Here is a 71,800-nt window from a genome sequence, read left to right as displayed (position 1 = left end):
GAAAAAAGAAAAAGAATAAAAGATGGTCAAAAAGCTTCAAACTTGTACTAAACCTGCATAGCCAAAGCATCCATGTCTGCTCTGATTGCAACAAAGGGTGGACCACCGGTCCCAACAAGGCCAACAACGCCGGTTTCAGCCAAAGGGTATCTGTAAGGGATGCCCAGCCGGTCAAGTTCAGCTCTGATAAGCTTACTGGTTTCAAATTCCTCATAACAAAGCTCTGGGTTTTCATGGATTTTCCTTCTGATACTCACCATACGATCGAAAAGCTCGTTTCTTTTAGCATGTTCAAGAAACAAGACTGGGATTTGAGCCAGCTCCACTTCTGGGCTCGAAGATTGCTTTGAGGAAATGGGCAGTGGCGTAATCATACAGAGTATGAAAATCAAAGAAACCCATTTGGGGAAATCCATTGATGTTAAGAATGAATGATTGAATTTCAAGATTGGAAGGTTGAAAATGTATGTCAGAATCAGAATCAGAATCAGAATCAGAATCAGAATGGGACAGGGGACTCCGAGACGAAAGGCAGCGGGTGAGTGAGTCGTGACCATAGGACAGGCCAATATTGCACGTGTTCTACTTCCAGAAAACGACTGTCGTTTCGTAGAGTGCAGTGTTGTTATTAGGGCTCTCACTCGGTCGGTTCGAATCGGTTATAGGTATTACCAACTTCAAAACCAAAGCTTTCTGTTTCAAAACTGAGTTACCAATTACCAACCAAAATTTTCGGTTTTTAATAATATCTACCAAATTCGGTATTTCGGTTTTCGTTATTACCAACTTTAGAACAACTAATTCTTTATAATATAAGTTAGAATGAACATTTGAATTTTATAGTCATAAACTTTGTATTCATCTACTAATTATAGCTTTCTTTTGTATATATGACATCAAGTTTTAGCAATTTGCAATAAAACTAGGTTATTTAACCATCTTTGATTAGGTTACTTAAAATACATGTACTATTAATGTAGTATATGTAGTAATGTTCATACCATTATAAAAGTTTTTATGTTTATTTCTTAATATACATGTATATGTATTGAAAACTGTAATATATAAATCTAATATTTAGATAATCGGTAAATTCAGTATTTACCAAAACCAAACCAACTTTTTCGGTAATTTTCGATTTCGGTTTTATCGGTCTTAGTTACCAAAAAGTCAGTTTACCAAACCTAAAACATCGGTTGGTATTCGATCGGTTTGGTAATTACCAAACCAAGTGGCAGCCCTAGTTGTTATGGATAGGTTATCATCAAAGAATTAGTCAATTACATCAAAAGTTTCAGCGATACTCTCAGAAAATTCAGAGGAAAAGTGGAATCCATCCCAATGTTTTTTTAAAATTTCCTTTTTCCTCTAAATTTAGATTATTAAAAAAAAAAAATCATATAGTTGTGAATCGAACTTTTTCGAGAACTCGCTACAATAATTGAATATAAGAAAACATAAAGTTAAGATCTATGGTCGTAGCTAGTACGAAGCCAATATGACGAGCCGGTGTTGGCTAGAGTTGAAATTGTCGACCCCTACATGCAAGATCAGATACAAAGAAACAGAAGAAAAGAAAAGAGAGAACTATATTCTACATTATATGTATAACTTATGGCAGAATCAAAGTCATTGCATCAACAGAACCCAAGTTATATATAACTAACTTATGGCAGAATTAGAGTTTACGTTCTGATTAAAGCTCCCTCCACAATCTACAATTTAACAAATTGCTGTTAATATTTTGAATACCATAAAAGCATCCTCACTACCCTAGCTAGGTGCATCCTCGCTCTAAATGGCTGGTTTCCAATAAAAGCAGCCGTACCGTTTGGGCATTGGGGGACCGCGGAATTTTTTTGAAGGGCAAACTTTTCTATGGAGTGTACCGTACCGTTCTCTTTACAAAAGCAACGACTCATCATCACAGGACGGCTGAGACCGGAGGTGCATGCGACAATTAATTTACAACCCCGCAGAGCTGACAAACCATTGCGTATCCCTTCGGAGGAACATAACCCGGTGGACAGACTTTTGGAAGAACATCACCTGCTTCCGCTTCAGCTTCAAGAATATTAGAGATAGGTGTGTTGTGAGGGAGTGCTCTCACACTGGGGTTACCCTTCTGACCAAACGTGCATTTATCTTCAAACTCAGCCACTAGTTCGGATTCAGAGCCTGCAGGCATGATGAGAGGGCGCTTTCTAGGGCTATCACCCTTGTCACCACAGAGATCACCCACTAGTTTAGATTCAACGTTGCGAGGGGTGCTGCATGTGGTCATCCTTCTTGTCAACAACACCTGGTAATTTCCATCATTTAGAACCCACAAAAAAAAAAAAAAATCAGAGTGGTGATGACGACTAAAACAGAAGATGAGTAGCATGACCACAGGGAGGGATCGAATATTTAACAAATTGTCGTTAATATTTTGAATTCCATAAAAGCATCCTCTCTACCCTAGCTGTATCCTCGCTCTAAAAGGTTGGTTTTCGATTACTAATTCCTTCATCTCTAATCATTTCCACCTTTCTACTGCCAATAAAAGCAGCCATACCGTTGAGGCATTCGGCTAAGTCCTTTTCTTGAAGGGCAATCCAGAGAAAAGTGTATGCCTTCCACATGACAAAAGCAACAAGTCATAAAAACAGGACCGTTGAAACCGGAGAGACAATTTACAACCCCGCAGACCCGAAAAACCATTTTGTATCCCTCTGGAAGAACGTCACCCGGTTCGGATTTAGGAGTATCGATCAGAGACTAGTGTGTTGTGTGGGCTGTGGTTACTTTTATGACCGGAGGTGCTATTATCTTAGAATTCACACACTAGTTTACATTCAGAGCTAAGTGTGTTGTGATGAAGCTTTCTAGGGCTGTGTTCATCCTTCTTATTTTCTAAATTGCCAAGAACACCTGGTTTCACATAACTTAAAAAAATCAGGGTGGCCGTTAATGATGACATGAACAAAATATGAACAGAGCAAAGACATTGAACAAGAACAAAAAAATCTTGGGTTACACACACATATAGAGCTAGTTGCATATCAATGCAAAGATATTTATGAACTGATGGACTTGGCTATGCATCATGAAGCCAAAATAACTTAGCTCGCTGGATATCAAGTATGTATTACCTTCAAAAACCAATTGAAGTGATCCAAGATTAATTTGGTAACCTATGAGACAGATACTATATATGCAAAACCTCAACTAAGAAGTTGGCCATCGATCTAGAGGCTCAAACTTAAATCCATGTATATAGATAGAAATATCAGACCTTGAGCTTTGTGTGATCTCGGCGACTAAGTACCACCACAGGGTAATGAAGAATGAACATTTAGGTATACTGCTGAGCCTCGGCAATTAAATAAAGGCATTTTATCTTTTATTTTTCATCTCATTCAAACACTGCTAATAGAAAAGGCATGCATGCAGTACTGGAAGCTAGAATTATTCCGTTGAGAAATTACACCCGATCAATAATAAAGAAAAACATTCAGCAATTTCATATCAAATAAGATTACGAACTAATTAACTACCGGAAATCCTACCACATAAATCAATAATAAAAAATCTCACTCTCTGAAATTTCATACAAGATCGCTAGGTGTAAGAATCACAACAAGCTTCTTTAGGGATTTTTAACCTAACAGCACAGGGAGGAGTTCCACATAAAATATTAAACAGGTACACTGAAAAAAAAATCAGAAGCAAATATATACCAGCGGCAAATGGAGTCTCGTTGTGGATCTGATCTTCTTGTGAGAGATCCGATGATGATCCTGGTACCCTACTCATGGCGGAAAGTTGGGGATTAGGGTTCGGTGAGGGGTGAGCGTAAATTGATAGATAGTCTGATTCTTAATAACCTCGACGACGCCGTTTCCACGTCCACATTGACAAGAAGCACTCTCGGTCGTTGATCGTTTTCTATGTTGAGGATTAGGGTTTTAGGTCTCAAATATTCTTTTCAGCCATTGGAATAGGGTTTGAAGCCTATATATAAACTACGGAGGCTCGACTTGGCTTTAACATCTTTTATCAAACCCAATTGAGTTGAGCTAGGGAACTAGTTCATACCAGTACTACTGATTCATGTCGAACTGTGTGATGAAGAAGAAAATAGATCGAAACAGGTTCAGTGACCTACCGCAGGAAGTTACTTATGAAATTCTTGGCTACCTTGATATTCAAGACCTTGCTCGAGCCAGCACCTTGTCGAAAGAATTTAACAAGTTACGCACATTGCTTCCAAGAATGTGTGTGTTAATTCACGAAAAATCGGAGACACTCCGAACAAAAGAGAGAAGTTTTTTGAATTTCTGAGAAGTTACTCTGAGAAAGTGTTCCAAGAAAAAAGTTTGGGTTGTGTTGAGCTTCGGTGGAGTTTTACAAAAAGCTATGCGGCTAGAGAAAGACGCCATTTGGAGACTGGCTGAAAGCTGCTACTGCAAGTGATAATATCAAAGAGATATATATTTACCTCTCCCACAATATTGGCTGGCTCCGCAGACCCTTTAAGTTGCCGCTCGTGTCTTCCAACAAGGCCGAACCTTCGAAAAGCTTACAGTAAGGGGGTCGCGACCTCATGTCATCAATTTTTCCCCCACTAGTACTAATTTCTATGTCCTCCGATTCTTGAACCTTAGTAGTGTTCAAGTTGTGGAAGAAGACTTGTTTCAGAAGTGGCTCTCTGAATTGTGCAGAAACCTACAAGAATTGGTTCTCGAAGATGTCGTTGGGGTGAAAAATCTTTGCATTGTGTGTCCATCTCTTCAAAAGTTGAAAGTAGAGGGTAATAGATTCGACAATATTGCTTTTGTATCCGAGAGCCTGAAGACACTGAAGTTATATATAAGTTGGAATACTAAGAATGGAACTAAATCATTAAGGATTTTGGCTCCAAATCTAAATTATATGGTAATGGAAGGAGACCTTGCTGACAATTATTACCTGAACAACTTCAAGTTTTTGCAAGTTGCTTCACTTTATTTTCAAACTTTTCCCTGGTGTATGTTCGATGAAAAGAAACCCAAAGAGGTAACTGGTCGAAGTATTCATAAGATTCTTGAATGTGTAGGTGAGGCCAAAACTCTACGTGTACCTGAAAGGTTGCTTGAGGTAATTCAGAACTGATTATTACTACTCATTCGATTTCATGTCCCTTAACTAATTAACTCATAATTTATTGGAATTTTACGAATGTTAATGCAGATTCTTGACGATAATAAGAAGCTGCAACTCGTTGGTGTACAGGACTTGTTTGTAGATGCCAGAATTGCAAATTCCCAAACAATGGCCTCATACCTTGGAAGATTTCCCAATTTACAATTTCTTTCAATTAGATCGTTTTTGGAGAAAAGTCTTATTGATATAGAAGTAAGTTTCATCAGGTTCACAGCTGTATTCTTTAGTATGCTAATTATATATCATGATTCCATTGTTCTGACCAATTTCTTTTCATCTTATATGTTGACAGTTCAGAAGGTTGGAGGAGAACTCTAGATACTCAGAAAAGTACTTGAAATCCCAAGAGCTGGATTTTTTTCATCAAATAAAGACTTTGCACATAGGTCTTCATAAACGAAATATGATGAAATTGGGATCATTCGTCAAATATTTACTCAAGTGTGCAGCAGTATTAGATGAAATAACCATCTACTATTCGCCTCAAGAGTTTCCTCAGCAATCAGAGATTGCTAGGGAGTTCATAGAGGATCAGCAGCACTGCTCAACAAGGCTTATTCTGGAACCTACTTCATACATGTTCATTAGAGACAGTTATCATTATCGGATGAAAAAAATATAGTTTCCTCACATATATTCTGCATCGATATATGTGCATTCGAGATATTTATCATTATCGGATGAAAAAAATAGTTGGTTTCCTCACACTATTATATCAAGAAGAACTCCCTATATTGATACGCCAAATGCGGTCTTTAATTAATTTGTTCTACTTTTAGGATATTTTTTCTTAATTGATTTGGTGACCAACATAATAAGTAAGATAATCTGATTATGGTGATTCAATTCCGTAAATATGAGCACTAGAGAATTTGTGCTGATTGCAAGTGACAATTACCGTATCAAAGTAAACGGCTTCTGGTGAGTTGTGAAAAACGGAGCTCGCTGAATCAAAAATTCAAAATAGTCACTAAACTCTGCAGGTGTTGGACCAACACTGATTGTGTTACAAGCTATCAGAAGAGCCTTGAACTCCTCCAGCACGTAACCTTCTTCTCCCCAACACTGTTCAGTATTATTAGAGAAGCCACCTCTGAGCTGTTAACCTCTACCATCAGTGAGTTCTGTAGCTGGGGCCTGGGGCCTGGGGGGAAATAACCATTTTCTTGTTGAGCAGAGGCTCCCCTGAGCTCCCCATTGTTATCCTCTGCTCAACCCCTTCTTTGCTCTATTGGAATTTCTCTGGACATATTAACTTTCTTGTTTAGGGAGTGATAATTTTAGTAGTCTGTTCCTACAGTATTGGTGCTTGTGTTTTCTAATTGTTATTGAGGATAGCCCCATCCGTTTTAAGTTTGTACATACCTGCCTGCAACAAATTAGCATTATATCATTTGCTTATGCTAAGCATCAGAGAAAGTACATGCTAGATATCTGCTCCTACATCATCTGAACTTACTTGTTGAATGCCACTTTCATGCCTGAACCAGATTTTGTGTGCAATATCTTGTTCCTTTCCTTCCTCTTCCATCGGCAATTACGTCAAACCCTTTAAAGTTTAAATCCAAACATCTCACAATTATATTAGAAAACACAAGCACCAATACTGTAGGAACAGACTACTAAAATTATCACTCCCTAAACAAGAAAGTTAATATGTCCAGAGAATATTCCAATAGAGCAAAGAAGGGGTTACCTTGGACCTAGCCTTTTGTGTGTCATCAAGATAAGCACCTCTATCCCTGAGTTTACAGGATCTCGATCAAATTCCTGTCCTTCACTCCTCTACAAACCCACTCCTACTTGAACATCCATCATGAGCTGATCATCTTCATCACTGTCATAACCAACTTCTCCTTCTCTCTCTTTAGACCGATTCACATGCATTATCTAGTCTATTGGTTGATCCTGGTGTTTGACGCGGAAATCAGTTTGACGCGGAAACCAATTGGCTTGCAAACTGTCTCTTTTGAGCGTGTGATTGCGCAGGCGTGCCAGCACCGTGGGGTGCAGTCATCGGGGTAGTCCCTTGACTTGACTTCTTCTTCAAGCACTGTGGACGAGGAGAGCACCAACCTCGCCACAGGGTTCTTCTCTAGCATTTCGGGAAATGACTTTTGCCTTACGGATAAGGACTTTGGGTGTGATCTCTTCGGTCACCAAATCGATACTCAACGTTGTAGGTTGAGCAGAGCAATCACTGGGAAATCTTGAGAAAGCACGGGGTTTGCTAAAGCATATCTTTAGCTTCGCTGGGTTGCGAGGGTGTTACCCTTGCTTCACTGGTAGTATCTGTGGCAGTAGCACTGGCAGTCGGCTCGCGAGGAGACTAGGACTGGCGGGCGGTCACCGGGTTTCAACGAGGTTGAAGGTTTGCTCCGGGGAGGCTTTGTAATCGCTGGGATTAGTTGATTCGAGAGAAGTCCTTTGCTGTGTCGTCTTTAGCCTCTATGTATAGGCTACTCGTAGATTCTTCTTCCTAATAGGAATGAAATACTATATTTTAGGCCACAGTTATTGGCCTTGAATCAAATCAAAACTCTTAATAGTTTTGATAACTATCTTAAGCAATAATAGATTGACTCTGTCGTAGCAATCTTTTAGGCAAAGTTAATTACCTTTTGGAGTCCTGAACGTAATCTTCCTCTTCAGCGAACTGTAGGATATGCATTAATTATATATATATCGTCGCGAGCACTCGTCGCGGGGAATCCTTAATTGACCCATCTGCCATGCAATATGTTAGCCACGTATTGGCTTTTATATGCAACAAAGGAGTTCACCTTCCTTAATTGTTCTATCTGCCATGCATGAACAATTACATATATATATATATATATATATATATATATCCCTTGTTACTTGCAACATATATTGCACGTCCACTATGGCTTTGGAATATTGGTGGTGCATGGGCTGATGGCCCACCATCTAGCAATCATATATACTCTTTGATTATTGCAATTAAGGTGGTTGACTCCTTCTCAAACTGTTCACGTCCATTGCATACTCCTTAATTGCACATATATTGGTACTTAATGCAAGATCTTTTGTCAAATATGCTCCGTCCTCGTAGCCAAGTAAACCACCATCAATTATCAAATATCTTGATAATTACTAGTAAATCAATAAGATCACGATTTGTCTTAAGATTACTTGATCTTCAAGTAGGCTTTGATTAGCCTCAAAACAATATATTTTGAACTTGTCACAAATATATGGCTTGGGCCACGGATGTTGGCCCGGATTTCTTCGAGTTCCCCTTGTTGGGAAAAAATGTTATTTTGGGTTCAAACACCTGGGTCTTCAACTTTATACCCCAACCAGCTTTTTGCGCAGACCACGCTCTGAAATGAAACTCCAAAGACCCAAATTGGAGGGGAGCAGTTTGCATGGCTGGAAAGTAATGATAAGGGCTGCGACTTTGAAGAAAAGGTGAGCACTGAGCAGGTGTGTGGTATCACCCTGTGTTGCCTATACCCGGCGGGTACGTTTCAGAAAAAAGTATTGAAGATTCCTGGCAAAGAGTGGGGTTGTCAAGCCAGCGTTGTAACCAACAGAATGAACTAGATGGTAATACCCGTTGAGTAATACCCACCCAATAATAGGTAGTGGGTAATACCCATCAAATAATTCACGGGTATGAGTATTTACTAAACCCATTTCTAAACGGGTAAACCTATAACTACTCATTTACTCTTTTTCAATATGGGCATGTTTTTTTTTTATATATAAATTTAAGGCCTTTAGCCTATTAAAGGCTGGGTTTTTTTTTATAAAAAAAAAAAAAAAAAACTCACTATTTAAGCACCCCCATTCCCCATCTGGAGATATTTTCAAATAGTCGATTGAGTATTTCAAATAGTCGCTTTTGAATTGTCTTTTCACAATTATACAATGATCCAACAGTTGGATCCTCACGATCTCCTTTTGAATCATCTTTTCACAATTATACAATGATCCAATGGTCAGATCCTCATCCGAGACCACACAAAGTCATCGGAACACTTCTACGATCAATATATCAAATCTACAAGTCGATCGGACAGCTTGATCATCACGGATCAAAACCCATTTACACCAATATATCGAAACTACATTTCTTAACAATTGAGACTGGGTGGGAAAGAGAAATACCCCGTATAGGTTTTTTGTTTTTTTGTTTTTTTTTTTAGAATAAGAAAATTATAAAAATGCCTCATATGTTGGTTGAAAAATAATAGTTCTCAATTAAAAAAACCCGCATGGGTTATGGGAAACCCCACCCCCGCCCCAGCTTGAGAAATGTGGGGAAAACCCGCCGGTACCCCGCCCCCGTTTGCCCATTCCTAGGTGGAACTGGATTTGGGTATTTGGGTAAAATTTAGACCCGTACCCAACCCATTTTTATACGGGTATTTTATAATTACCCAATACCCATACTCATACCCTTAAACTAATACCCAAAAGGAAAAATTATCCACAGGTACCCGTACCCGTACCCGTGGGTTTTAATACCATCCCTAGAATGAACTGCTTCCAAAACCAAGCCTCAGGGATTTTTTAGGCTTCCACTATATCGTCTTTCACCCTGTGAATCTACACATGATGATACCAATATGATTTGTAAAGCAAGCAACTTCTCAGCAGATGCATAGCTTGCCTCCTCATTCCAGGAAAACATGATTTTGTGATCGAACCAAGTCAAAAAGCAGCTTTAGCTACCATTTTCAATAAGGTAAGTCTTCAGAGAACTAATGGTGTAACTCATCTGCTCCTGAGAAGCTGAGGCTTGCACAGTGCCCCCAATTACCTCTACCTCATGATTGCACAATACGCAAATGGCTGCAGTTCTTGTGGTCTTGAAATCCATGTGCCCCAGCAGGTGTGAGGCCCTAGATCTAGATGACTCTGGTGTCTCGATAGACTGAACCACAATTGATAAATAGACCTATAAATGGAATCTGTACAACTGCAATATAACAGTGATCAGTTTAAATTCTGGGAGGCATGGACCTGGGCCATTGTCCCATCAGCCAGCCAAACAGACCATCCAAAGGAAACCAAGAAGGCTTTTTCCTGCCCTGACGATTCAAAATGTACCCAAGCATAAAAAGTTACATTCTGCCAGATTACATACTGCATATGTTCTACGAATTTCCTATAAATTTGAAATCACAAAAATGGCAATGAGCTCATTAGTTTACTAAACTAGCAAATTGAACTTCACTCTTTTGGTGTTTCGGTTTCAATTATACAACATGTTTTCGGCATCAGAACAACTAGTAATTACAATGAATGGTAGACAGACGATACCGTTAATTATGAATCAGATGGTTGAGAAAGTTACTGGCCTTGAGAGCCCTAACATGGCAGTCGGCGCTATGTGTGAGTGTGGCAAATGTAGTGTGGAGGAAGAATTTTAGTCCGTTGAGTTGACGAGAGGATACAAACTAAAAATGGAGGGAATGGTTTCAGGGTAAAAGTATTCATGCGTTTACAAACACAAAAAGAAATCAGAATGGTTTCAAGGTAAAAGTTTTCATACGTTTACTAACACATAAAGGAATTGGAATGGTTTCAGGATAAAAGTATTTATGTTTTTACTAACACATAAAGGAATCGAAATGGGTGTCGGTCTTACCTCCTTGTTAGGAATCAATTCTTGAATACTCATGAATTTGATTACGAAGTGGAGAGATGAGTTTAAGAACCAAAGCCTCCGGAATCAAGACCAATTCATTTCTTCTCCCAATCCAGTTGTCTCTGATTAATGATTTTTTTTTCCATTCCAAGTGGTGTTAGCTCAGTGGTTAGAGCACCCACTACCTAGGATCCAAGTCCTGGGTTCGAGTCACTATGGGGATAAGAGTGAAATCCTTTGATCCTCTTTTAAAATATTAAAAAAAAGAAGAAGAAGTAAACATACCATAAATGCTCACATGAATAGTCCAGTGGTGCCACGTGTACGGGCCTTACTCTTCAAAACAGAAGAGGTGTTTTTAGTAGAAAGTAGATTATGTACTCCCTAGGGTTGGGCAAAGAACCCAAAAAATCGAACCGAGCAGATTTAGTATGGTATTTTTTTATCAAAAATCTTTATTTATGCCCTAGCAGATCTAAATCAATGAGTCTCGATCAATTCAGTTTTCGAGCCTCATCATCAAAATCTTCGCTTAACTTACCAAATCAGCTGTTTGATCATATTTAGTCTTTTTTTTTTTCATCAAGAATTTATGTTTCGACCTGCATCAATAAATCTCGGGTCGGTTCTCCGGCCTCGTCATCAAAATCTTTGTTTGACTGAAAGGCCCAAACAATACATGTTCAATTAAAAAAAAAAAACTCACATATGTATCATATTTTAGGGTTGCTCAAAATTTATAAAAAATTTCAAAGTTCATTTCGGAATTAACACAGAATTGCTCACATAAGGGACAGTTTTTTATGGCTGAAAATAATTAAATAGTTTTAAGTTGTTATAATTTAAGGCTTTAACTTTGTGTATGTGTGAGATCCATTTAACCCTAACAGTCTCTTAAAATTGTATCTTAGTGGAGCTAAGATTTTTTTTTAGGGGAATGAAAATTCATATATTCTCACGATATTACATATACCAGAGCCTAAGCTCCTGAGTGCCGAAACACATTAAACATTGCTCTTGCCACTTCAGCCTGACTGGAAAATTTGTCCCTAACAAATAACGTTCATTCTAAAATTGCCATGCACACTTATTAAAATGAATATTAACTCGGCTAACTAAATCTTGACCTAGTTGAAGTTACATGATCTTTCCAATTGAACTAGTACATCTGCCTAAGACCGTAATCGGTGTACATCTAATTAATAATTAATATACATAACAATGATAAAAAAATCAAATACTATGAATTTCACAACGTTCAACATACTCCTTCATCCAACTTCAAAATAATGTATCATAAAAAGTTGAAATTTACAACAAGGCGAGAGAATATGACTGCCACAAATAACTCTCTTATTTATTAACCCTAGTATTTCTCCACACATGTTCTGCATTGTAAATTTTTTTTTTCAGAAAATAAAAAAGAAAACGATTATTGCAGACAAAAGATAATGAGAGAGAAAAGTGAGGGTTATAGATTCTTTTTTGTTTATTTTTTTAATAAAAATATATTTTGTGATTGTCACAATTATCTTTGTGATTTAATTAATTTTCAAGAGTTATTTTTGTCAAAACTTTTAATTTTGGCTAACAAATCAATTTCTCTTAATACTATTAGAATCTATACGTCTCGAATAAAATCCGAGGCAACAATTGATACTCCTTCGTCCTTCCATATCGACTCTAGTAAAATTTCGTCGACACGGCAAATTTGGACGACCTTACGACGTCGTCTCGGCCTTAGACGCACTCAGCCGTCCACTACATCCTGATTGGGCCCCACACACGGCATCAAGCCGCCACGTGGAAATTCATCACCCCAATCAAACAATTTAGAGAGAGAGAGAAGAAAAGAAACACAGAAAAAGGCAGAAGTAGCTTCCCTTCTCCTTCTTCCAACCCAACACGGCTAAGAAATCCCCAATTTCCCCTCAAAATTAATCCGAAGCGGCGAAAGCCCAATTCAATTCAGAGGTCTCTCTATCTCTTCTTCTCTCTCAAAGTCCTAATCCTTCCCCAATCCGATCCCTCTTCCTCAACGTTGAGGCGTAAATTCCCAGGTACGGTTATGCGTACGCCCAATCACGCATCACCTGTTGTTGTTGATTTCAATCTTTGTTGCGGGATCTTGATTCGGCGGAATTGATTTCCGGATTAGGGTTTTTGCGCCCCGTTGACGTTTTTTGTGTGTGTGTGTGCAGGAGATTGAGAGGGGTCGATAATCGAAGGGGAGCAACCATGTTTACCAGGCTTTTTGGGAAACCGAAAACGGAATCCAGTGCCCTAACCACCTTAGACAAGTTAAATGAGGTCTGATCATCATCACTCGTCTCTTCTTTGTAATTCGAACAATTTTGTGGTTTCTTTTATTGATTGGATTGCATTGTTGATGCAATCGGATTATATGAATGAAGTGAACTATTGATGTGAAGTAATTTCGTACCGATTTTTTTTGGAACAAATGGGATTAGTTAGGTGTGAAGATAGCAGTTATTATGTTGAGAGAATTGGTATCATGATGAACTTTGTTTTTAATTGGATTTGTTTACGGCGGTTATTTGTTTCTGTTTAGAAGTTGCTGATTGGTGGAAACGAATTGTGATTGTGTGGTTTGTACTCGTGCAGACGCTTGAAATGCTTGAGAAAAAGGAGAAAGTACTACAGAAGAAGGCTGCCGCTGAAGTTGAAAGGGCCAAGGAGTTCACCAGAGCAAAGAATAAACGATGTATGGATGCTACGTAATCTTCTTTTTCATTTTTTTTTTTAATATGGGTGGTTATCATGTAATTATTGAATCACTTTTCTAAGTAATTTTTTAATCTTTCCAGACGGAGGGACTTACATACACTATACACATCCTATTCGGTATAATAGTTTTACTTTCTACACCTAGCTTTGAGGACATTAATATCTCTGCTGTAACATAGCCATTCTGTGGCGATGTTATGCTTATTCATGCTACAACATCTTGTTCGCTTTTACTGATTTTTAGTGTTGTCTAAATCCTAAAAATTGTTTCTTCTGTTATAAAGCATATTTTCTTACGGTAATCTGGGTAACGAACTTTTTCCAGAGTTCTTTTTTAGTTTTAACACTATTTTTCACCTCTAAAATAGTTTTTGAGCACTGGAGACTATCTTGTGATGTTAATGTTGTATTCAGTGCCGAAATTTATGAAATTTAACATTCTAATTCTAGATTTTAGGTTGGTCAAATATGAATACTGATACTAGAACCTTTCTAGATTGTGTCTGCAAGGTTTAAGATCCGGAAGAAGGGCCATAGACTTTGATTTGGAGTCAAACTAAAGATGTCTACTCTGTAACTTCTCAATTTCTAGCTGCCTTTGACTGATACATTTAACCTTTTTCTTTTTGCAGCTGCTATACAATGTTTGAAGAGGAAGAAGCTGTACGAACAGCAAATAGAGCAGCTTGGAAACTTCCAACTCCGAATCCATGATCAGGTGATGTTGGAAATTGGAACTACAATTTCTTATGCTCAGTTATCTTTCGAAGAATTTATATTATCTGGACTTTTTGTTTTCGATTGATGGAATTTTGCTGTATTAACATAGTACGTGTATTGATTTTGCAGATGATAATGCTAGAAGGTGCAAAAGCCACTACTGAAACTGTAGATGCCTTGAGAACTGGAGCAGCTGCCATGAAGGCAATGCAGAAAGCAACGTATGTAGCATTTTATATATATTTTTTTTATTTTGCCATATTTTGCACATACAAGATTTGGCTCTGATAATATGCTTAACTTTACACTTTCTAATCTACTCCAAATTCTTATATTCAACAACAAAACCTAATGTGTGATCTGCATCACATAGATCTGAACATAAAAATAGTTTTATTGCAAACCTAACTCTTACATATGTAAATGGAAGAACAAAAAGCCTCTAATCACTCTAATCTCTCTGTTTGGATAACATTGTTGTTCCTGGCTTTGCTAATCAAGATTTACTCCTTCACCTGGTTAGGATTGAAAACAAAACATGATTTGAGAATTATAGGTTTTACTGACATACAAAAATGGGTTACTTATATACAGGAACATAGATGACGTGGACAAGACCATGGATGAGATTAATGAGCAGACCGAGAACATGAAACAGATCCAGGAAGCTTTGTCAACTCCAATTGGTTCAGCTGCTGATTTTGATGAGGTTTGTATTATCTTAATGCCTTTCTTTATCTATGAAGGATCTGGCCTTTTTAGGACATATTGTTTTGTTTTCGTTGTATGTATTCAATATGTAGACCTACAGAAGCTGAGACCATTTTTGCTGTTGCAGGATGAATTGGAAGCAGAACTTGAAGAGCTGGAAGGTGCTGAGTTGGAAGAACAACTTCTTCAGCCTGCAACTACTGCTCCTGCAGCTCCAGTGCATGTCCCAGAAGGAAGGCAACCAACACGTCCTGTTCCCCAGAAGCGCACTGCCGAAGAAGATGAACTGGCTGCTTTGCAGGCTGAGATGGCACTATAAGCAGGTTCCTTTCTCAGTTTTATTATGAACTTTCCACGTCATCGATGTATTATTAAGATTTTCACATTTATGCAGTTCATCTTCTTTTGTATTGAGTTAAAGAGTTGATTTTGTTTGTTTCTGCAGGTGTGTCTTCTGCAGAATGGAACCGAACGAATCTATGTAAAGAATTGGTCTGATTTTATGATGGGGTTATCTGCTCCTCTCGTGCATCCATATTGCTTTGTGGCTTCATTATTAAACAGATTGTATATAAAGGTGGGCATAAATTCAAACCGTGTCCCCTTTGCAACTTGTATTCTGAGTTTCCGAATTTTCTCCCTTTTTCTTCTTACCTTTTTCAACTTTTCTCTTGGAACATATGTTCAATGTTCTGTCAAGCATTAATGAATAGCTATTTTGTGATATTACCAAGTCGATAGTTCTAAATGATCTTTGAATTCTAGTTCTACATCAAGAAGACTGCTATCTTGCAGTTCCCATTGGACTTGACTATTAAGTCTTGGTCTTTTGAGTTGGTGACCAGGTGACCCAAGTCAATAATGAGGAAAAAGATGCTTACAATAAATCATCACCTTGAGGTGGTGAAGTAACAGGCTTTCAATTCTTTGTAGTTTTGATCTCCTAAACTCTTTCTAGATGGAAGTTTTGATCTTAAGAGCATCTCTTTCTTTACGTCTTCATTCAAGGATCATCTGGTTATGACCAAATTATTATCGCCTTTTCGGAAACCAGTATGACGATCGTGAAGATAATTACATGGTCAATTTGAAATACATAAACCACATTCGGCTAGTTAATCAATAAGGCGTCGGTTCTAGCATTGAAACGTAATCCTAGATGCTCAGGTGCAAGAAGAAAACAGCACATAGTTCCGTAGTTCGTAGTTGAAGTGCAGTGACAAACACATTTTTTGGTTAGTTGGGAAGAGGATGACCACACGTTATTAGTATGGTTATTTTTTTGGCGAAATTGATATGCAAGTGCAATATGCAGAAATGAATAAATTATCCATTAATTAAAAAAGAATGGGAATTGATAAAATGGTAATAACAAATCAACAAGAATTAGACATAGCTAGCAACAGCAAGCCTAGCAGCCTAGCTAGCATGAATGAACAATCTTCTATAATTTGATTCTCCAAAAGAAGCTCCATCAGTGAATGATATAGGTGAGCACCAGAGCAAATGCCATTAGGGCATATGCAATTCCTTGATCAACTGCTACCCCTGCAAAGCGTAAGTACAAAATCGATATCAAACACACAATCCATGTTTCTGTTTTCTAGCTCTTGGTGACTGACAGACGACTAACAGATCATGTAATCAGAGAAAACGAAAGAGAGAACGAACCATCACTCGTGGGGGCGGGAGCTGGTGCGAGGCTCTGAGCATTGGTGGAAGGTAGTAGAAGAGAAATGATGACTGCAGAGAGAATAGCCATGACAAAAAAGTGAAGTCTCAGCATCTCCATTCTTGATTCTATATGACACAATGGGGAAACGGGTTTTCGATTTTTCGCTTTCTTCTTCTTCGACACAATGTCTCTACGAAGATGTGGATGGGTGCAACTCTATATACCTCTCAAATTTATAAGGAGAAAGACTCGAGGAGGAAGACAAGGGACGCACTGGCTTATAATTAGTGCTAAATTAATGCTAATTAACATGGAAACTCTACAACCAATGGTGTTGATGGGTGCCACGTTTACGGCCGAGATCAACTGCACGTTAAAACTCCAGGGATTGTCGAGCTGTTTAAGCTGGACCTCAACAAATGAAACGGTATCCCTCACATGGATCAATCCTGGTTCCTAGTTGTAAATGAATGATATGACTCCAGTCGTACATATTCTCTATTATTTTGAATTTTAAAGAGTTCAAAAAAAATGATTGAGCCGTTGGCATGGTGTAAATAAATTAATAGACACAGAGAATAAAGCTGACACAAATCCCATATCCAACAGCTAAAAGTTGGAATAAACAGATTTCAAAGCTTACCCTCTTCATAATAGATGGTTCTAAACTTTTGAATTCCTGTAAAATGACACAAATATAATAGAATATGTTCAAATCCATCAGTAAACCAACAGTTCAGGATTCCTGCTAAGCATTCAAATATGCGCCTTTCTTGCATGAACGATTTATAAGCCTGACCGATACAGCAGCATTCAAGATTTCAAGTGCAGACTCGGAATTATACTACGAACATCAGTAGAAATTCTGCTTGACTATTATGTCAACATCCTAAGAAAGCATAAGCCATGCTACATAATCCATAAGCTTGGCTCTCTCAGCTTCTAATCACCAACTGAGCTCAGTGGAACTGGTGACATCTCCAGATAGTCAAAGTCTTCTGTTATTCCAACCTGCATTCAAAATTAGAAAGCAATGTCTTAGAGGAAAGAGAGAAAACGGGAAACTAGATGAAGAGATTCAATTGGGGCATGTGCTTTCAGTTGACAGTACAAATGAGAATGATGTTTTTTAAGTTTGGTTTACCTCCTTGTACATGTTTTCAAGCTGCTCTTTGGCTGACTGGAAGTTATTTGAGCACCACTGACGCACCGTGAAAATGTTGTCTGCAAAGTTATAAAACCATTGTTAGTAAAGACTTTAGAATACCTACTAGAGTCCAAAGTCTCTGGATTAAAATCTGTGACCCAAAGTATATGTCAAGGTCATACCTGTCCATCGATTAGCTGCTGCATGGGCAACTTCAATTGCATTCTCTGCCAAACAAAATTATAACATGGTCAGTAACTCCCAGTAGCTGTGTCACCGAAAGTAGTTAGATGTTAAGAAAGCGACTCTCTATGACTAATATCGTTGAAGGAATCAAAAGCAATCCTTACTCATTGCTTCCAAGGCAGCTGGATCATTATCTGCATACTGCCCCATCTCTTCCTGAAAATTACAACAGACTCCAGTCACAACGTTGATCAAATTATTCATATTATTACTCAATGCATCACAAAGTTCAGAAAAGACTCCAACCTTCAGCTTATTGTACTTCAGCTCAATCTCTTTTAGCTCCGCTAAGGCCTCCTCTCGTTCATCCTGTAAAAAACTTGAGATTCATATCCATGATAGCCACACAAAACAACTCTTACAATGTAAATTATAGTTCAAGCTTTTGAAAAGATACAGCTTAAAACAACTCACAGATTCCTCTCGTCCCTTCTTCAGCGCATTACACTGATCAACAAGTTCTACATGCCGCTTCTTACTGCTCTGCAGATCAGATTCAAGTCTGCTATACACAGTCCTTAGCTGCCCAAAAACACAACACATCAGCCTAAATATACTAGTACAAATTAAGCACAATCCTACCCTATATTATTAAGATTGAAACCCAAGCCATCAAGTCCACCTGATTCCCAGCAGAGCTAGGGAGACTCCAAAAGTAGACCTGAAACATTAAAACCATATACATTACAAAACGCCGAGATGAACAAAAGAAGCATAATGTACAATTTCTTCAACCAAACTAGCCCTGCAAATTCGCGCGGCATGCAAGAAAGAATCCCTCACTTCAAAACTGTATCCATAAAAGCATCTACTCACAGAAGTTCCAATCTTGTCTTTGAAAACGAGGTCATCATCCACCAAGCTTTGGATCACATCTTTCACAGACTGAGAAATAACACCTTTCTTCGGGCCCGACTTCTCAAGCTCCTTCAGCTAAAACCATCAACATCAACACATAGTTACGCCATGAGATCTAAAAACAAATTTTCAAAACAAACACAGCTGAAATCACAACAGAATCGTAAACTTCGAGTCTTCGAGGACAATTAAACTCACAAGAAAGAAATCCTGAGAATCGTAGAAGATCTGGAGCATCTTCTCACGCTTCTCCTCCAACGAAAGTCCTCTTTTCTTCGACTGAACGAACAGCAATCAAAATTAGTGACCAGAAATTTCAGAAAAACGCTAAGATATTCAAAATTCTTAGTTTCTATTTGAGAAAATAGCTAAATTTCATATGGAATTAGGAATCAAACAGATTCGTGTTGTTTGGGGCATTTTCTCAGTAACCTAATGAGCGAAATCAGGTACGAAACTGAGAGATCTGAGCCTAGTGATTATGAAAGAATAGTACGGCGGAATCGAAATTAAAGGAGAATTAGGTTTTACCATTGAAGCGAGCTGGATCTAGAAGACGACCCACGGCTTGTTTCTCCCCAATTCTGAAATGAAGGGTCTGGAGACTGGCGGGAAATATTTTTATCTGTTTCCAAAAGTGGCCGCGTTTTTGCGAAAATTACTGCGATGCCCTTGTTCACTAGCGTATGATGAACTCCTAGCCCAGAACATATGGCTACGAGCTCACTACCCAAATCATTCCATTCAGTCAATTTGACTTGATAATGCTAGAGAGTTTACGTCGAAAATTTTCGATGACTATTGCATATCATTGGGTATTGATATCAAGTATCATATTCCCATGTACACACCCAATTGGTCTCGCAGAAAAGGCACCATTAAAAGACTACGATGGTAGCTCGGACTTTAGTAATGCGCACCAATATTTCCGTTTGGGTTATGCAATATCGCATGCAGTTATGCTAATTTGTCTACGACTCATAGCAGCCACTCAACTTTTATTTGTGTTACAGCTAGTGAATAGGTTCGAGTCTAATATCTCGTACTTATGCATATTTGAGTGTGCGGTTTATGTGCCAATTGTGCCGCCACAGGGCATCAACATGAGTCATTGCAACTAATTCATATATATATATATATATATATATATATTTGTGTTGGACATAAGTCTCTAACTATAAATCCGCTATGTAGAACCCTTGACAGGCGATCTCTTTTTCGCTAGATTTGCGAATTGTCACTTTGATGAGACAGTCTTCCCGTCGTTAGGGGGAGATTAGAACGTCAATATTCAACAGGAACGACATGAATTGTCGTGGTCTGTCCCCACTATGTCTCATCTTGATCCCCTAAAAGTGACGAGATCACATATACCTGCTGCAAACATGCCTGCAAGGATTGATGTCCCCACAAGAGGACATGGTGCCACCCAGAGAAGATGGGTATTGCACCACTACCATGGATGGTGGTATGGTGACGTCACAAAGGTGGCATAATGGCGTCATAGGCCATGGGTACCGCTAGAGAGCGTAGGAGACCCATAGGTTCGATGGATTCTCGCCCTAGGAAGAGAGCAAGTTTGGCACAACTTGATCCATTGATCATTGATACTCAAAATCCGTCTCATGAGAATATTCTGGATTGTGGTTATGTCCAAGAGACATCATTGGGGGACGCCTCAATGTTAGAAACAATTCCTGAGAATATAGAAATTTCTACGAATTACACTAGTGTACATGAAGACGTGGAATTATTGAGACCAATGACAACGAATCTTACTCCGTTGTAGAATGCCAACGTAGAGAAAATTGGCCTAAATGGAAAGATGCGATCCAGGTTGAATTGGATTCACTAACGAAGAGGAAGGATTTTGGGCTTGAGATGCCAACACCTCCTAACATAAAACCTGTTGACATTAATAGGTCTTCGTTAGATAGCGTGATGAGAAAAAGAGATGATAATCTCGCCTTATGGCGCAAGGCTTCTCACAAAACACCCTAAAATCGACTACGAGAAGACATATTCTCTCGTAATGGATGTCATTAATGTACTCCACTACCTTGTCAGTTTGGTAGTTTCCAAATAACTAAACATACAGCTTACGAATGTGGTCACTACGTATCTCTATGGGGATCTAGATATGGAATATAATGAAGGGTCTTGTGTACTTCATTTACCCAAATCAAGTGGCTCTTGACCACGGAACGCGTTTGCAATGAGGGTGAAACGCTCACTAAAGTGACTACTTGATTGGGAAGAGATATGATGAACTATGCCCTTGTGTTTTTATGACAAGTTCTGGATTTGCAATTGTCACGGTTTATGTTGATAAACATAATTGGAACCCTTGAGAGTTAAGGGAAACCGCTAAACACTTGAAATCCGAGTTTGAGATGAAGGACATTGGGAGAACACGGTTTTGTCTAGATTTAGAACTTGTATACCGTGTCAATAAATGCTTTGCATTTTGATAAAGTCAAAGATGCACTCCCATGGTCGTCCGTAGTCTTGACCCTAAGAGGGATACGTTTCAGGGATGATGATGAAGACATGTTAATTGGCAGAAGTTTCTTACCTAAGTGCAATAGGCGCATTATTGTACTTAACACAATACAAGACCGGACACCCCAATTGTTATGAACTTGTTGGCTAGATGTAGCCATGCGCCAACGCAACGCCATTGGACTGATATAAAGACAATCTTTCGTTACTTAAAAATGTACGATAGATATGAGCTTGTTCTATCCCTGCAGAGAGAAAAGAATGACGGAAGAATGAGAACGGATCTCATTAGCCCAAGTGGCACCGTCCAAGACGCCATGATTAGCAAAGCCGCCGGTTACCCATCCTCCTCCCTTACATCAAAACGATGATGATGTTTTGATGGATTTTGCTGATGTAGGGTATCTCTCTGACCCTCATAAAGGTCGCTCCCAAACGGGTTATATCTTTACCATGGGAAGCACTGCGATATCTTGGAGGTCTACAAAGCAGACCCTTGTTGCTACTTTCTCAAATCATGTTGAGATTATTGCTCTACATGAAGCCGTGCGAGAATGCATATGGCTAAGGTCTGTAATTAGACATATTCGAGGAACTTGTGGTTTGAAGTCTACCACAGATGAACCTACATGAATTTATGAAGATGATGCAGCTTGTATTGAGCAAATGAAATTAGGTTTCATCAAGGGCGACAACACAAAGCATATATCGCCTAAGTTCTTTTACAATCAGCAACAACAAGCACTTCTAAATATTGAAGTGAATCAAATCCGATCTGAGGATAATGTACCGGACTTATTTACTAAGTCGTTACCTAAATCCACCTTCGAGAAACATGTGAAGAGCATCAGATTGAGAAAGTTATCCGAACTCCTATGATTGTAGCAATCAAGGGGAGATATTGACATCAGGGGGAGGTATGATGTCTACATGTTCGATCTCGAAGAGTGAAGGACGTGTTGTGCTCTTTTTGTCCTTCGACCAATGTTATTTTTGTCCCACAGAGTTTTTGTTACCTGGCAAGGTTTTTAGTGAGGCAACGATCAAAGTGTCATCACCAAGTTTGAGCGGCACAAGGGGGAGTGTTGAAGGAAGTCGACATCATGTGTGCCTCTTCAAATTAGGGTTTAGTCTTAGAGTTGTAATAGGAGAAGGTTTTAGATTTCCTAATTATGTTCGGATTCTATTACCTTTTGAACAGAATAAGCTCTAGAACCTTCTCCTATTACAACTCTAAGACTAAACCCTAATTTGAAGAGGCACACATGATGTCGACTTCCTTCAACACTCCCCTTGTGCCGCTCAAACTTGGTGATGACACTTTGATCATTGCCTCACTAAAAACCTTGCCAGGTAACAAAAACTCTGTGGGACAAAAATAACCTTGGTCGAAGGACAAAAAGAGCACAACACATCCTTCACTCTTCGAGATCGAACATGTAGACATCATACCTCCCCCTGATGTCAATATCTCCCCTTGATTGCTACAATCATGGGAGTTCGGATACTTTCTCAATCTGATGCTCTTCACATGTTTCTCGAAGGTACAAAATAAGCTCTCGGTTCTAGATTTCCTAATTCTTTGCTATGTTCGAATAAATCCCTATATATAGGGCTCTTATTATCAATAATACTATGACAGTTCTCCCATCAATTCTCTCTGCAAATCATATTTTCCTACAACACAAGAAAAATTTTACGGTTACATTAATGTAGCAATAGATCAATTAGACTATATTTGATACAGAGGTAGATTGACTCCATAAATAAGTATACTAACTTGATTTATCTCAAATTAGTTTACCCCCTATATCGAGTTACTCTCTACCTCTGTATGAAATTAGTTTACTTAGTGTATAGGTAACTTTTGTACCGTAGGCGAATTTATTATAGATTACTAGGTAATCGGAGGGCCTGAGAGCTTATTCTGTTGGGTGGTATAACGTTGTTCATGTAATGAGACAATTATGATAAGACAGACGTGGACTAAAGACTCTCGAAATCAATACCGGAGGTAGAATAATGGTTTTGACGTCAAGTTCTCATCCAACGGCCAATGTTCATTTCAAAGATGGCCCTCTTCATTTACATTATTGATCATCCACAAAACTATGCAAACAAAACCTCTTTTCAGTACTAACAAACCAAGGAATGGAAAAATGGAATGTCATAAAAGTCCATAGATAAAGCTGCCAGCTCTAGATGCTAATAGTTTCTAGCAAGTAGCTAGGTTCAATATATATAATAAGCTTGGATAAGTTCAGAAGACAAATTTCTCTTCTTCTGCATGGTTCATACTACCATGTAATTATTTGACCTTTCATTATAAAAATTTGGATCACAATTATTATAAAGGTTTTAGGAATTCAGCTCCACCTACTTTGCTCTTTAGACTTGTCTTTGCCTCCCTTGATTTCTTTTCCTTGTCGCCTTAAGAATCTTTTTTTCATGCTAAATCAAAGCAATTAGTCACTATTTCTGCAGTGTTCAACTTATTAATAATGCACCTACCAACTCTAATGGTCTTGCAGTACTTGTATATGACCAAGTTGCTCCGCTAGTTTTGATATTGATGGTTCCCACATATATACCATGCAAATTATCCATGTGAAATAGAATAATGGCTTGTGCAAGTTTTGCAGTAGGTAGCAATCTAATCTGATATAGGTCTTCAGTATCAGATTCTTAGGCTCAAAGACATGGACAGAGAAATGAAAATGTCAACTGCTGCCTTCCTCCTCCTGTATCTGATGATCTCTGCAAGTTCAGTTCACGCGCAGCGCCGAATAGGTTAGCATTTAATTCCTGACAAACTAAATACTATTGTTCTTGTTCTTGCTTGTTGAAAGCAATCAGCTGCTTTGTCAAGTGGTTGATTGTGATCTTAGCCTTTTGCTACTGCTTCAACGAAACAGTGATGTTCTTTTGCATAAAAGACAATTAGAAACAAATTTCAGCTCATTCTTTAGTTTCTAATACTTATTGGATTCTTTATGTTCTTGTTTAGCCTTCATAAGCATTGATTGTGGAGCTCCCTCAAAGCTGTATGAAGACCCGGATACCAACATAACTTACTCACCAGATGACAATTTCATAGACACAGGGATAAGCCAGAACATCTCATCCGAATATATGTATCCTAACAATCCAAACTTGCCATTACCTGCCTCGGACCTTAGGAGTTTTCCTCATGGAAACAAAAACTGCTACACTTTAAAACCTGAAGCTGGGAAAGGTAGTTTGAACCTAATCCGAGCTTCTTTCTTGTATGGAAACTACGATGGAAAAGACCAGCTACCGGAGTTTGATCTCTATCTTGATGTCAACTTCTGGTCTGTGGTGACATTTGGAAATGCTTCTGATATTGTCATAAAGGAGATTTTTGGTTTTGCACAATCTGATGTCATAAATGTTTGTCTTCTAAACAAAGGTTTAGGAACTCCTTTCATTTCGGCATTGGAACTTAGACCGCTTAACAGCTCAAATTATGGGACTGCGTTTGGGACTAATGCATCATTAGTACTCTTTCAAAGACTAGACATTGGATCAAGCAATGGAACAGGTAGGTATGCAGAAGATGTTTATGACCGCGTTTGGTCTAATTACATCTCTCCTTATTGGGATTCAGTGAGCACTTCTTCACCAATTACTACTGATGAAGATGGATATAGAGTACCTTATGAAGTAATCAAGACTGCAGCTAGGCCTCGGAATGGAAGTGAACCTCTGGAGCTGTATTGGAACACAACTGACTCGAATGCTCAGTTTTATGTTTATATGTACTTTTCTGAAGTGGAGCATCTTGAGAAAAACCAGTCAAGAAAGTTGAATATATCTTGGAATGGTGCTCCATTGTTTGAACAATTTGTGCCTCGTTACTTATATGCAGACATATTATCTAATTCAAAATCTTTGGTGGGAAAAGAGCACCAGATTTCTATATCTAAAGCAGAAAACTCGACCCTTCCACCGATTCTCAATGCAGTTGAGATTTACCAAGTCATGCAGCTGGTTGAATCACCAACTTCTAGTGAAGATGGTATGTCTTCTTTTGTTAAAATTCATAACTAAGTTCAATGCTGTATCTTCTTACTTTTGAAGAATATTCTTCACATTGGTCTTGTCTGATTTTATGCTCTTAATAAATGCAGTTGATGCTATTATGAATGTCAAAACCACATATCAAATTAAAAAAACCTGGGCTGGTGATCCCTGTGCACCTAAGAATTTCTCTTGGGAAGGTCTTAAATGCAACTACACCATTTCAGTTCCTCGGATTATTTCCCTGTGAGTCCTGGTAAACTAGTAGTAATGCAATCTTTCTTCTTTCTGTAATGTATTTCTTCTAAGCATAGTTCCTTTTATTGTGATTAGGAACTTGACCTCAAGCAATTTGAGTGGGATTATAGCTGCTTCCATTTCCAAGCTTTCATCACTGGAGTCCTTGTAAGTGTTATTTATTTACAAGTCTATAAATTAAAGACTCAGCATTATACGTACTAAATTAAAGTACTTTGTCCCAGGGACTTGTCAAACAATAACTTAACCGGACCAGTGCCTGCATTTCTGGAAGAACTAAAATCTCTCAAGACTCTGTAAGTGTCATATGATTACATGATGAAATACTCATAGTTGTGCCAGATTTATATCACTAATAATTGAAATGCAGGAATTTGAAAGGGAATCAATTGTCTGGTTTTGTTCCAAATGCACTTAAGAAAAGATCAGATGCTGGATTACTTGTACTAAGGTACACCTTCTCATCTCAAACTGAGAAAACTTTCTTCTTGTTTATGCAATGAAGTGGTTTATGTTCTTCAGCATCTGATTAAAGAACAGAGGAAGAAATGGGTATAATATGTTTGAATTAGATGATGTACCTAGATTTATACATGTGTTTTAGAATAAGAGATTTGAGAGAGATTGATGAGAGACTTGTGTATTCAATATTGAGAATATAGGAGCCCTATATATAGGGATTACAAAATACATGTTTTAATATTACAAGGAAAACTATTCCGAATAGGACTAGGAATTCTAGAACATTCTCTCCTATTATAATCATGGAACTAATCCTAGTTTGAATAGGCACACATAAGCCAATTTCCTTCAACACTCCCCCTTGTGCCGCTCAAACTTAGTGGTGACGCTTCATCCGTTGCCTCGTTAAAAACCTTGATCGAGTGAAAAACCATGTGGGACAAAAACAAGCTCGAGGAGGAGAAAAAGAGTACAACACGTCCTTCACTCTTCGAGATTAAACATGTAGACATCATATCTCCCCCTGATGTCGATATCTCCCCCTGATTGCTACAATCGTAGGAGTTCGGATAATTTGCTCAATCCGATGCTCTTCATATGTTTCTCGAATGTGGATTTTGGTAACAACTTAGTGAATAAATCCACTACATTATCTTCTGATCGGATTTGATTCACTTCAATCTTTAGAAGTGATTGTTGTTGCTGATTATAAAAGAATTTAGGCGATATATGCTTGGTGTTGTCACCCTTGATGAAAACTAGTTTCATTTGCTCAATACAAGCCGCATTATCCTCATAAATGCATGTAGGTTCATTCGTGGTAAACTTCAAACCACAACTTCCTCGAATATGTCTAATTACATACCTTAGCCATATGCATTCACTCACAGCTTCATGTAGAGTGGTATGTCTAAAGATGCACAACTTAAACCTTGCACTCAAATATCATCGCTGGTAATATAGTGATCAAGCAAGGGTCATTACCCGCTGAAGATTGTTCCTAAACTGCTAACAAAATGTCACAAACTACTCTAAACTATGCTACTGAACAGTTAACGAAAATAAATTATTTAACTAACCTATAATAGACGTAATTTTCTTTAAATTTTACAGGATACTAAAGACATATTGAATAACATACATACAAAATTTCAGAACAATCGGAGTTGATTTGATATATAAAATAATTCACGTAAAACTAAACAAAGTAAGATAACAAAGCAGAAACAGATTTTATAACTTAAACTATTGATAGAAACAAAGCTAAGGACTCATTCTCCACCACCAAACACACTCAATCATATCAAAGCTCAGTTATGGAATCTTAATTCTCAATTGAATTTACCCGAAGTTAACTCACAAGCTCGAATTAACCCATTACCCTTTATTAGTTCCTTGTTAAGTGAATACAATTAACTCACCACTTAATCTATTTCCGATTATGCAACCTAAGACACAAGCTCGCTAAGTTTAACATATCAAAATCATTAAGTAATAAAAGGGTTTGGATAAATCTAGGGTCATAAGTACATTGTAGTCTTGCTAAACCTAGGGTTTGAGTCACATGTAATTCAAGAAAACATGTTGCTACTCAATTGGAATGAACACACGACATATACGAATCTAGTGTTACTCCTAGCATTAGAACTCTAACCTATTCATTTAGTTGCGCGCCTAAACAAACAAGCAAAGATTCATCTTGTAGACACAGTGAAGCAAACACTCAATTGATAATATAGAAAACCAAAAACTGAATTGTCTTCAATATGAATTGAAACATGTTTGGGGCTTTGAAATTGCCCCTAGCTACAAACGTATTTAGCTAGACAGTCATGACTCATGAAGAAAAAACTAGAAGAAAAGAAAAGAAAAGGAAGGGATAGCTGCTGGATGATGGTAGAAGATGTCTTCTTTCTTAATTTCTCTTTTGCGCCCCCCCTACGTCTAAACTGACGTCCCTCTTTTTTATTGCTTAGGTTAGGAGATTTTCACTTCTTTTCCTTTTGAGGAATCAAGTAACTTCTCCTTTAAGATTCTTAATAATTTTCACCCATAAAAATATCTCATATATCTCTAATAAATAGAGATATTCAGTTAATACTCGTCGTTGGGCTTCTAAAAGGAATTCGGGCCTCAAATCATGGATTTCCGTCAAAGTGTCAGATTCTCGGACTGCCTGACCTTGCTATACTAAATCGGACATAACTTCTTGTAGAAAAATGATATGAATAAACCATTAAAATTCCAAGAAACTAGACATCCAAGGATTTCCAAGCATGTAAAGTTCACTGTTTGGTTCATTCTGAGCTGCTCTCAGTTTCATGTCGAATTTGACTAATCTGCACAAGCAGATTTACTGATTTAGCTTCCTTTCTTCTACTTTGCTCCATAACACCTACAAAACATAAAAATAAAGTAAATGACTCAAATAGATGGAAAATTAGCTAAGAAAACATGAAGAAATCAATAAAAAATCATGTACATTTATGAGCTTATCATAGAGCAATAATCTCTGCATGATTTGAGGAAGTAGCAACAAGGGTCTGCTTTGTAAACTTCCAAGATATGCAGTGCTTCCCATGGAAAAGACATAACCCGTTTGGGAGCGACCTTTGTGAGGGTCAGAGAGGTACCCTGCATCAGCAAAACCCATCAAAACATCATTGTTGTTTTGATGAAGGGAAGTAGGCGGATGCCGGCTACCATGGACGGTGGTGGCGACAACATGGCAGGTGGCAAAGTCTTGGATGGCGGCGTTTTGCCTCTTGGGGTCCGATCCCAAATTTCCGTCATTCATTTTCTTTCTGTATGAATAAAATAGGCCCATATCAATCGTACCTCTTAAGTATCGAAAGATTGTCTTTACACCAATCCCAAATTTCCATCATTCCTTTTCTCTCTATAGGGTTAAAATAGGCCCATATCAATCGTACCTCTTAAGTATCGAAAGATTGTCTTTACACCAATCCAATAGCAGCGTGTTGGTGCAGAGCTATGTCAAACTAACAAGTTCACTGCGAATGAGATGTCCGGTCTTGTATATTGAGCTAAGTACAATAATGCGCCTATTGCACTAAGATAGGGCACTTCGGCCTCTAATAATTCTTCGTCCTCATCCTTTGGACGAAACAGATCTTTTCCGGGCTCAAGACTATGGCCAATCATAGGAGTACTCACAGGCTTTGCTTTATCTTCATTAAAGAGCCTTAGAATTTTCTGAGTATATGCAGACTGATGGATCAAAATCCCATCACAACGGTGCTCGAGTTCTAAACCGAGACAAAACCGTGTTTTCCCAAGATCTTTCATCTCAAATTCAGATTTCAAGTATTTAGCAGTTTCCTTTAAGTCATCTAGAGTTCCAATTAGGTTCATGTCATCTACATAAACTGCTACGATTGCAAATCCAGAACTTGTTCTTTTAATGAACACGCATGGGCATATTTCATTGTTAATATATCCCTTCCCAATCAAGTAGTCACTTAGACAGTTATACCACATCCTTCCGAATTGTTTTAATCCATATAGTGAGCATTTTAATCTTATTGAAAACGCGCTCCATGGTTTATAGCCACTTGATTTGGGTAATTGAAGTCCATCTGGAACCTTCATATGTATCTCTGAATTTAGATCCCCATAGAAATATGTTGTAACCACATCCATAAGCTGCATGTCAAGTTTTTCAGAAACTACCAAACTGATAAGGTAACGGAACGTTATAACATCCATTATGGGAGAATACGTCTCCTCGTAGGCGATTCCAGGGCGTTGTGAGAAACCTTGCACCACGAGGCAGGCTTTATATCTAACCACCTCATTTTTCTCATTACGCTTTCTAACAAAGACCCATCTATGGCCAACATGTTTTACATCTGGGGGTGTCTGCGTTATAGGCCCAAATACCTCTCTCTTTGCTAGTGAATCCAATTCAGCCTGGATCGCATCTTTCCATTTAGGCCAATCCGCTCTTCGTTGACATTCTTCGACTGAGCGAGGTTCGATATCATCATATTCTATGATTCCTTTTGCAACATGATATGCAAATGCATCATCAATAGCCATAGAATTTCTATCCATCATTTCATGTACACTAGTGTAATTCATGGAGATCTCCCTATTCTCTGGAATTGGTTCTGACATTGGAGCGTGCCCCAATGATGTCTCTTGGACATAACCATAATCCGAAATATTCTCAGGAGATGGATTATTTACGTCGATGATTATTAGATTATTTTGTGCCAAACTCACTTTATTTCTTGGGTGAGAATCCATCGAACCTATGGGCCTCCCGCGCTTCCTGGCGGGAGCCGTGGGCCTAGCCACAACTTCACCAAGGGAGGGGACGTTGGCGCAATTCTCAGGTACTCTTGGGGTGGCGTCATGCCCTCTAGTTTTAGGGACATCAATCCTTGCAGGCACGTTTGCAGCAGGTATGTGTGATCTCGTCACTTTAGCGATATCAGAAAACGTATCAAGTATCGATTCTGCTATGTTCTAAAGATCGAGAATTCTCAGCACTTCAATTTCGGATTATGCGGTTCAGGGATCAAGATGAGACAGAGTGGGGACAGACCACGACAATTCCTGTCGTTCATGTTGAACATTTATGTTCTTATCTCCCCCTAACGACGGGAAGACTGTCTCACCAAAGTGACAATCCGTAAATCTAGCGGTAAAGAGATCGCCTGTCAAGGGTTTTAAGTAGCAGACAATGGTTGGAGAATCATATCTAACATAAATGCCTAATCGTCTTTGAGGACCCATTTTGGTGCGTTGTGGCGGCACAATTGGCACATAAATTGCACACTCAAATATGCATAAGTACGAGATATTAGACTTGCACCCAGTCACTAGCTGTAACGCAAATAAAGGTTGAGTGGCTATGGGTCGTAGACGAATTTGCATAGCTGCATGCGATATTGCATAACCCCAAGTGGAAATATTGGTGCGCAATACCAAATGTCCGGGCTACCATCGTAGTCGTTTAATGGTGGCTTTTCCGTGAGACCATTAGGGTGTGTACATGGGAATATGATGCCCAATATCAGTCCCCAATGATATGCAATAGTCATCTAAAATTTTCGATGTAAACTCTCTAGCATTATCAAGTCGAATGGACTGAATGAGATGATCCAGGTAGTGAACCCGTAGCCATATGATCTGGGCTAGGAGTTTATCATAAGCAACATAACGAGTGGACGATAGCGCGACACATGACCAGCGTGCCCGCACATCAACCAACACCATAAAATATCTAAGCAGTTCACAAGTTGGTTGAATCGATCCATAGAATCCCTTGGATTCTATGTAAGAATGGAATTATTTCCATAGTATCCTTTGCATAGGATGGTCTCGATCCTAATTTTGCTAAAGAGTAGGCTTTGCAGAATGAATGATGGGCTTTAGAAACAACCAATGAGGATTTTGGTTGAGTCATGAAGTCATAATGGACTTTAGAAGTAGGAATTGGAGTCAGAGGAGCATAGGTGGCGTCAAAGCCACCCTTGGGCCGCAGGGGGGTGGCGGTGCCGGCCTGTGAAGGTCGGTTTTTGGGGGGGGGGAATGGCGCCATGAGGCGCAGAGGCTCCTTGTTGGTCCTAAATCTGATTTTTACTTCTTTTCGTTCTGAAGAATGGATGTCCATGTGAAATCTTTAATATACGGATCATCATATCACGACCTGAATGTCCCAAACGGTCATGCCAAAGCCTATATGTGTCGGAATCCCATAAATCATCTCTCATAACATGATTGGATTCAATTATTCAAATAGTGATTGCATACAACCTACTAGATCGACACATAAGTCTCTCTAAGACTCTTTTATGTCTGTAGTCATTAGAGGTGATGCAAACGAACTCTTGTCCATTCTCACAATGTGATTCCACATGAAAACCATTGACTCTTATATCTTTGAAGCTCAATAGGGTTCTTCTTGCCCTAGGAGCATAAAGAGTTTCGGTGACATTTAAAGTTGTGCCATTTAGCAACATAAATTGGGCTGGTCCTCTACCATGAATCAATTGAGATGATCCAGCTATCGTAGTCAAAGAAGATCGAGTAGGCGTCATCCATAGGAATAGTTGCCTATTTTGAAGGATGGTATATGTAGTTGCACTATCCACGAGACATTCTAGCTCTCCGGGAAACATACTGAAAAATAATAAAGTTCGAAATTAAAATATGTCCAAGACATTGAATAAATCGAGACTTTATTAATAATAGTCAATGATTACATCAAAGTTTCGTGACCATAATCTAATCCAAAATAAAAATCAAACTTTAGACAAATTGTAGTTACTCAATCCGTTGGGTAACTCCAATTAAATATGACCAGGTAAGTAGGAAGAGATATCGGTGGAGCGAGGCTCACTTAAGTATCACTAATCTCAAACTAGTTTCCTAGACATCATACTCAATTGGATGAGCTTGGTGAGAAAGAGTGAATCCAATAAGTCATTTTATTGATTAAGGCATAATTGCCAATACATAATTCTTGGCAATATAAAAGACTATACTAATAAAATCTGCGGTATTTTGTCTATCGCTAGATTTAAAGTCTTCCATAGCTCGATATCTTGATCACCATTGATTAGGTACTCCTTAAAATACCATGAAGAGGATGTTCTCTTGATTGAGATGTATTGACGCAATACATATGGTCCCTAGGACCAATGGCGTTGGAATAGTGCTACCATGGCCAAAGTGGTGCCATGGTGTCCAACCTTATACCCTCAACATCATGACTTCTATGGTCATGTTAGGGTTTTCTCAATCAATTTGTTCTTTTGTGATTTTCCACAATCATGCATCAATGACCTGCTGCAGAGAGCTTCCGAACAATATTTCATAACTCTTTCAAAGTTTAGAGAAGTGGATATTGTGCTTCTAAGTTCGGAAAATCGTGAACATTACTAAAACGTTTACGAGGCGCAAGTGCGCAACCCAAAGGTTCTTAGCAGTATCCTCATTCATGTACTCAAACTGGAGGGCCATCTCCATGTGGCGCTTCATCAGGGTAAATGCCCTGGAATTATCTATCTCAGTTTGAGAGCCTTGAGTAGTTCCTTTAGAACAAGACTCCTGGATTGTAGGCAATTAGGTGGAGCTCAACATTATGAGCCCACATGAAAATATCTTGTGCCCGTAGAATCCAATGGAGTAAAATCGAGCTCGTTCAAGTCTGACATCCTGGAAAGGAAAGCAAGAACGTATTTAGTTTCGGAGTCAATGCTTCCACGAAAACTAATATAAGGTTTCTGAGCCTTAATACTACCAAAAAATTGATTTCTAAGAATATTTGGATTAGACCGAAACAATGATGTTTATATGGTCACAAATCAATGCTTACGGATGCTCTTAGTCCGAAGTCTTTACGAACACTCTTAGTCCGAAGTCTTTACGAACGCTCTTAGTTCGTTAATAGCGTGAATCCCCACGATTCCGCTTTTCAAAGAATCGAACCCACGTGATAAGAAAGGTGAGATGTAGAAGAAGGGAGGTTGCAAGTTCCCGAGGAAAAAGAAGAAGAAATTTAAACTTCAAAAGCAGGAACTTTAATTTAAAACTTACTTGTTGAAATTTGGAGTAGATTTGCTTCTGAACAGCTCCCACTTAGATTGGTTTACAAGTCTCAAAACAACTCCAATAGGGCTGAAAGGAGGCCAGATAGAAGGGACATAGGCGAACAACTTTGATGAAGGAATAATTTTGATAAGAGGATCCGAACTGGACTTTTCGGGGCTTGCAAACAGACTGATATGCACAAGGACGAGAGGAGAAAGTAGGAGGAGAAGGATGCAACAGGCGTGCGGCAGTGCTGCAGGGGCAGCGGGAGTGAGGCAATGCTGCAGGAAGGCAGCGGCGGTGAGTTTTGACTGTGGTGGAGCGGCTAGCGTGGGCTAGGTGCTTGCGGTAGTTAAGAAGATTTTCAGGTTTTTGGTTTTTGGTTTTTGTGGTTAGGGCTCGTGCTGATAACGTGTTTTAGAATAAGAGATTTGAGAGAGATTGATGAGAGAATTCTGTATTCAATATTGAGAATAGGAGCCCTATATATATGGATTACAAAGTACATGTTCTAATGTTACAAGGAAAACTATTCCCAATAGGACTAGGAATTCTAGAACATTCTCTCATATTACAATCATGAAACTAATTAATCCTAGTTTGAATAGGCACACATAAGTCAATTTCCTTCAGCAACCTGGACTATATTCTATCTAAGGTAAGAACTAAATGCTTGATTTACAGAATATATGGAATTGAAAGCATATACAATAAATTGATAACAATCAGTAAGTCAATACTCTTTGATTTAGGATCAGACATTGATTCATAGAGTGATTGACGTGTTGATCAATACAACGAACCTGGACTATCTTTCTTGGTTATCAGTGCTAAATCTAAACGTCATTTTCTTCATTTCAGTGTGGATAGTCAAAATGTTTGTGGCTCAAATTCATGCAAAAAAAGAAGAAAATTGTTGCTCCGATAGTTGGATCATTATTATCAGCACTAGTAGTCCTTATAGTTCTCATACTTGTCTGGAAGCTGAGAACAAAAAAGAACTCAGGTACTTGATTTGTTTACTTATCTGTTACTTCTGAACTGTAATGTTACCATGTTTTAATCGAACTAAACAAAACTTTATATGATTGGCATACAATGCATGAACAAGAACCTTCCTAATTAATTTCAACTCACATTTCATTCTGTACTGCTTGAGCTGTAGAAGGAGTAGAAACCTTTAAGAAAGAAGGAATTCCTATTGCATCAAAGAAGTGCCAGTTTAGTTATGATGAGGTTATAGAAATCACCAAAAATTTCAACACTGAAATCGGAAAAGGAGGATTCGGGGCTGTGTACCATGGCTACATGAAAGATGGCACCCAAGTTGCAGTCAAAATTCTTTCTCCATCATCAACTCAAGGACCGAGGGAGTTCCAAACTGAGGTTTGTCAGTTAGGATTCCTCGAAAAATTAGTGCAAGGAAAATGCTGGACTAATTGGTTTTGGATTTGATGAATTACATTTCCGTTGCAGGCTGAGCTCCTGATGAGAATCCATCACAGAAATTTGGCATCATTTATTGGATACTGTGATGATGCTGATAACCTGGCTCTTATATATGAGTACATGGCTAACGGGAACCTTAAAGATTATCTCTCAGGTAACTAATCCATGCTACATTAGGCCTAGCTAGGCTAAATTAAAATAGTGAACATCAGAAAACAACTTACTGTCACAATTTATGGTTGCAGTTAAAAGCTCAGGTATGACTTGGGAATTGAGACTTCGCATCGCCATAGATGCTGCACAAGGTTAGTGATCCTAGTCAAAATTCTATTCATTAATTTTAATTATTCGCCTTCCATTTACACAGATTGTGAAATTTTGGTCACAGGGCTAGAGTACTTACACCATGGATGCAAGCCACCTATTGTACACAGAGATGTGAAGACTGCCAACATTCTCTTAAGTGAAAACCTGGAAGCTAAGATAGCAGATTTTGGTCTTTCCAAGGTTTTTTCCAATGATAATGAAACCGACGTGGAAACCACAGTTATGGGCACAGCAGGTTATTTAGACCCAGAGTATGTCTCAGATTTCTCATTTCATTAGCATTTTGTTTATGTGAATGTGATATAATGCTGAAGTGTTACTTACGCTCTCCAGGTACTACAGTTCTCACAAGTTGAATGAAAAAAGCGACGTGTATAGTTTCGGGGTAGTACTATTGGAACTGATCACAGGCCAACCTGCAGTCATAAGAAGCGATGAACGAATCCACATTGTGCAGTGGGTGAGTCCTGAACTCCAGAAAGGGGATATAGCAAGTGTTGTTGATCAAAGAATGGAAGGAGATTTCGATGTGAATTCAGTTTGGAAAGCTTTCGAAATATCAATGACATGCACAACTAGAACCTCTCAACAAAGAGCCACCATGGGTTTTGTGTTATCAGAGCTAAAACAGTGTTTGGAAATGGAGTTGTCGAGGAATCGAGAAAGAAATTCTGGATTGACTGAAGAAAGTAGAGACAGATTTGCAGCAGCATATAGTAGTTCACCATATAATAGTTCCATGTATACAGATTCCACAAATGCTGATTCCATGACTGGGCCATTTGCTAGGTAATCTATAGACCCTATTGATTTTAATTTGGAACGAAAAAGTTAGATATAAAGGTAAAGAGATATTTGAAAAAACACATATATTTTTTTATCAATCTACACTCAATTCACGTAGGCAACTTTCTTTGTAAAGTGCTAATGTATAATTACTAATTTTTTGTATTTTTCCATATGTCTGATCGATTTACCCTTGGCCAATTTTTTTTTTTAAGATGTTGAGCAACATTCCTTGTAGAGTGTTGATGTATAATTATAGCATATGACGTTATGGCTTAAATCGTGCATGCTTTGAGTTCAAACTTCCATTGAGGATATATATATATATATATATATATATATATATATATATAAGTGTTTTTAGTACGACCTCTAAATCTGCTCACTTGACCTCACTTTATTATAAATTATTAAATTACATATATAACCTCATATAAAATTACTAATAAGGACAATACTTATACCCAAAAAAATATTTTATTTACTTTCTTTAGACTTTTCAATTCACTAATATTAGATTGCATTCTTTATTATTATCCTTATCTATTTTCATTTTTCAATTTCACTTCATACTCATTAAAGCATTTAAATATATTTAATAAGAATTAAAACTAGGGATTAAGATCATGTGACATAAAAATTTTCTATCATCATACATGTTGAACGCATATTGATGAGGGAGAATAAAAGAAATCCTATTATGACCTAAATCTAAGTCTATCCATTATATTTGAAAAAAAAAATAATAAAATAAAAAGAAAAACTACAAAATAATTGAATAATTAATCATGAGGTAAAGAAAATAGAGAAAAAAATAAACATTAAGAATAATATAATTACTCTTCATTTTTTTCGCACATCGCAAACAGAAAAAAAAAGTTAAAAAAAAAAAAACATTCTTGTTGATTAGAAATTAATTTTTGAACCCAATACCTTGTGTTTGATATTTTTTTATTGCATAAGAGATTTATGTTGTCTGATTAAGGAATGGACATGTAATTAAGATCTATAGAGTAATTAAATCATTGAAATAGGTAATTTAATTTATTTTAAAGATAATAATTTGTTTGCAAATTATATGAGTGAGGTTTAGTGAATAAATTTAGTATTTAAAATTTAGTAGAAGCTGTCAAAAGCATAGGAGGGTCCAGTGAGTAAATTTTGAGGTTCCAATAGAAAAACTCTATATATGTAGATCGGGCCTCTATAGCGAACGTCCGCACTTTCGCTAAAGTACGGACGGTCACACAGCAGGCTGTTCCAGGCAGCGACGGTGGCGTGGAGCTTGCCAGACGGAGGCCGGAGGCTTCCCAAACGCGTCTGGGCAGCGATTGAGGTCGGAGGAGGTCGGGGTTGCAGGTTTCTGGGCATCGACCCGACCTGCAACTGCAACGGGACAAGCAGCGCTGCAACCTCGTCGCCGGCGACTCCACCCGACTGCAGACCGGTCCGTCCGGCATGCCCCGCTGCTCCATAACCTAGACCTTGTGAATAAACATATATAACCTGGACCTTGTTATTCATGAGATTTAGTTTTTCAAATATTTTGTTTTGTCATCATTGTGCCTTGAATTTTCTTATGGTAAAGTATCTTGTTCTAGGTATATTGTCATACCTCGAACAAGATATATACTTTTCTTTAATTTGAACTTTTCCTTTTGCATATTGTCATATTAATTTGAAGTTGTTCATTCTCAATTGTTACCTAATAGAGAGGTACATGCACATAGGGATAAGTTAGAAATTTTCAACCTAAGAAATATGGTCAACTGACAATTATATAATCAAAAATGCTTGAGATCCCAAATAATTATACCAAATGATGTGGCAGGTGCCATATCATCAAACTATTTTTAGCATGTATTCTTATATTTTATTTTTATTCTTTAAAATGGAAAGATCAATAATTAAAAGTTATTGTTGTTTAATTAGAAAAAAAATGTATGTGATAATCAACAACAAAAGGAATGAAGAACCCTAAACCAACCCCATAAATAATGGAGACTTTAACATGCAACTGTAGGAAAAGGCCATCAACCAAAACAGAGTAAATAGAATAAAAAGTTGTGTATGGCTTAATTCATTAGTTCATTGGCAATTGAATAATGATCTATTATATACTGTTAGTGGTGGTGGGTTTCATCCTGCTGGAAATAGAGATATGTTGTGATGGAGTAAATGAGAAATGGTGATTTTCAATTGATGGCCAGATCCATTAAATATGAATTCTCATATTGTTAGAGGGAGAAAGAAATAGTTGTACTATTATATATACAGTCTCCCAGATTTGATGTAATTTCTTTGCACTATTCTCTAGATTTCTTTGCTCTTTTGATTCTGTAGATGTGGTTGTTTGTTTGAGGAAGGGCGGTAGCAAATCTGGTTGTAGTTAATCACGTTCTTCTTTTTTGCTGATTAATTAGTTTTCTAGATAAAATCAATTAAATTTGCTGGAAATTATTAAATTGAATGTCATAACACGTAAGATGCCATGTCATTTGGTATTGCTTTTTGGTATAATTTTTTGGTGTCTGTAGCACTGCTCTTATATGATACCTAAGAAAGAGATTGATGTGAAAACTGATTCGAGTAAGTAGGTTGAAGTGAAAATTCCTAGAAGTGAGGTTAACTAAACACACGCGTCTAATCTTTACGTTGTAATAAAAAATAAAAAATAAAAATAAAATAAAAACCTATTAGGTAGGTTAAAAACTTAAACCTCTACCTTTGAGTCATGTTGCAAGCAAATGGATGGAAAACAAAAATACAAAATACAAAATCTCAAAATCTATACGCTAGGTTAAGAAAAAAAAAAGCTATTAGCTAGGTTAAAAACTAAACCCTTTACATTTAAGTCAAATTGCAAGTAAATGGATGGAAAACAGAAATAGAAAACACAAAATCTACCTTTAAAATAGAAAGTTTAAATTTCACATTCATTTAAATCTATAAAATCTTTGAATAAAAAAAAATAAATGTAAAAGAAAATATCCATAATTCTAGCAATAATGATGAGTAGAAGGAAAACTGCTGGAATAATGGGATCAATAAAAATTCTATAACTAATGTATTTAAAGAGGACGTTAATTTTGCTAGTTGACTATTATTTATCATATTTAATATGTGTAATTTTTTTAAAAAGGAAAGACAATATTTATTCTAGTTGGCAATAATTGAGTGTAGACTGAAAGAAAAAAATAATAGGTGGGTTTTTTCCATTAAATTTTCTAGGAATTGAGTTTATAATGAATTTCCTCATTTTGGAACATAAGTTTCGAGTTACAGATATTATTTTGGTTCCTTGCTACATAAGTCATAAGTCAAATTCATTTTGAGTTTTGCATATCGGTATTTGTAAATTCCTTATAGGCTTCATAGGGCAAACTAGTATAAGATTCTTCACACTCAAGCCAAACTCAGCATCAGCATTAACGTGTATTGTTTTCCGTTTCTTATAAACCAATAAATGATTTTTTTTTTTAAAAGAAGGCAAAGCCAATATATTGATCAAAAGCCAGAATGGTCCGTACATACCCTTCCGCTGCCATTTAAGACAGACAAGAAGATGTGTTAGTACCCACAGTGGTACATAGAAACTAGGTCACTTATTTGACATTGAATACATCGTAGACATAGCGCGATCCCCCTTTGGTACTACGCCGGAGGCGTTAGAAAAACTAGAAGGATCCGGCCTCCCCAACCTAACTCTGAATCAGTGAATCTAGTCGCCTAGAGACCTCAATTGGTGTACAACTAGAGACACTGAGACTTAAGTCGACAAGACCAAGATCCAATACTAAACTAGATTGGAAAAAATCCACTAGACTGCCCCAGAAATGGCCTACAGAAAACTATTATACTTAGACAAAATTAACATAGAGATGGGCCTGGGTAAAACCCTAGCCACCATAATCAGTGCAAGGCAAATCCAAAGAGAAGCCCACCCAAAGCCCAACAGGCCCGACAGGGTCCAGGCCCAGCCTTCTCTCCAAACACGCTAATCAGCGTCACCAGTTCCAGCTTTACTCCGCTGACCATGCCGCTCCTGCACCGCCACGATTCAACCGCCACGACCCAATCACCCCTGAAGCAGTGCCGCCACACCAATCATCACCACAACTCGTCCCAGTCCAGCACCTGTGATCCACGCCACTGCAGGAAGATAACGTTCCCCGAAGGTCGTCGATCCAGGAAGCTGCAAAGCTAGTCCCGATCAGTCATAGCCACCGCATCATAGATATGTCACACCGAACCCGAAGCCAAGCATAACCTGCAAAGCCCCAAGCAATACCCCTCAAAGAAACGCCCCGAAAGCTAGCCATTCATCCCAGTCCGGCAGCAGACCGCACGGCGTCGGCGAGGCCAAAGGCCAGCCTAGAGGCCCAATCAATAAATGATTGTTCACATATGACGTCAGATTAGTAAAGCTCTAATCTAAGTCACTTTTTTTCAACAATCTCCATATTGGCATGATTTAAGCCATTCTCTAATTCTTATGTCCATATTCATACCAAAACTCTTCAACTTTAGAATGTTCAGCATTACACACATATCTGACTAGTGACATTCCCCCTACCTTGAAGGCTAACGGCTATGGAAAGGATTTTTACCATATGCCCGGCCTTACCATTAGTCTATTATTGGGCTTGGTTCTACTCCTGGTAACTAAATATATAACTCCGATGGGATTAGTAAGACCTAGGGGTGTAAATGAGCCGAGTCGGAGAGAATACCAAGGTGATTATGTTCGGCTCATTTGTTTTTTATCGAGCTCGAGCAGGGCTAAAGCTTGAATTTTCTTTTTCATGTTCAAGCTCGGCTCGGCTTGAATATTTTTCTTAAGCCCGAGTTAGGCTCGGCTCGGCTTGATTTATTGGACGAGCTCGAGCTTGAATAGGCTCGGTTTGGCTCATTTGATTTTAAATTTAAAAAATAAAAAAGATAGAAAGAAAATTTAAAATAATAATCCAAATTTGATGTCTAACCATCATACAAATACCTTTTATTGTCTAGAATAAACTCAAAATGATGAATCCAACTCAAAATTGCACTTAAAGTAATTAAATAAGAATGGGGCCTTCGACATATTGATTCAAAGGTGGTTATTTGTATCTTTAGATTTCCTTCCATGCAAACTCCCAGCTAATCTTCACCATCTATAAAAACAAAGAATATATATATATATATATATATATATTAATAACTTTAAAAAAGCTTGTTCCATATGATTTTATGAAAGTAAGAACAATCTTCAGTGCGTGTATATACCTTCATTCCAAGTAGATTTCTTCCATTGATCCTCATCACCCTATATTATATAAAAGAATAAAAGAAACAAGATTGTTAATCTTGCAATAAGTTATGTACATAAAAACCGGGCAGATCTCAATTCTTTTCTTTTTATAGTGGTTGCTAGGGTATGATTTAATTATTGCACAAGTATTGTTATTTATTATAATATATTTATTTAAATTTTCAGATTCTCTTTAAATTGAAAAGGAATATAATAAAAAGAATTGAAAATTTGAGATTAGAAAAATTATATTTATACTATAATCATTAGTCGAGCCTTAACAAACGAGCCGAGTTTTAACAAGCTCGAGCTACTCATGGAAAATACGAGCTAGACGAGCCGAATATCCTTGCTCAAGCTCGGCTCGTTTTTTTGTCGAGCTTAATATTGAGCTCAAGCTCGGCTCATTTATCTTACGAGCACGAGCCAAACGAGTTAAAATCGAGCTGAATATGAGTCGAACACGAGCTGTATCGAACCTACTTACAGCCCTAGTAAGACCCTAATCAGCCACTCTTGCAACATGGGATGGTTTTCGAATAAATCCCTAAATAGTCTCAATTGTATCATGATTTGCGGACGTGTCTTATCTATTAGTCTGCATAAAGAAATATACATCATGATCATGCCTGCATTGACCTGAAAAATATTCACTATTTTTTATGAACTGCTGGAGGCTCGGTTACTCCCCAGACTTGACTGTTGCACTTGGCCACAAGATTCAAATAGGGTTGCTAATTGAAATCATGTCCTTTATATGATCTAGACTTTTAACCTCTTTAACCTTTCTATATGAATCAAATTGGTCAAGAAGCTATATATAGTAGATTCAAACTATCACGAAATTTCTAGGAAGCAGAGAACAGGTTGAACAAAGGTCAAATATAATGGAGTTCACACAAGCCACTTAGCGAATCAAATTAAATACTCTATTGTAAGCAATTAAGCTGCAAGCTCTATTTGTCACTTCCAGCCAGAAGAAGGGAGGGCATTTATTTTTGTCTAACCTTTTCTAGTACGGTCTACCATTTTCCCCAATAATAATAGTAACCAAAGACTAACCACACTTTTGTCACTTTTGAAATGGTCAATGTTCAAAGTGACTATCCATGAACAATTTTGACTAGGGATACTTTCTGTTCATATTGTGGCCTAGCTATAAGGATGAAGCTGTGGCTTTTACACTGGAAATTAGCTTGAAGATTTAATGTGGATGATGTGGATAAATCATGACTACCGTGGAATATTCAATTTGTTTAAAATTCGACATCCTTGAGCTTTATGCACTGAACATTCATTTATTATTTTTAAAGCAGTCATCTAGAATGTGAAAAATAGAATTATTTATTAACGCATCGATTCATAAAGATAAATCGGCTTTATATAAGATAGACTAGCTAGCTTGATGGCTTGATGCAGTAGTAGACGTACTGCACCATGAACCTTCCACTACACGGACATGATCTTTGGTGCATATAGAGTTAGTCTACACAGTATGTATCAACGCATTAATACACGGAAGGGGATCCCGACCCTTTGAATGATGTTAGCATTATGTTACGCTGCAAGGACCTCGCTTCTGTTTGTGCCCTGCTCACCAAGAAACTGACGAAAACTGGTAAACTGATCATTCAAAGGGTATGAATTGAACTCCATTACATTAATGCACAAGGACACAAACACGCATAGGGTCTTTATCAGATGGAGACGTTTTCTTCACTATGAATTGGCTGCCAATGCAACTATCGTGAACCACTGACCAGTCATAAGCAAACAGTTAAAGAGTATTGATTCTTATTATGAATATTTCACTTGCACAACCGAAACATTTTACGTGCAGAAAAAAAATATGTAGACTAATTCAACATTTCAGAACACTACCTAAATCCATGATTGGTGCATACATTACCGTTAATAGCAACATTATCTGGGTCTTCTTTCTCCTCTGATCTTATTTGCATTTTATTACAAGATAGTTTGTGGCAGTTTGATAGATAGAATGTGCCTAATGACCATAGCCACCCAGAAGAAACTGATCAGCAGGAGGAGTTTCGAATCCGAAGTCCATAAGGAACTCGCTGTTAACGTAATTGATACCTTCATGTCCAGACCACAAGGAGCAATGGTACTGATCCAGCTGAGCCAAACTGGAAGAACTGGGAAGACTTGAAACTTCCTGATGAGATAGTGGAATACTGAAACTGTTACTTTCACTAGTGCTGCCAAAATCAGAAACTTCCATAGGCTTTGAATCAGAATGATTGCACCAGGGTTCAAAAGTTTCCTTTGGTTGATCAAAACTATGCACCAAACTTATGTTCGCTGCATATGGTAATGTGCCACCTAAACAAGATGAAGTCTCGGGGCCATGAGGGGTTTCGATTTTGGGAGGAACTGGAGCTGAAAACTGATCAGCAATGTTGTGATCACATGTCTGTCTAGTAGCCACAATGTTATTTCTTGCAGCAACCGCCAGCAGCTTTTTCTTCAACTTTGTGTTCCAATAGTTTTTCACATCATTATCTGTTCGTCCTGGCAGTTGAGAAGCTATGACAGACCACCTAATCCCAAAACACAGAGAAACATAAATGATCAACTCTTGTGAAGGACCTTCACAAATCACAGACACTAGAAAAGAAAGTGGCAGTACTGGTAGTAGTTCTAGTCTTTACCGTGTTAACTTAGGTATTGAAAGCCTTTACAACCGTAGGATTGGGAGTCAACCGAAGACTAAACCAATCAAACTGCTGGAAATGCTTTCAACACCCAAGCAGAACAACATTATAGCAAAATCTGTAGTACTGGTACCATATATGAGTGCCATAGTCATTCACTTGCCTGCTTCCAATGCTTCTAAAGAGAGTGCAGATAACATTGTCTTCTTCCTCCGTGAAAGTACCACGCTTGATGTCTGGCCTAAGATAGTTCAGCCATCTCAAACGACAACTCTTACCGCAACGATTCAGGCCTTAAAAAAAAACGTTAAACTAATCAACCACCGTGAAGATGGGATTTGATAAAAATTAATGCCCAAAGCAAGAGAAAGATAACAATTAAGCACCTGCTTTGGTTGGTAGAGTAATCCAATTGCCAGTGGTGCCATGTTCGTGGAGGTAGTTCTTGAGGGTGGCGTCTTCTTCGGGAGACCATGGTCCTCTTTTCACTTTAGATTTGTCACAGCATGGAGCTCTTCCCATGGCTAACACCGTCACACATACAAAGACTGTTTGAAAAGCAGAAGCATGAAGAAGACAAACTAGCTGGGCTAGGCTTCTACTTGAGAAGTTGATGAGATAGATAAAAAGTAAACTATATAGAGCTTTAGAAATATTGACTTGTCTAACTTGGTTATATACAATTCATTCTTACATTAAAAATATTCCATTATGTAGTGTTTTTCTAAGAGAGACTCGTCAAATTCATTGTTGGTGTTTGAGGAAGCACACAGATCTCATGCTTTTGTTGTGAAGTGGAACTAGTAGCTAATGCCAATTGACAATGGCATATGAGGGGAATCTTGGATCGATGGATTTAAAGTTTAGGGTAGAATGCTTCTTCTAGAGCTAGTAAACTTAGTACCCAATAGTTTTTGAATTCCGTTAGTTCGCAAAAGTGTTTAACAATCATCATCTGAGGGTGGGAAAAATTGGTCAAAAAAAAAAAAAAAAAATATATATATATATATATATATATATATATATATGCGGTTTTAGTTAAAAATTGGGGATAAGCTATGTACTGTAATGTTAATCATACACTCATTTTATATTTACTTAAACAAAAATTACAATTTATATAGATCAAAATTATCATATTCATTTATACTACCTGCATATAATTGAAATAAAATTACAACATCGACAACAAATTTGTTCAAAAACTTGTAACAAGGTCATAGGTGGTGTATTATCATTATTAGAACTAAGATTAGGACTCACGGTACCACTTTGACAACAAATTTGTTGTCACATTTGTAAATTACAACTTTGAGAACAAAATTATCATATTCATTTATACTACTTGCATATAATTGAAATAAAATTACAATATCGACAACAAATTTGTTCAAAAATTTGTAACAAGGTCATAGGTGGTGTATTATCATTATTAGAACTAAGATTAGGACTCACGGTACCACTTTGACAACAAATTTGTTGTCACATTTGTAAATGATATAAACCCAATTTTCTAAAGTGGTATTGGGAAAAACCCATGTATTTAAGGGGCCTCTTTATATAGAAGATTACATTGGATATCTCTGAATATCTCCGAGAATATCTCTAATTCCTAACCCTATTACAACTAGGTCAAGTAACCTAGAGTTTGGGCCAGACACATATTCTGAATTTACTTGAACACTCCCCCTTATGTCGCCCAAACATGGTGCTTCTCTCGTTGCCTCATTAAAAAACCTTGCCAAGTAACAAAAACCTAGTGGGACAAAAATAACCTCGGTCGAAGGGGAAAAAGAGCACAACATACCCTTCACTTTTCGAGACCATACATATAGACATCTCCCCCTGATGACAACGGTCATGGGAGTTCAGATAACTTCCGCAAACAATGCTACCAACATGTTTCTCGAAAGTGGAATTCAGGCAATGACTTAGTGAGCAAGTCTGCCATATTGTCCTCAAATAGAACCTAGTTCACTTTGATCTTGAGGAGAGTCTGTTGTTGCTGATTATGCTTAGTGTTGTCGCTTTTGATGTAGCCTTTGCTTCATTTGATCATAACAAGTAGCATTATCCTATATGCTCGTAGACTCATCTGTGGTAGACTTCAAACCACAATTGTTCGAACATGCGTAATTATGGATCCAATCCATATACATTCACGAACCACTTCTTGAAGAGCAATAATCTCTGCATTGTTCGAAGATATAGCGACTAGGGTCTGTTTTGTAGACCTCCAAGATATCACGGTTTTTACCCATGGTGAACACTTAACCAGTTTGGGAATGACCTTTGTGTGGGTCAGAGAGATACCCAACATCAGCAAAACCTTCCAAAACACATGTCGTTTTGGGATGAGGATAGTGGACGCAGGCCAGTGTTGACGACGTTCCTGGTGTGTGATGGGTCCGAATCCATCATCTCTCTGTAGGGATAGAACAAGCCCATATCGATCAATTGTACATCTCAAGTACCGAAAGATATCTTTTACACCAATCCAATGGCGTCGCGTTGGCGCAGAGCTATACCTTAGCTAGCAAGTTAACTGCAAATGAGATGCCTGTCTGGTCTTGTGCATTGAGCTAAGTATAATAATGCGTCTATTGTACTTAAGTAAGGCATTTCTGCCTCTAGCACATCTTCGTCATCATCCTTTGGACGAAGAGGATCATTTTCAGGATCAAGACTAGGGACAATCATGGGGGTGCTTGAAGGTTTGACCTTGTCAAAATGCCTAAGCATCTATCAACATGATTCTTAAGTTCCAAACTGAGACATAATCGTGTTCTCCCAAAATCCTCATCTCAAACTCGGATTTCAAGTGTTCAACGGTTTCCCTTAACTCTTTAAGGGATTCCAATGAAGATCATGTCCAACATGAACCGCGATAGAATCCGAAACTTGTTATGGAAACGCGCGGGCATATCCCTTCCCAATCAAGTAGTCACTTTAGTGAGCATTTCAACCTTATTGTAAACACGCTCTGTGGTCTAGAGCCACTTGACTTGGGTAAATGAAGTTCACCATGAACCTTCATGTATATTCCGTATCTAGAACTCTATAGAGATACGTAGTGACCACATTCGTAAGTTGCATGTTCAGTTATTCGGAAACTACCAAACTGACAAGGTAGTGTAGTGCAATGACATTCATTACTAGAGAATATGTCTCATCGTAGTCGATTCTAAAGCGTTTTGTGAGAAGCCTTGCGCCATAAGGCGAGATTACTATATCTTTTCTCAACACGCTTTCTAACGAAGATCCATTAGTCAATAGGTTTTATGTTAGGAGGTGTTGGCATCACTGGCTCAAAAACCTTCATCTTCGTTAGAGAATCCATCTTAACCTGGATCGCATATTTCCATTTAGGCCAAATTTCTCTATGTTGGCATTCATTCATCAACGGAGCGTGGTTCAATATCATCGGATTCAACAAACTCATGCGCAACTACATCATTAATTATGATGGAGTTTCTATCCCACGTCACATGTACACTAGTGTAATTTTCATAGAGCTCTTTATTCTTAGCAATAGGTTCTGACGTTGAGGCGTCCCCCAACGATAACCATAGTCCGGAAGATTCTCATGAGACGGATTTTGAGTCCTGATGATCAAAGGATTGGAATGTGCCAAAGTATCCTTCGAACCCACGGGCCTCCCACGCATCCTAGCTGGGGCCATGGCCTATAACGCTAGAGTGTCACTCACTTTGGCGTTGGCGCCATGCCTACCTCCGTGTAGGGTGGCTCTAGGTCCTCTCATAGGGACATCCATCCTTGTAGGCATGTTTGCAGCATATTTGTGTGATCTCGTCACTTTAACGGGGATCGAGATGAGACATAGTGGGGACAGGCCACGACAATTCATGTCGTTCCTGCTGAACATCCATGTTCTTATCTCCCCCTAACGACGGGAAGACTGTCTCATCAAAGTGACAACCGGCAAATCTAGCGGTAAGGAGATCGCCTTGCAAGGGTATTAAGTGGCGGACGATTGTTGGAGTTTCAAATCCAACGTAGTTGCCCATTCGTCTGTAAAGACCCATCATAGAGCGTTATGGCGGAGCAATTGGCACATAAATGGCTCACTCAAATGTGCGTAAGTACAATACTTGTACCCAGTCACTAGCTGTAACGCCGAGGTAGATTGAGTGGCGGTAGGTCGTAGACGAATTAGCATAGCTACATGCCATATTGCATCACCCCAAGCGGATATAAGAAGATTGGTGCGCATTACCAATGTCCTGACTACCATCGTAGTCGTTTTCGCAAGACCATTTACGTGTGTTCATGAGAATATGATGTCCAACATCAGTCCCATTGCAATATCCATCAAAAGTCTTCGATGTAAACTCTCTAGCATCGTCAAGTCCAATTGACGGAATAGGATGATCCGGGAAATGAGCCCGCTGTCATATGATATTTGCTAGGAGTGTAGCATAAGCAGTGTTATAAGTGGACAATGGCACAACACGTGACCAGCGTGTCTGCGTGTCAACCAACATCATGAGATATTTAAACGTCTGCAAGTTGGTTGAATCAGTCCACATAATCCCCATGGATTCTATGTAAGAACATAATAAGTGTTTTCATATCCTTTGCATAGGACGGTCTCAGTCCTAATTTTCCTAAGGAACGGGCTTTGTAAAACGAGCGAGAGGCTTTAGAAGTAACCAATGAGGATTTTGGTTGGGCCTGAGTGTCTGAAAAGCTATTTGAAGCAAGTTGGTGATTGCAGCATCACCTGGGGTGCTATCACTATGATGGACACCATCCATAGTGTCATGGATAGGGACTGTGCCAGCCCTAGGCTGGTGGTGGACGGAGTCGGTGCCAGAGGCAGCGGCGGCGGTCACACTTAGTCCAAGAATCAACATTTGATTCATGTTTCATTTCGCTAGAGAATGGATGTCCGTGTGAAGTCTTTTGTAGATTGATCATCATATCATGACTAGGATGATCTATCCTGTCGTGACAAAGCCAATATGTGTCTAAATCCAAGAGATCTTCTCTCATAACTTTTATTGGATTAATAGCTCGAATAGTGACATAGAGTCCACTAGAGAGACACATAAACTTCTCTAAGATGCGCCTTTGTTCGCAATCATTAGAGGTATTGTAAAGGAACTCATTTCCGTTCTCTACATGCATTTTCGCATGGAATCCGTTGGCTATTCATAAGGTACTATTTTCCCGAAGAGCATAGAGAGTTTCTGTGACAGTAATTGAGGTGCCATTTGGCAAGTGGAACTTGGGCTATTCCATGTCCTTGAATTAATACCGATGGCCCAGCCATCGTAGTCACAAAGTAATATGCTCAGAATCAAAATGAAGTCATAATGAAAAGAACTCGAAATTTTATTCATAAGCCAACGGAGTTACATCATAGTCTCTTTGACCAAAGAAAATCTAATCCAAAATGCTAGCTAATGCAACACAATGGTAGTCGTCTAACTTCTTTCGGTAATTCCAAAATAAATGTGACCAGGTGAGTAAAGAGATGTCGGTGGAGCAAGGCTCGCTTAAGTACCACTAATCTCATAACCTTCCTAGAGATCACATTTTATTGAGTACGCCTAATTTGAAGAAAGATTAGACCATTGGCATCTACTACAAAAATAATATGTCAATTGCCTATTACATCTCTTGGAAAAATAAAGACTTAAACAAAATTGGCGATCTATTGATCCCAGTCAGATTTGTAGTCTTCAATCCTTCACTCTAGATCATCTTCTTGATCTTCTTGTTCCACATCGTGAGCTTCTCTTGCTGCTTTGTAGGCGGTGACAATTTCTTCACTAGCTCTACAAATGTGTGCCCAATAACCAGATACTCCACATCGAGAACATACATCTCTTTGCTCAGACTCTATTGATTAAGGCGCTTTGAAAGGGTCATTTAGATGGCTCTTAGTGTTGATGACGCTACCAATATGGCCAGAGGCGTTGCCTCCCTCTCTCTTTCCAAGTTTACCTCTTCGGTTCCGTGTTCGCCTATTTTGGCAGTTACCTTCCCAAGTAGAGCGATTATATGGACCAGAACGTCCAGAAGTATCCCTAAGATTAGGGTTTCGCTCTTGGCGCCCTCTCTTAGAGGCGCGACTATAATTGGATTCCGGAATATGATCTATTTCCACGGATCTCGAAATATAGTTCTTCACAAGGATGTTGTCATGCTTTTCAGCAACATTCATAGCTCCAATAAGCTCATGAAACCTTGTGATCCGTCCGGCAGTAACAACGATTCGATAGTTCTTCGCAACCACCAATGCAGAGATGGGGAAGGTAGAGAGAATCTTCTCAATTAACATCGCATCTGTGATCTCTTTACCACAGAATTCCATTAAGGATTTAATGCGAAGTGCTTCCGAGTTGTAGTCAAGAACTGACTTGAAATCACAGAAGCGGAGGCTATGTCATCTCACTTCTAGGTCAGGAAGTAGGGAGTCACGGACGTTGCCAAATCTTTCTTCAAGTGAGACCTACAACCTTCTGGGGTCTTCTTTATTCATATACTCGTACTGGAGCAAATCATCCATATGACGAGTCATTAGGATGATGGCTTTCGCCTTATTTGCCTTTAAGGCTACTATATTTGCTTCCAAAGCTTGAGCTTGCTCAACAGTTAACACTTCCTGGCTAGGCTCGAGAATCGTATCCAGGATTCCATCGGCCTTGAGCTACTGGCGGACATCACAAACCCACCTATGATATCCAGAGCTAGTTGTTCCCAATGGAAAAAAGTCCAATTTGTTCATGTTACTCATCCTAAAAGAGAACAAGAAAAAGGGGTAGTTTCGGAGTGGAAAAAGCTACCACGAAAACATATAAAATTTCTGAGCGTAGTCGCTTCCAAGAAATTCAATTCCAAGAGGTATTGGATTAGATCGAAACAATGACGTAAGTGATCGATCATAAATTCTCTACAAACTCTAAGTTTGGAGATCTCAACAACCTCCAAGCTTGGAGTGAGCACGAGCCCCCACAGTTCGGCTTAGTTAGGTCTCCTCTATGATGAAGAAAGGGGGGTAGAAGAAGGGAGTTTGCAAGTCCCCGAGAAAAAGAAGAGAAAAATAATAAAAACTTCAAAAAGGGGAACCTTTAGTAAAACATACCTCTTAGGATTTCAGAGAGTATTCGATCCTCGTTGTAGGATTGTAGACGAGCTTCAGTCCTAGGCGAACAGACTTGTAGGATTGCAGACAAACTTCAGTGCTAGTGTAGGCGAACCGATTTGTAGGATTGCAGAGTGGTTTCTATCCTTGTTATAGGATTGCAGACTGCTATCAATCCTAATTACTGAAACTGACAGACAAAAGGTGCGCGGGGCTGCTACTGGTAGATTGCGCACTAGGCATGCGCGGTGTGTTGCTTGCTTGCGACGTTGGGTTGCAGAGATGTGCTATTGATCCTAAGCTAGGATTGCAACTGGTTTGCAATCCTGGTCGAAGCCAGTGCTAGGTGGATGCGGTGTTGCAGGGGCATGCGAGTAGCGGCAGAGGCTTGTAGCAGGAATAGGCTCACGAGCGCATATGAGAGGTGGACAGCGAATGGCAGCGAACGGGAAGAAGGATTTTTGGGTTTTTGGCTTCTAGAAACTAGGGTTAGAGCTCGTGCTGATAACGTGTTTAAGGAAAACTGAAATTGGGAGAGAATTGAACATGCTTTCATTGATAATAGGGGTCTCTTTATATAGAGGATTACAAGACATAGAATCAGAGTTGTACAAGGAAAGATAATCGTACAATTAATTGGATATCTCTGAATATCTCTAATTCCTAACCCTATTACAACTAGGTCAAGTAACTTAGAGTTTGGGCCAGACACATATTCTGGATTTACTTGAACACCATGCAAATTTTTCTATCAATTTACTCCCAATCTACGTAGGCAACCTCCCTTGTGGAGTATTGATGTATAATTAATATTTCTTCTTGTTTTTTGATCGGATCAATATTTCCTATGTTTTTAGTGCATTTCTCTCTACATTTTACTTAGTTATTCTCTTAACATTATCATTTCTAACTTAGTTTTTATTTTTAGGTAGTTTTGAGTCGAAAATGAAGGCAATGAGGAAATGTAGCGCATAAATGGGAAAGAAATGGAGAAATGAAGCTTTCCTAATCCTACCAGGAAAAGGAATCCCAGTTGAAGTAGGAATCTTAATGCAACTAGGAGTGAGCTCGGAAAAATGATGTTCGGAAATGAAGAAATGACAGAGTCCCAGTTGGACTAGGAAACTTGATGACACTAGGAGTCCTGGTGGTGCTAGGAGATACTGTGGCTTCAAGATGACTCAAGATAGTTCAAGAATGTTCTAAAATGCACAAGAAATTTTGGCAAAAGAAGAATGGGCTTTGAAATTGTCCAATTGAGAAGTCTGGACCAAAGATTAAAGCATGTGACTTGCACATGAGTTTCTAGACCCTTCTTGACGTCTTGGAAGAGTCCTAAATCAATTCCATTTGGTTTTTGCAGTGAATTACATAGAAAATTCAAGAAGATTTCGGAAATCCCAAAAAGGGAGAGTTTTTAGGAATCTGCCTGTGCAGATCAGTCAACTTCGACAGAGCCCTAAGGACAGCTCAGAACAAACTAAATTGCGATCTAACTTGTTGTCTTTGCTTAAATCAAACAAACTTCCACATGTTCTTAATGCATTGATTGTGTTTGTTAGGGAATTCACTAGCTTTGCATGATTAATAGGGTTAATTATGGTGCGTTCATCTAGTTAATCTAATTAAGAGAAGTAATAAGAACTTTGTATGCGTTCATCTCTGCTCTTGATTGATTTCTATCTTTATTATATGTTGATTCGTGATTTATGATTTGATATTCTGTTTTCGTGTTAATGGTTGATAACTACATCTTGCATCTTATCCGTCCTTCTTTTCCTTGATTCATGGTTGATCGATCACTTGTATTATGTAATTAGATGAGAATATAAACACTTTCAAAATCCCCTATCTTGTAATTCTGTAAATATATTTTGTTTTATTTTTGTTTTATACTTTGTGAATAATACTAATTTGTTTAACATTTTTGACAGGAAGTATACCCCAATCCCTAGCTTAGAATGATCCCTACTTGCTATATACTAACAATTGTCAACAGGGTTAATTTTGAGAACTCATTTCGAGCTCATCATTTTTCTATATGCCTGATTTACTCTTAGGCAACCTTCCTTATAAAGTGTTGATGTATAATTATAACATTTTGAAAAGTATGTGATTTTATGGCTTAATTCATGCATGCTTTGATTTCAAAATTCCATTGAGGAAAACTTTTATATATAGCACCATGATTTCAAACTATACAAATACAAGTTCAGTTCATGTAGAACATAAGAAAGATGTTCAAATTTGTTGTTGTGAACTTGTGTATCACCTATTCATTCGTGACCATGTTCTCTTTCGAAAGTATAGTAATAAGGTATGTTATTCATGAGATTTAGTTATTCAAATCTCTTCTTTTCTCATCATTGTACCCTGAATTTTCTTATGGTAAAGTTTTTTGTTCTAGGTTTGAACTTTTCTTTTTGTATATTGTCATATTAATTTGATCATTGTTGATTCTCAATTGTTACCTAATCGATAGATATATGCATATAAGTACCCAAGAAATATGGTTAACTCGCAATGACAGAATAACTAATAAAGAGGTTGATATGAAAATTTCTAGAAGTGAGGTTAGCTAAACATACACGTCTAATCGTTAGGTTGTAATTAAAATAAAACCCAATTAGATAGGTTAAAAACTTAAACTTCTACCTTTAAGTCAGGTTGCAAGTAAATTGATGAAAAACACAAAATCTACTTTTAAAATAGAAAATTTCAATTACCAAAAAGTAAATTTCTAGCAATAATTATTAGTAGAAAGAGAACTGCTATAATAATGGGACCAATAAAAAATTGACAAATTACATATAAGTTATTGACAAAAAATGACTTAACAAATACATCATTTAAAGATTGAATTAAACATATGGCTCTTGACCCAAATCACCAAAATGAGGTAAAATTGTCCCACTTACCCCAATAAGAGATTTTTATTCCCTCTTACCCGATTTAAAATAAAATGACAACTTTGCCCTCCATCTAATTAATGAATTACATCAATGCCATCAATTTCTCTCTCTTCTCTCTATCCCTTTGCGATCTGCTCTCTCTCTCTCTCTCTCACTACCCCTTCAGATTCAGACTTTGCCTCCGGTCTCACTAAGCTCGCCAGGTCACCAGAATGGTTTGGGTCATGATGCAGAAGACGCAGAACTGGCGGAGGCCAGGAGATTTCGTCGGAGCCGGTTTTGGACATCGTCTCCAAGCACCAGTTATGGACAGACGGGACGCCGGTTATGGCAATCGTCTCTGACCGCCTCCGCCACTGCTTTACCGCCTGCAACACCGTCAACTGCACCGGCTCCAGCTTTGACAATCCCGATGCCGGCGACCGAGCAGAGGACCGCAGGAATGACCACCATCAGAAAATCATCACCAGCGACTCTTACGCTGGAGACGACGGTTTCGACCCGACCTAGTCAGGGCTTCGCCTTGTTGGAATTCAGATCTCCATGGTTGATTCCTATATTTGAGTCCAGTTTGGCAGCATTGCAGCTTTGGCACAGAGTCCAGGTTCACGAAGGGATATCTTGCAAAAAAAAAAAAACAAAGCGTTTAAGGGATATAATCAAACTAAAATAATCAAACCTGCAATTTTGATTTGATTATTATGTCTTACATGCAAATAAAGATGAAAAGCAAACCTCAGCTTTTGTTTTTATTTTATTTTATTTTTTTATGACAAAATACTTTGGTTGAATACTGTTTTGGACGTTTTGAACTATAGAGAGTGAGAAAATGGGGGCAGAAGGCCCCGAAAGAAAGAGAAAATTTCTATTGGGAGGGGGGGGCAATAGACGTCTATTGGGGGGCAATAGATGTTTTGAATTGATGTAATATCCTCGTTTTTTTTTAATCAAAGTTTTATTTGTCTAATTCTACGGAGATTAGTTCTCATTCTGGCAACCGAAAGTTCTATTGGGGGCAATAAACCTCTCCAGCTCGATATAAGATCTACAACAACCTCTTTGGAGACTTCCGGTGAGGTTTCATATATCTCTATTGCCCCCCAATAAAGGGCAATAGACGTCTATTGGGGGCAATAGACGTCTATTGGGGACAATAAATATTTTTGATGAGATTTTCAGAAAATTCTGGTGAGCGGCGGTCGGTGACTTGAATCCGGTGGCCAGTGATCGGAATCCCGCGGTAGGTGACCGGGCTCCGGCGAAGTCTCCGATGGTTTCTCTCTCTCTCTCTCTAAGTAACAAATGGGTGAGGGTAAAATGGTATTAAAAAATAATAATAATAATAATAATCTTAATGGGGTATTAGGGAAGACCTCTTAGAGTGTTTTGAGTAAGAGAGAATTAAAAAAACTTAATGGGGTAAGTGGGAAAAAATCTCTATAAATGGGGTAAATGGACAAAAACTCTTAACATATAAGAACTAAATCTTATAAATAAGGACAATTTGCTCTCCACTTGCCACATGTCATGAGTTAATTTACTTTTTTACCATTAACTACTTTTGACTTCGATCTAATCCCTTTATAAGGATTAAATTTGACAAATAAGGACAATCTGCCCTTCACTTGCTACATGTCATGAGTTAATTTACTTTTTTACCCTTAACTACATCTTATGACTTCTAATTCCTTTATGTTATTTTTTTTCCTGAGAATAATCTCTTTATGTTACTTGGTTGTCATGTGTCAATAAAACATTTATAATTCTAACATTCATGTATGGATAACTAAATCTTAATTATTTTCTTTAATCCAAACTCTTTTTTGTTCAAATCCTGCTACTTGCTACTGCACTTGTACTCGTGTTCTGCTACTGCACTCGTCATCGCCTAATCCTGCTACTGCACTCGCTGCATTCATACTCGTCCAATTCTGCTACTGCATTTGTACTTGTGTTTTGCTACTGCACTCGTCATCACCTAATCCTGCTACTGCACTCATACTCGTCCAGTTCTGCTATTGCACTTGTACTCGTGTTTAGCTACTGCACTCGTCATCGCCTAATCCTGCTACTGCTCGTCCAATCTTGCTACTGCACTCGCTGTAGTCATGTTCATCCAGTTTTGCTACTGCCTTCGTACTCGTGTTCTGCTACTCTACTCGTACTCGTGTTTTGTCTTACATCTACAATGTGCATATTAAAACAATTTCAAGGAATACACTTATAGAAATTAGTGCGGCAAATTGGTGTGGTTATGCATCATACTTTTCACAAAATGCAATGACAGACACATCGGGATTGAAGGGTCAAGTTTTTGAATATTCAATAGCTGATTTCCTTGAAGCACTCTATGTGTATAACTTCTCATCAACTAAAAGATCAAGAATCTGTTACTAAAGACAATAGTGCAACCCCATAAACCAAAATATTCCATGTATGAAATCAATGCAATGAAAACAACCTTCATTCTATCTCTAAATAACTTGATTTGCATCAGTCAAAGACCAATACAAACCGATAATCATATAACTGCAACTACTTCACCAAAGCATCATCCAATCGAAATCACCAAAGCTACAAAGATAAACAAACGACATTTCAATCAAAAGAAGCTATATTTCCCTTAATTCTATAGTTCCTCAATCCCGTAATTCTACAGTTCCTCAGTTACCAAATTACCAAGGAGAACAAAAACGTCGACAATCACTACTTCCAACACACTATTCAAGGACAAGAAATTCTTCTTGTAAATGGAATCAATGGTCACAGTGTTCGAATGCTTCCTTCGCTTATTTTTCTTTCGCAATTCCTTCACGCATTCTGGTATTTTCTTCACAGGCCTGTCCCTATTTTGCTCATGCCATGCGTAATCAATCAAATCAACAAAAATTCAAATCATATCTAATCCCAAACATTTCATCAGCAACCAAACACAAACCGGAAGCTAGAACCTAATTCGGCTAAAAACCCATACCTGTGAGAGATTGGAGAGCAAAATCACCGCCGTAACACCGCTGGAGTAGGCGCTGCAGGTCTTGAGAATCCGAGAGGAGATCCAATTCCAACTAGGCCCGGCGGTCTCCGCCCCATTTCCTTTCGGATCCGAATCTTCGTCTGTTTCAGGCGAGAGAGCGGACCTGGTGTAATCGATGAATTTGAGGAGGGGGTCTTCTTCTTGTGGCTGCGGATTGCAGTCCGGCGAGCCGACTGAGTTCATAGTAACCCTGACGAGAAAAGGAACCAGACACCGGTGGTCCGCCGTCATTTTGTCGCCGGAAACGAAAATTTCGGTCGGGTCTTCTTCCGGGTCGTTGGGTCTCGAGAATGGGTCGAGGTGTCTTGATGCTTCTCTGTTTTGGGGTGTTGGTATTAGGTCAATGGCCTATGCGTAAATATTTTATCAAATTGAGCATTTTGGTCATTTTTCATTAACATTGGGAGTCAAACTTGCATAATTTTGCTTTTGAGCATGAGTCAAATTTCGGTCGGGTCGAAAATAAATCTAATAACTTACTAAATTTGTATAAATTTTTTTGAAAGTAGGTTTTCTGTATTTACATAATTTAGTAAGTTATTAGATTTATTTTCAACAGAGATAAAGCGGCAATTATCAATTATACAATTTCTAATAGAGAATGAAATCGGATGTGTATTTCAAACATAATGGGATTTTTCATTAAGTTGTCAGTTTGTCACTGATATAAGCCAAGATATTACAATCATAAAAATCTGATGGGAACACGATGAAAAGAACAGTATGAGATTTCAAGCAAGCGTTCAATTGGGCCTGGGCCGGGGCGTGGCCCATTCTACCCGAAGGATGAGATTGTCATAACCATACCCATTGAGTTTGTCTATGGCTCTTTGGCCGTGTTCCTTGTTGAGAAAGTCAACAAAACCAAATCCTCTGCTAACTTGGGTGTCTCTCTCAAGAACAACATGAGCACGGCTTATGGCACCAAAAGGACTGAAAAGTTCATGCAAATCGGGGTCCCGGGTATCCTCCGAAAGGTTGCTCACCCGAACTGAATTTTCATCATTCCTCAGAGCCCTCTTCACTCCTTCTCTCAAACCCGGAGGAACGTATGTACCAATCTTGCTAGTTGTGGCTGCCTCGGATGAGCTAATATCTTCGGAACTCGGCGGGGCAAGATCTTTGTATGGGCACTGTGCAGTCCAGTGGTCACCTTTCTTACCACAAGTCCTACAAACCTTGAGAGTAGTATTGCCTCCTCCATTACCACTAGTACTCTTTGGTAGTTCTTGTGCCTTGTTGGCGCCAAGAGCCTTGGGGCGTTCAAGCATGATCTCCTCTTTGGAAACCGCTGTCAGATTGGCACCGGCGTCTTCATTGACGGCACCACCAAATTTTGGCCAGGAGCGCCTCTCCACGGCCGCCTTACTCATGAGGTGAGATTTGGTCCTGGTGGTGGTGGTGGTGGTGGTGGTGATCTTGACCTTCTGACCCTTTTCATTGAATTTGTATTCAATCACCTTCTCCATCCCCTTCTCGTCGGGGCCAATCACCTGCTTTGGCGGCAAAAGGAGGAGGTCCAACTCCTCCTGTCCGTCCTCCTCATCGATATCTGCCCACCGGGGCTTGGCCGGTTGGGTAGCATCACCCGATCCTGGTCTCATTGTTTGGCTGTTTCTGTCTCAACTAGTTTCTCACAAACTCACAGATTTTGTTTTCTTTCTCTGTTTAATTGGTATAGTACTACTGCACTTCTTTTATATACGGGATTCTAAACCTAATCCTATTACCATTGGGAAGCCAATAGGTAAACTAAGTCCAAAAGGGAATCGGAAAAGTAATTACAGTTTCCTTAACTTGTTTCGTTGAAAGTTTTTGAAAATCTTGTTTCTCTAAAACTGCAGTTGAAATAGAACTAGAAGAGGAGAAACCAACGACCAAAGTATGAAACAAACCTTTTAGAAGTCTATTATTTTAACATTCTTGGTATAAATTAGATACTCCAGCTAGAACTAAAACAAAGTTCAAAATCCAAGCTTACTGCTAGCATGTTCATCTCTGAAGTGCCAGACAAAAAAAAATAGTAGTCTGAAACCTACCTAACTTGGCCTTTAAACTAATCGATTTCATCAAGTAAAAACCACACCTGCAGCACCTGATCAAATGAAGTTTTGCATTTTCTAATAACACCTCACATAACGAGTGTATTCATACATGCTAATCACTAGTGGGCAACTCTAATCTTGTACGTGAATTAGAAAGTTACAACAGAACGAGAAGATACACCATGGCTCCAGATTGTGAAATGAACTGGAAATTAGCCGAGTCCATTAAACAACGGCATGATCCAGATAGCAGGTGGAATGTTCCTGTGCCAAGGATTTAGAGAATAATGTCGTGTAATGCTTCCGTCCTCTAAATTGAAGATGCCCATATCATGGAGGCCAAAATCCCAGCATGTTCTACCATGGGACTTGTTCCAAGTGAAAAATACACCTCCACAGCTTTATTTGCTAAACAAACAAAAGGGCATTAAAATTTATCTGAAAGAGAACTGAACTTGATCTGAACTATCAGAACAGTAGCACTGAGGAACCGTGAATATGGCCTAAATCTTGTTTTAGGTTGTTGAAGATAAGCATGAACACCTTCCTTCTCAGCTTGGCGCTGCAAGTCTGCTTCTTCTCTCATAAGAATCGCAGCTATTCTGTTCTCTGTCTCAAGATCCATCTGACCCTGGTAAGCTACTTCCTGTTAAAATAAAAAAAGGAGAAGAATTTTGATCAAATAGTTAAAAGTACCTTTCCTATATAACAAATGTTGTCGAACGTACTTCAGGACCTTCTAAATGAAGAGAACCATTTAGAGAAACATAGGAGGGAGAAAAAGCAGAAAGAAACAAGACACAAGACACACCAACCAGCTCAGACCACAACATCAGAGTCAATTTAACAAGCCTTTCACAATATAGCCAAGGACCAAAGCATTTTTGGTAACAATAAATTTTTTCAGATTTTGCATCAGACTTTTTATCTAAACTGCTAGAAACAGAATAATTAGGACAGACTAAAAAGAAGTATATAAACATCAGCTTAGGATAATAACCAAATAAATGAAACAAGAAATACATGATCAACAAGGTTATCCAGACAGCTAATATTACCCAAGAACAGTAACAGCAAACATTCCATCTTAAAGATATCGAGTCTGATTTGTATTTTCAGTTGTTTGGAAGTACAAGCAAAACTGAGGACGTAAGGTGAAACTACTCTGCTAACAGGAGGGCATGGCACCATAAACTTTGTAGACTTTTCGTGAAAAGCCCTCCACTGCATAAATACCACAGTATTAGTGATTCCAATTAATGTTCTGTATTTACTAAGCTATAAACTTATTTGAAACTCAGCCCACATATCACCTATACCATAATATCTAACACAGATTTTCTGAAGGCAAATCAAGCACTTTTAGCAGAATAAGCTAAGGTTTGGCAGAGGCTAAATAAAGAAGAAAAAGAAATCTTCCATCTCGAACTGTGTGAACTGCCACTGTAGACTAGTCAATTTCGAATAGTCATCTCTATGATCCAAACTTAAGACATAGACATAAGAAATTAATAGAGCAAGCACATATGAATGAACAGATCCACACATCAAAACATAAAAGCATCTGAATCATGCAGAACCACGCAACCAAATTCCCTTGGATATGTTTCAAAGTTACAGAAGTTTGATTGAGAACCAAACAAAAACCAATCAGAATCACAGAATTTCATAAATCAAACAGAAACAATCTCAAAAAAAAAAACAGAGAGAGATAGAACAAAACAGAACAATTTCGAACAATCTCAAAATTACCATGGGACTTGTTCCAATTGAGAATACACCATCACTTTGAAGCTCATTTTAGCGAGTGAAGAGAAAACCCTTTTACCTAATTATCACATCTCTCATTGCCAAATCCCTGCTTTAGTCCCCATCAAACACTCTACTATAGTCTACTGTCTGAAGGTGAACTACAACTTGGAGTAACATACTTCAATCCACACAAATCAGACATCATCATATCACAAAGGCAGGTAAAGATGAAAGACATCAACAAAAAATCAATTGTTTTATTGTCTATTTGCCGCAAAACTACACTCCGTCTGTTCTGAGTTCTCTACAATATCACTTAGAGGCTTTGAGAGAAACGAACATATGTCTAACTGTTCTGAATTCTCTACAATATCACTTACAGCTTGAGCAAAACAAACAAATGTGAAGCAATAAGGTAAAGCTGCTGCCTTCCTTACCATTACACTTAAAAGCCACACTTTCTATCTGTGGTGGGTTATCTACACTACCACTTCCAACACAGCAAATAGGAGTAAAGCAAAATCACAAGGCAGCTGCATGCATTTATCTCGTCTTAGATTTGCCTGACTTCATCTTCTCCAATAATGTCTAGCTCTGCCTTACTCTTCTCCTTTGCTTCAGCAACAAGCTGCTTTTCCTTCTGTTCTGTAAGGCAGCAATCACAGATATGTACATATGCCTCAGTGTCAGTTTTATCCATCCCACCGCACTTCAAGTGCTCATAGACCTCGCACATGATGCATTGCAAGAATCTTTCTCCATCATCTTTACACGTGCCACACTTGCACTTCATCTTTTTACCAGAGCCTTTGCAACATGGTTTTGTTCCCTTCACAAGGTAATTGTACTTTAACATGGTGTCTACACACAACTTCACCATTGAATATTCACTGCCGACTTTGCGGTATTGTAGAACAACAGTTTCATATACAAAAACTGCATCATCGTAATAATCAATGGCCTCAGTTGTTGTGAGAGGAACAGTCTAATCTATACTCCATCTGTCCATCAGATTTGAGATTGGATTCTCCTTACAAGCCACAATTTGGTGCAGCACACACTTCAGATTCTTCATTGTTGAAATTGCATATTCCAGTAGCTCACCTGGACTTACTTTGGAGCTAGCTGCCTCAATGAGGTTTTCCCCGCTTACAAGGCCTCTCTTATCCAGTATACTGATCAGTACCTTTAACGCCTCCCTTATTTGCTCCCTAGTCCAACCTTTGCGGGGTATACTAGCAATGGTATGTGCCTCTTTTGCCATCCTTGATTTGACAGGATAAGTCAGAATGAACGCAAGCAAGTCACTTAAAGTCTTGAATGGGAAACGATTGAGACCTCGGTAACATTCAAGTACTCCCTCCAGACAATGAACTAGAGCATATTGGTCCTCCACCTTGTTGCAACCTGATAAATGTTAAGGTTACGGAGATAAGCTAGGGCAATCTCATACTTCACTTCATCTACTCCATAACTCCCTCTCCAAAATTTGTATCCCCACCTATCGAACCAGGATCTTCCGTGAGCCACCCCACAAAGCAAGCGAAGATCAACATTCCCTTTCTTGGAAACAACCTCCAAGGTAACATCCCTGCAAATCATGCAATCAACTACTTTAAATTCAGCACCAATACAAGTTATTTTTTCAACAACATTAATATGAATATGAAGAATTCAATACCTTATTTCGAGATTCTGACATAAACAGTCCCATATATCCATCAAGTTACTGCCAGACATCACACCAGAAGAACTTCTTTAAATCCAAAGTAAATGGGCATAGGCATTCATGTGTATTACCACATACAGCAAGGAATTTCCTTGTGGATTATCCAAAACACTTTCATTAAGGCATTCATTCCACACTTCCTCAACTGGAACTAACATATGAAACCGTTTCTTTGAAACATGAATGCTTTCACAGCCTGGAAGTTCAAACCCAACAAATAACCAAACATGAAAATCATAATAGGCTAGGTTATAGCAGCAGCCTAAAACAAAAGAACCTGCCAAACCACAAATCAGAGCAAACAAGCCAGCAATTCAAAATGCATTATTTTTGGTGATTGGATTTAAAGGTACCGTCTTTCAATCTGTTAGCACGAGTCTATCTCTGTATCTCCCTCACATCTCTATCAATCTGTTTATGTAGATAATTATAGTTTGTTGTAGATACTAGATGCTAGTATAGTTAACTCTAAATCTCTAGTATAGTTATCTCTTATCTCTTAAAAGTTTCATTGCAAGTATAATTGTACCAACAGACTATTATATTTTCTTTCACATTTAATTGGATACATGAGTAAGTTTCCAAGCCTTTCACAATTTTACACAATCTTTCTTTCTCCTGTGAAGGTGTACATCATCGTCAAGAAAGTAATGCATTACTGAATTTGAATAGGGGCTTTGGTCTCAGACAATTGTAGATCAAGAAACACACATTTTTGAAAACACCCAAAAATAAACAAAGACGCCTAAGGTAATAGATACAGCAACACTAGACTAAATCAAAGGCATATCAGAAAAGGCAAGCCACCAATTCCAAACTCAATTTTGATGGAAATGAGGGTTAAAGGTACAGTCTATCACAATTTCTTGGCATAATATCATGATGGTGTTTCCAAGATTACAACTTTACCTGCAATTCTGCAGTGTTTGCAAGACGGGTCTGGCCAAGCTCCTTCGTCATCTTCAATGGTATCGTCGCAATCCCAATTGCTAGTTCCGTCAGCCATGTCTTCATGCCTCGAATCGCATAGTCTGTAACGACCGCGTTCTTGTTGAGGAAGACAACAATCTTCTGCCCAAACCCTCGTGCAAGAAGGTCGCCTCTGAAAGTATACCACATTGTCAAGAAAGCTAGAAACTTTGATGGTGCGAATTAGAAAATGGGGGAATAGGGATTTTGCTTGCTCAGAAAGTTTTCAGAATTGGATTTTGGGAAGCTGGCGCATTTGTAGACTATAGAGTTAACCCAAATTATTACCATCACTCCGTAATTTTTTATTACACTAGTTTTTATTATAAGATTTCAAAACATAAAAAACTCCACAACATTTGGTTTTGAACATTTAAAGACAAAAGTTTACACTTAAGGACAATATGCTCTCCACTTGCCACATGTCATGAGTTAATTTACTTTTTTACCCTTAACTACATATTTTGACTTGTAATCCCTTTATAAGGATTAAATCTTACAAATAAGGACAATCTGCTCTCCACTTGCCACATGTCATGAGTTAATTTACTTTTTTACCCTTAACTACTAATTTTGACTTTTAATCCCTTTATATTACTCTTTTTTTCTGAGAATAACCCCTTTATGTTACTTTTTTTCCCCCTTAACTACTCATTTTGACTTCTAATCCCTTTATATTACTTTTTTTTCTTTTTCTGAGAATAATCCATTTATGTTACTTCTCAAAAGCCCAAAAAAATAAAAAATCTTTCTTTTACACATTGCTAAGAGAAAGAATCTCAGACCTCACTCTCCTACTACTCTCATCTCATCGCCTAATCGTACTATTACACTCGTCCAATCCTGCTACTGCACTCGCAGCACTCATACTCGTCAAGTTCTGCTATTGCACTTGTACTCGTGTCCAGTTCTACTACTCATGTTCTGCTACTGCACTCGTCACTGAAAATCCTGCTATTGCACTCGTCCAATTCTGCTACTGCACTCGCTGCACTCATACTCCGTCTAGTTCTGCTATTGCCCTTATACTCGTGTTTTGCTACTGCACTCGTCATCGCCTAATGTCTAGTTCTGCTACTGCCCTCGTACTCGTGTTCTGCTACTGCACTCCTCATTGCCTAATCCTGCTACTGCACTTGCTGCACTCATACTCCGTCTAGTTTTGCTACTGCCCTCATACTCGTGTTCTGCTACTGTACTCGTACTCGTTCAATTCTGCTACTGTACTCGTCTTCATCTAGTTTTGCTAATGCACTCATCCTCGTCCAATTCTTCTGTTACTACACTCGTGCTAGTCTAATTCTGCTACTACACTCGTTCAATTCTGCTACTGTACTTGTCTTCGTCCAATTCTACTGCTACTGCACTCTTGCTCGTCCAATTCTTCTGCTACTGCACTCGTGCTCGTCCAATTCTTTTGCTACTGCACTCGTGCTCGTCCAATTCTTTTGCTACTGCACTCGTGCTCGTCCAGTTCTGCTACTGCTTGAAGATTGAGACAATATTGAAGGTTAGCTCTGCTACTGCTTTTAGGGATGGAGAAAAAATGACAAATCCTTGTTGATAACAACCTAATTAAGTTCCAAAAGTTGATCTCTGGAACACTAACTTAGTGAGATGGAAAGAAATTCCATCACCAACACCAACTTAGTAACAATGGAAGCAAAAAATAGTAAATGAGCATAAAACTCATTGACCATGAACTGAACCTATGATGCTGCAGCAGGCCCTTCCTTCAATGGTACCCATCATCTCTTAACTTGATGAGAGAGCAATTGCTTGTAAATTAGCTATCCCTATGCCCATTCTTTGCACAAACTTCAATTAAAAATCACGTATGTGGATATATCTAACACTTACCAAGGAGGCCAGCAGCTTTATTGTCAATAAAATTAATCAACATGGTTCGTTTACTACCATGCATGTTGAGAAATAAGAGCCAGTAGCTTGCACTCTGCACAACGGACCCAAATAGCTCCTAGCAGTAGCTAATAAGAGAATCTGCAGCAGAAAACCCAAAAAGTTAAGCTGCTCTTTGATGTGAAAAACCGATGGCCTCCAAGTACAAAAGAGAAAGAACTGTAGGTGGTGGAGTAGCATACTAACAATCGATCTAGCTCAGAGAAAATCAAGCAAATACACCATCAAATCCTTCAAATCAATTTTCAAGAACACACTAAATCATGTTGCACCAGTTATGTTGAACCGCACCATGTTCATGCCGCCGACGGCGAGGGCCTCGACCACGGTGGTGTTGACCGAAAACCAACGATTGGGAGTGGAGAAGGGCTTAAGGAGCAAGGAGGAAGAATGGGGTTTGGGGTGAAGAGTGAATAGACTGAGAGATTGTGACCAGACATGGTTGGGTCAGAGAGAGAAAAGCTTGGGTCTCAGTTAATGAACACAATGGCATCGCAGTAATTTTAACAAAAAATTGTATTAATTCGTAAATACATATGAAATTTCAGATGTTAGGTCTACTTCATTTTCCTTGGGCCTGGGCTTTGTGTCCTTATTTGTATAAATCTAATACATGATGGGTTTTTTGTTTTTTTTTAATTTGGTCTGTTATTTGTATGTAATTTTCAATTAAAATTGGGCGAAAAACACACCGGGTATATCCTTTAAATAAATTTTTTTTTTTTTGGTAATAAAATGGGATTTGGCACCTGTTGTTAGAGTTGCTCTTAAGCCACGTCTGGATCACAGAAAGTAAGCATCAAGAAAGGAAACTTGTTCCTTTCTATTACATTATTTACAAACTTTTTAACAACTTTCCTGATAACTTTCCTTAAGTTATCAAACATCGGAATGGAAAGTTGTTGGGAAATTTCATTTCTCTTCTAATATTCCAATGGGAAAGACAAAGGAATTACTTTCCTTTCTGTGAACCAAACGAGACTTTAGAGTGAAACACTAACTGTGGATGTGAGTTACGGATAGAGATGGCCACGGGCCGGACCTATATATAAATTAGCTAAGCCTGGGACCGAACAAGCCCAAATTATGTTATCCATAGACCGGGATTGAAGGATACCCGGACTGAAATTTTTCAGGCATGTTTTTTGAGTTTTCAGACCCAAACAGGCCTAAAAACAAAAAAACAAATCAAAGCAAGTTGAAGAAGCTAGCCATGGTTACTGAGCCACCACTGTCGAAGCTCTAAACCCATCTCGGCTCTTCAGCTTCTAGGTGAGCTACTTTCCATTGAATCTGAATTTGAAGCCTCCTCCTATCAGTGATTTGCAACTCTTTCTTCTTCTTCCTCTTTAGCTTACAAAGACGCCCGACAACTCTTGAGCTTTAAATACTCTCTTTTGAAACTGACCATTCTCTCTGATTGGCTCCTTGAACAAAACCTATATCTGTTTTTGGCCGTTTTCTCCAAACAATCTCCAATTCGAACTCTCCCTCCAGGTCCTCTCCCTCTAACTAAGCAAGATTATCGGCCCGAACAATTCCTTGTCCCGCTGCCTTTCCAGTTTTGCCATCACTAATCGAAGCCCATCATGTAACGTCCCGTATCTTAATTTACTCGTTTACTAGTCATCTGGACAGTAAACGAAAACTACTTTCATTTTTTACTTTGTTTCGATACTTTTGGTAGCCTAAAAGTTGACTTTTTGTTTGGGTCAAAATTTGAGAAAATTTCCTTCATGAAAGTTATAGAGGACGTTAAACTGAGCGCGTGCATGCGTGGTACATGAAAATCGGAGATAGTATGCAAAATATATAAGAAAAATACGAAAGTTACTGTTTATGGTAAGTTGGTATAAATTTAAATTTTTACTACGGGAGCTCGGTAACTCCCATTTTTTCTCTCTCCCCTCCTCCCCGCGTCTCTTCTCTCTCTTCTGCAACTCTCTCCCTCTCCGGCCTTTCTTCATCGTCCGACCACCAAAAGGAGAGCTACCGGCCCCCAGCGACGCGTCTCCTCCTCCCCTTGAAGCTTGCGACGGTGGCTTGTGACGATTTGGCCGGAAAATGGAGAACTAACACCGAGAAGCTTACGGTTACTGTAGCATAAGTGGTCAACGCCGGTTTCTCTCGATTTCAACCACCTCCAGCCACAAACTCAAGTCCATTAGAAGCGTCTTGAGCCAGTCTTCATGCTCTCCAAACCTTTTGCAATGATTTGAAGCGTGGAGGAAGAAAGCATAATTGGAAAATTTCACTGTACAATCGGGTTGTTTAATTGTTCGGCCACTTAGAGGTATTTCCTGACCTTGCCACAGTTGAGAAAGTTATTAGAAATGTTGAGTTGATATTGTACATGAATTTTGGTGGCCATCGGAGGTGGTGGCCGGTGGCGAGTGGGGCCCATGTGCTGCCACTGTGGGTGGCGCGTAGAGGTGCGTAAAGTAGGTTTCTGGCTTCGATTTTTGGCTAGTTAAATCCTATAATTGTTGTGGAAGTTGAATAAGTGATTTTGGTGAATTTTGGAGAAGTTTGATATTGATTGTGAATTTCTGAAGTTTGGAGTTTCGGATGTCGATTTGTGGGAATCCGACCTTTGGATTTCCCTTATTTCCAATATGGAATGCTTTAATCGACGGATTGTTATTAGTAAAGTTTGGCTTGAATCCAGAAAGAAATGGAGATGTTGATTCACATGGAGTTTTCGGGATTCATTATAGAATCGTATTTATTTATTGAATTGTTGTTTACGGAATACAATTGTGTACAGGACTAGGTACTGACTCATCACTCGGCGAGGATCCTTACACTTGAATACCACATTAGCCGTATACTGTGAGTGGACTTTTGTTTCTAAATAATGATGCATGCAATTGTTTTTCCCAAAATAAGTATTTATTTATTTAATTATCATATTATTATTATTTACTTTCGGGAAATTGATATTGATTTATCTTGATTTTGATTTGGGGAATGTATTAGTGATTTAAATTATTATTTTTAAATTATCGAGCATATTAATTGGATTTAGGTATTCATTAACATATCGATTGGAATTTCAATTGAAGTTTGTTATGATCGATTTTGAATTTGTAATTTATATTGAATTTCGACGAAGTATTTTCCGAGGTGATTTTCGGAATTATTTATATTTTCATTCATTAATTCTGAGATTTCTGAAAGGTTTTCGAAAATGGGATTTTCGAGAGAATTTTACTCATCTATTATTCCTCGCCTATTTATTTATGAATTCGAGAATATTTTGGTATGCGGGGTCACGTCATTGGAATATGTATTTTCTCGTGAGATATTGGAGAAGCCTTACTAGTTTTTGATTTTCGTATGATTTTAACCCACCATACCTGGGTCGTCATATTTATTACTAGCTAGCCTATTAGTACTCCTCTCCGCTTACTATGTGTTTGTGGGTGTTGAGCAGAGCATGGGATGCTCAAGAGTGTGGGAAACTCCGACCCGAGCCTAGGAGGCTCCCTTACTCGTATGGTGATAACTTCTTCCCCATACTCTACTACTACTTGACTAGCGGGGCTAGTCTGATTTTAGTTTAACCAGTGGGGCTGGTCTTATTTTCTTGAGTATCGAAGTTTCAATCACTTTACTTGGTTGTTTGTGACTAGAGGGGCTAGTCGGTTTTCTTAAGCTGAACATCAGTCGGTTTGTGTTCCTTAATTATTGCATGCATCGGTTTTAATGAAATAAACGTGGGCAAGTATAAACTCCTTTTGTTTCACAATTACTTATTTTTGTCCACTCACGCTAACGTTTTTTTTATCTACTTTCTCCTGGGCCCTTCGGTTTCAAATGCCCAGTCTGCAGAGTAGCTGGTTCGACATAGTAGGTTTTGGGGCATAGCATTTGCGGCTGTTGTTTTCATATTGTAGGTTAATCGTTGAACCTACTTGTATTATGAATTCTTTTTCTCTTTTAGATTGCTCTGATAACCTGTGGGACAAATGTTGTAAACTTTGGGAGTTGCACTTGTGTATTTGGTTTATGATGTATGGTTCGATTTTCAGTTGTAAATGGAGGAGTTGTTGTGATTTGGGGAGCAGGGCGGCTCTAGAAGAATAAGAATGCTTTATTAGAAGTGTGAATGTGTTTTTACAGGTTTAATTTGGGTAGTCCATTTTAGGGGTGACTCTGCTGAATTTTTTATAGAGTTATTCCTAAAGTGGGCCCCACAGGGCCACCTCAAATTTTAGGGTGAAATTCGAGGCGGTCACATCATCTCTGACTCTCAATGACTCATTGATGCTGAAGATGGATGAAATGGAATTTGGTTGAGAATCGGGGAGAGTAGATTAGGAGGCTCAGAGGGATGAATTGGGATTTTAGGGGTTTTTTTTTTCTTTAAGTCAGAATGAGGTATAGTTTGACTATTCTTTATGTCATGCCTCAGACCCTGTGTTGATGGATTTCAAACACCTAACGCCGAATACAAGGTGTGAGGGTTACAAATTAGAATGTTATATAACATCTTCCTTCTATGCTCTTCATTCTAGGCTTCTAATGAAGATAAACCTCTTCCTTCTATGCTCTTTTTTTTTTTTTTTTTTAAGTTTGATTCAGAATGAGGTATAGTTTGACTCTCATATTTGTATCACACCTCGAACCCGGTATCGGTAGATTTCAAGCACCTAATACCAAATTTGAGGTGTGAGGTTAAAAAGCAAAATGTAAATAAACCTCTTCCTTCTATACTCTTCATTCTAGGCTAGTCCAGTGCCTTTTCGACTTACAAACTCTTAGTATTTCTCTGCAAAATATATTAGAGATGGGTGAGTGAGCAAAATCATGCACTCAGTGAGTAGATCAAGTAATATGCTAGTAAATCCAAGCCATTTTACACACATTAGAAAGTAGTATGTCGTATACACATCAATTCATAGCAATTCATCACATCGCATCATCCCTTCTTATATGTTGTCCTTCAATTTAGTGACCACCACAGGCACCCTACTGCCCTTCTCTAGCCCTATACCACCGTGTGACACATCCTTACCTCGGCATATCCAATCAAGAAGTTCTCATGTTCCATGACTAGTCAACCAAGGGATCCAGCACATAATATGCATAAATTACACATATTTCTATAAATAGACATGCTTCACTTGAAAATAACAAGCCTTTTAGAAATCATCATTTGATCTAACTCAAACCTCCATGGATAGAAAGAGAGCATCAAGATAAATCCCCGTAGCCTTTCGTGGATCATGAATCAGAATTACGGATAAAAAGTTATGATCAACTGAAGTTTTAGAGAGATAGAGTGATTTCGGAAATGATATGAAAATGGTGGTTGAGTTCCTATTTATATGGAGAATGACCAGTTGAAGTAGGTCATATGTCTGTCTCTTAATAAACCTCCAAGAAGTTTGTAACACTTGTCAACCCTCCATCACTTTTCTTTCTTCCAATTGACACTTATCCTATGACTAATCATCTAAGAACAACATGGATTCAAATTTGCTCACCACCTATAGTTAGGCACATAAAAATAATTAAACTAAGTGTTAAAGGAAAAACGCATTATGTGCCTTCGTCAAAGAAACTGACGAAGAGGGAATCAAGGGATTGCAATTACAACACAATCAACATTTTGTATCATTATGTAATTGATATTTCCGTTGTAATTCTATCCCTATATAAAGGGATTCTGAAATGAAATGAGTAGACCAATTCCCATTTACTTTTACACGTTATTAGCACGAGTCTCTAGCCCTAGTTTCGAGAAGAAGAAAAAAAAACCTAAACCCTAGAAGAAGAAAAAAACTTTTCTCTTCAGCCGCCACCCTAAACAATTTTTTTTTCTTCCTTCTGCCGCCAGCCCAACCCACCTACACTGGCGCTGCTACCTCGCCCCCGCGCTTGCATCCCAGCCCCGCACACTGCCCAACCCAGCCCTGCGCACTGCTGCATCTGCCATATTGTGCGCGTCCTCAGCCAAGAGCAATTTGCTCTCCACACCCAACTAATTGATCTGCCCACCCGCATCTTACGTCTTGCAGCAGATCCACACCTGTTCTGCCCTTC

At 38.4% G+C, this 71,800-nt stretch overlaps 6 protein-coding genes and 2 long non-coding RNA genes across 8 annotated transcripts in view; 2 read left to right on the top strand and 6 right to left on the bottom strand.

Annotated features, from left to right (window-relative positions):
- LOC112189424 (IAA-amino acid hydrolase ILR1-like 4) overlaps positions 1 to 524 on the bottom strand; it is a 3,027-nt gene extending 2,503 nt beyond the window's left edge. The window contains exon 1 of the mRNA XM_024328761.2: positions 54 to 524. Coding sequence (XP_024184529.1) covers positions 54 to 416 — 363 coding nt within the window. The 5' untranslated portion in view covers positions 417 to 524. The remainder of the gene's footprint in view (positions 1 to 53) is intronic.
- A 12,133-nt stretch (positions 525 to 12,657) lies between these two features.
- Positions 12,658 to 15,740, top strand: LOC112188455 (vacuolar protein sorting-associated protein 32 homolog 2). Its single transcript, XM_024327574.2, has 8 exons — positions 12,658 to 12,870; positions 13,012 to 13,120; positions 13,436 to 13,535; positions 14,191 to 14,276; positions 14,408 to 14,499; positions 14,873 to 14,987; positions 15,117 to 15,312; positions 15,435 to 15,740. Exons 2-7 carry the CDS (start codon positions 13,049 to 13,051, stop codon positions 15,306 to 15,308), a joined length of 657 nt encoding a protein of 218 aa, XP_024183342.1. The 5' UTR covers positions 12,658 to 12,870; positions 13,012 to 13,048; the 3' UTR covers positions 15,309 to 15,312; positions 15,435 to 15,740.
- A 575-nt stretch (positions 15,741 to 16,315) lies between these two features.
- On the bottom strand, positions 16,316 to 17,041 carry LOC112188457. Its single transcript, XR_002931444.2, has 2 exons — positions 16,661 to 17,041; positions 16,316 to 16,537 (listed from the first exon to the last, which is right to left on the bottom strand). It is a non-coding gene; the product is annotated as an uncharacterized LOC112188457 (long non-coding RNA).
- A 347-nt stretch (positions 17,042 to 17,388) lies between these two features.
- LOC112188456 (meiotic nuclear division protein 1 homolog) lies at positions 17,389 to 19,597 on the bottom strand. The gene is made up of 10 exons (XM_024327575.2): positions 19,447 to 19,597; positions 19,114 to 19,194; positions 18,874 to 18,990; positions 18,680 to 18,718; positions 18,472 to 18,579; positions 18,304 to 18,366; positions 18,162 to 18,213; positions 17,994 to 18,038; positions 17,809 to 17,888; positions 17,389 to 17,675 (listed from the first exon to the last, which is right to left on the bottom strand). The coding sequence occupies exons 1-10, from the start codon at positions 19,447 to 19,449 to the stop codon at positions 17,607 to 17,609; spliced, it is 657 nt and encodes a 218-aa protein (XP_024183343.1). The 5' UTR covers positions 19,450 to 19,597; the 3' UTR covers positions 17,389 to 17,606.
- A 4,217-nt stretch (positions 19,598 to 23,814) lies between these two features.
- Positions 23,815 to 36,443, top strand: LOC112183372 (probable LRR receptor-like serine/threonine-protein kinase At4g29180). Its single transcript, XM_040514111.1, is given in 13 exon segments — positions 23,815 to 24,207; positions 24,425 to 25,456; positions 25,569 to 25,704; positions 25,792 to 25,863; positions 25,941 to 26,012; positions 26,087 to 26,167; positions 34,606 to 34,646; positions 34,649 to 34,750; positions 34,907 to 35,130; positions 35,221 to 35,347; positions 35,439 to 35,498; positions 35,582 to 35,771; positions 35,854 to 36,443. Coding segments are annotated over 13 exon segments (2,688 nt in total). The 5' UTR covers positions 23,815 to 24,116; the 3' UTR covers positions 36,314 to 36,443.
- Positions 36,444 to 43,223: 6,780 nt separating this feature from the next.
- On the bottom strand, positions 43,224 to 44,881 carry LOC112189438 (transcription factor RAX1). Its single transcript, XM_024328773.2, has 3 exons — positions 44,661 to 44,881; positions 44,438 to 44,567; positions 43,224 to 44,160 (listed from the first exon to the last, which is right to left on the bottom strand). The coding sequence occupies exons 1-3, from the start codon at positions 44,794 to 44,796 to the stop codon at positions 43,605 to 43,607; spliced, it is 822 nt and encodes a 273-aa protein (XP_024184541.1). The 5' UTR covers positions 44,797 to 44,881; the 3' UTR covers positions 43,224 to 43,604.
- A 13,196-nt stretch (positions 44,882 to 58,077) lies between these two features.
- LOC112183540 (eukaryotic translation initiation factor 3 subunit G) lies at positions 58,078 to 58,938 on the bottom strand. The gene has a single exon (XM_024321925.2). The coding sequence runs from the start codon at positions 58,936 to 58,938 to the stop codon at positions 58,078 to 58,080; it is 861 nt and encodes a 286-aa protein (XP_024177693.1).
- Positions 58,939 to 61,407: 2,469 nt separating this feature from the next.
- On the bottom strand, positions 61,408 to 64,033 carry LOC121051949. Its single transcript, XR_005807566.1, has 3 exons — positions 63,770 to 64,033; positions 62,813 to 63,056; positions 61,408 to 62,722 (listed from the first exon to the last, which is right to left on the bottom strand). It is a non-coding gene; the product is annotated as an uncharacterized LOC121051949 (long non-coding RNA).
- Between the last annotated feature and the right edge of the window lie 7,767 nt (positions 64,034 to 71,800).

This window comes from Rosa chinensis, chromosome 2 (assembly GCF_002994745.2).
Source record: "Rosa chinensis cultivar Old Blush chromosome 2, RchiOBHm-V2, whole genome shotgun sequence".
Lineage (NCBI taxonomy): Eukaryota > Viridiplantae > Streptophyta > Magnoliopsida > Rosales > Rosaceae > Rosa > Rosa chinensis.
This window is presented reverse-complemented; position numbering and strand designations above follow the sequence as displayed.

Bases quoted from the DNA above. Each gene is read 5' to 3' on its own strand.
- LOC112183540 (XM_024321925.2), bottom strand. From the start codon at position 58,938: ATGAGACCAGGATCGGGTGATGCTACCCAACCGGCCAAGCCCCGGTGG.
- LOC112188455 (XM_024327574.2), top strand. From the start codon at position 13,049: ATGTTTACCAGGCTTTTTGGGAAACCGAAAACGGAATCCAGTGCCCTA. The intron at 14,277-14,407 runs GTGATGTTGGAA...TTGATTTTGCAG, and splicing joins AACTCCGAATCCATGATCAG to ATGATAATGCTAGAAGGTGC. The intron at 14,988-15,116 runs GTTTGTATTATC...TTGCTGTTGCAG, and splicing joins CAGCTGCTGATTTTGATGAG to GATGAATTGGAAGCAGAACT.
- LOC112188456 (XM_024327575.2), bottom strand. The intron at 18,991-19,113 runs GTGAGTTTAATT...TGATGGTTTTAG, and splicing joins ATTCTCAGGATTTCTTTCTT to CTGAAGGAGCTTGAGAAGTC. The intron at 18,367-18,471 runs GTGAGTTGTTTT...AGTTTTTTACAG, and splicing joins AGAAGGGACGAGAGGAATCT to GATGAACGAGAGGAGGCCTT.
- LOC112189438 (XM_024328773.2), bottom strand. From the start codon at position 44,796: ATGGGAAGAGCTCCATGCTGTGACAAATCTAAAGTGAAAAGAGGACCA. The intron at 44,568-44,660 runs GTGCTTAATTGT...TTTTTTTTTAAG, and splicing joins TACTCTACCAACCAAAGCAG to GCCTGAATCGTTGCGGTAAG. The intron at 44,161-44,437 runs GCAAGTGAATGA...TTTTGGGATTAG, and splicing joins TTTAGAAGCATTGGAAGCAG to GTGGTCTGTCATAGCTTCTC.